The following is a 72,089-nucleotide window of genomic DNA, read 5'->3' as shown; positions in this document are numbered from 1 at the left end:
TGATTCTCAATTCATTCAAAAAATTAGAAAGAGCTATTGGTCTGGCTACTCCATCCTAAAAAGATTTGAGAGTCGTCTTTGAAAGAATTGGCAAGCAATTTTCAGAACATTGTGTACTCCTAAAAGAATGAATCATTCTCTCTCACTGAAAACTCTTAAGTTAAATAGTCCAAGTGTCTCCATAATATTCCCATAAGCTCTTGGAAGTTCAGTCATTGCTTCAGCATAGTAAGACTCAAGACTAGCTCCTTTGCTTTCATATATCCCTAGAATATATTTAAAAGATTGTTTACCAAGTTACAAAAGTTTATATAGTTCATAAATGCAAACTATATAAGGTTGAGGAATGTTGCTCAGAATTGAACTTTCACCAAATGAGCTATTAGAATGTAAAAAAGAAATGGTCTTTTTTTATCCCTCTTGAGTGGTACCTATTGCAGCGACCACCTTTTTTAACTTCTAAACACACAAACACCAAGGGAGTGGCTTATATCTAACGCATCATTCCTCCCATCCATCGAGGAAACATTCCTTGAAGAACACCTCAATAGATGCGACTGTGAGGACAAGATCATTAACTTGCTTATAGCCTAAAAAATACTATAAATTGTACCATTCGTAATCAAATTTATTGAATACATGCTTCAAAATATATTCTTGCATTTCAATAAACAAACTAAAAGTCAACATGACTGTTAAATCATAAGTTACCTTAAACTTACCCCAATAGTTAGGATGACATAATTGTAATGCGTTTAGTTAACGGGAAGAGGGAAAAGGAAAAAATAACAAAACCAACTCCAATAACTAAAGCTTCAATAATCATAATAAAATCAAATTTGATTGACATCTATATGTTTAAATCAAATAGTTTAATTTAGTTTATAAAAGATTCAAACTAAATCAAACCATTTTACTAATAAAAGCTAAATCATACAAAACCAAAACATTTAATTTTTAGTTTGGTTTAAACTAATTTATATTTCTTTAATTTCAAGAACAATTTATTATCACATACTCATAAACATATATTGAACTAAAAGTATAGGAACAACATGACTAAAGTTATTAAAAACTTGAAATCCAAGATAATATGAAGTAGGGAGGTGATATTAACCTCATGATTTTATTACCATTTTTTAAATATTTTTTCTTCTTTACTTTTTCATTTATTTATTCATCTAATATATTACTTAACCGTGTGAAATGAGCATACATCTATAATTAATTAACGAGAAGAACAAGTCAAGATGAACTAGGGCAACCAAGACTCAATGAGACTGAAGAATTGACCAAGAGAGAGGATATGTTATCCAATTTAAATTTGCTTTCTTTATTATTATTTTAATGCAATTTTAGTTGTAACTAATTTAAGATTTTGATTAGGATTTTAATTTACAAGTTCTATTTGAATTTGTAAGTCGAATGCTTATATAAAGGCCACCACACTTCAGTTGTATGCACTACTTTGCAAATTAATAAAATATTCAGCTTATTACGTTTACCTTATACTAATTGTGAGTGAATGTTTGATCAAGTGAGATCCTTCAATCGTCTTGTTGAGCCAAGAAATTGGATCTCCTTATTGAAGCAAACTCGTAGCGTTTTTTAATTTTGTTTCTTAATTTTCAATGACCTTAGTTTGCATTCATAGGTTGAATGTGAGTTAACTAGAAAAGGTATACTTAGAGATTTAAGTTTATGCATGTTGATGTTATATATGGAGTTTTTGATTGCATTGTTTATCATATGGTCTGCATCAATTCAATTCATCAACAATTTTCTAGTAGTACGAAATTTTATGTTAATTTTTTTTTTATATAGGTGCCTGTGATGAGGAAGATGGAAAAAGATCTGACTGCTTCCATGAGTAGAATTTATACGTATATATATCTTATCCACTTAGTTAAAAATATATATAGTAGTCCATGGATGTGTAAAATGTTGATTAATTAGCTTGGTTTGCTTATTAATTTATGGGTGCCCATCAAGGAGGAAAAGCTGAAGGGGGTGGTAAGAGAGATTCCTTAGGTCTCTGATGAAGTAGTTAACTAATACAAAAGCTTAATACAAATATTTTTATTCTTGAGCAAATTAGTAAAATTAATTAGCTTTGTGTTTATTGGTCCTCATAGATGGTGGGGAAGACAACCAAGAAGAAAAAAAGAAAGAGAGTGAAATTAAAGATTGATCCCATTTATGAGGTAATTAAATTTAATTCTTATGCGGTGGATTTTTTCTAACAAGTGAGTTTAACGTGGATCTTGACATGCGTATCAAACTATCAATTTAATGAGCTCGTTTAAAAGTAATCAAATATGATTAAACAGTATTGAATCTTAATACATCAAATTTAAGTATGGGCTTGTAATGTGCAGATACTATTTTTGTAATATTTTCATTTTATGATGAGCGAAATGAAAATTTCAAAAATTTGTCGATATAAAAGGCGGTTATAATCCCCCGAATCACAAAATTGTCATTTTATTTGTTCTGAAATTCCATCACTAGAAAAAATTAGTTTCAAGGCGCCGTATTAATTCGAAAGATTCTATTGCCAGAAACGAACAATTCTTCTGTGATGGATCCAAATATGCTTCCGCTTATATTTCTCGTTAATTCAATACGAAATTGTATGTTTAATTTTATAAATTTACGGATTTAGAAGATATTTTTATTCCAACAATTACTATCAGAGCATTTTTCGTATTGAATTTTTGAGATTTCATGTTTTTTTTTTGTTTTATGATTTTGGATTTTGGATTCAAAATTTTAGCTTTTAAATTTTATTTTTTGTTTGGTTAAATTCATATATATATATAGATCCAAAAAAATATATGTAAAATAAATATATATATGTATATATGTATATATATAAGGATTATAAATATATTTATATATGAATATTAGAGATATATATATATATGCAACAAATTTAAAATATGTATATGTACATATATGCATAAGTTAAGTATTATATATGTACATTAAGGATGTATATATATATATATATATATATATATGAAGCAAAAAAATAAGAAAGAAAAACAGCGGTCGACCGCCACTGCATGAGGAAGAAAGTTCGGCAGTTACGCAACCGTTCGGCAGCTTTTTCGATTGCCGAATCTCGTGCGTAACGGTAGGAAATTTCCAGTGGTTACTGTAGAATTTATTGAGCAGTCGTTACAGGCTGCATGAAGAAGAAAAAGAAAAAAAAAAAAGGGTTTTGGGTTGTTGGGTTTTATTATTATGTTTTAAATTAAGTAATGTGGGCTTAGTCCACAAGACGAGAAGAAAAGAAAGAAAAATAAGAAAAGAAGGAAAAAGGGCGAAGCTCATTAGGCTGGGCCAAAACCCAAGGGGGTTTGGGCAGGGCCAACCTGGCCCAGCCCAACCCGGCCCGAACCCGATGGGTGTTGACCCGATTCGGTCAACTAATTGACCAGTCAACAGTGGTTGACAAGTCAACGTCAACGTTGAGTTTGGCTTGTCAACGATTAGCTTTTTTAAGGGTATTTTTTTTTTATCATTTTGTACTTGATTTTCTTTCCAATTTAGTTTAAATTTGTTTTTAATTTTGAATTTTAATATTGGTGTGTGCATATACATATTAAAATAAATTAATTTATACATGTTACCAAAATGATCTCTCTTGTAGATAATTTATTTATTTCATAATATAAACAATTGTATGAGTGTAATTTATGTGAATGTTAGTCGGCCCAAAAAAAGGTTAATATTTAACATTATTGCATTCTATTTTTGTGGTAATGAATATGTGACAGTTATTTAGTATAACATGTACATTTTAAATCGACTCAAATGAAGATTTATTGTCTGATGTATTTCTACTATTTATATTTAATTATTGTTACATGGTACTACTTACAAGTTAATATTCTATCCAAAGATAGAGTGTTAATAGAGTGTTTTGTATCTTTATATGAGAATATACGTTTATTTAAAATTAATTATTAAATTTTATAATTTACAATTTTATGTGAGTATTAATTACTTTGTTTTTATATGTTCTCTGTTCAGTTCACTTTAACGATGAAAATATCATCACGAATATTGATTACATCCCAATGTTGAAAGATACAAACTCTTTTACACTTTTGTCAACTCTTGTTTCCATGAAATATAATGGAGAATGAAACATAAAAGAGTACATCAAGGAGATGTCTGATATTCAAGTTAAGTTTGGGGAACTCAGTTTGGATATATTAGAAAAAATATTGGTGTACATTGTTTTGATCTCTCTTCCTCCACAATTCAATAATTTTAAGGAGAAATACTTCAATTAGCAGGAATCATGGACTTTAAATGAGTTAATTTCACACTGTGTTAAGGAAGAGGAAAAGCTAAAGTTTGATCGCACAAAGAGTGCTAAGTTAGCAGTGATCTCAAAGGATAATAACAACAAGAAAAAGAAAACAGGTAAATCTACTGTGGTTCCAATACAACAGAAGAAGCAATACGTTAACTATCATGCGTGGCACAGAAAGAAAAGTATGCTTTTTAATTTTGTTTGTTCTAAGGTTAATTTAACTTTTATATCTACACACACCTGATGGATAAATTCTAGTGCCACAACTCATATTAGTGTCTATACAAGGTTGCCTCCATTGTAGCAAGTCGTTCCAGATTCATTTATGTAGGCGATGACAAACCAATCGAAATGGAAGCAATTGGAAAATTTAGATTGTTGTTAAGGATTAAATTTTATTTGGAACTAGAAGAGACGGAATGCGATTTCTATTTCTGTATTGGACAAATTTAGTTATTCATATTTATTTAGAAATAGAAAATTTAGTCTTTTTCTTAATTCAAATCTGGTTGGTTTTAGTTCTTTATCAACGTATGATAATCTTTATTTGTTTGATATAATTGCTTCATATAATGAATTCCTGCATGTTGGTACAAAAGGTATAAAGAGAAAATTAATCAAGGAGAATTCTGCTTCATTATAGCACAAGAGATTAGGTCACAACTCCTAAAGGAAAATTGAGAGACTTAGGTCAGATAAAGAGAAAATGTGCCAACAGGCCTATGGACATGTTAGAACTCATCATACAGATATTTGTTGACCGTTCTCTAATGCTTCTTAGAATGGTCAACAATATTTCATAATGTTCACAGATAATTATTCAATATATAGCTACCTATATCTCATTCATGAGAAATCCCAGTCCTTGAATGTGTTCAAGAATTTTAAAGTAGAAGTTAAGAACCAACTCAATAAAAAAATTAAGTTTGTTAGATCTGACTGTGGTGGTGAACACTATGGTAGATATGACGGATCAAGTGAATAGTGTTCAGGGCCATTTGCTCGATTCCTAGAGGAATACGGTATCGTTCCATAGTACACTATGCCAAGTTCTCATAACATGAATGGTGTTGCTAAAAGACAAAACAGAATACTTAAGGATATGGTGATGAGTATTTAAAGACCGCAATATATTTACTCAATAGAGTTCTAAGTAAAGAAACTCCAAAGACCCCTTATGAGTTTTGGACAGAAAAGAAGCCTAGTTTGAGACATTTACACACTTGTGATGTCTAGCTAAAGCTACTCCTTATAGGCCACAAAAAAAGAAACTAGACTACATGACTGTTAGTTGTTATTTTGTTAGTTATTCTTAATGATCCAAGGGTTACAAGTTTTATGATTCCACTACTAAGATAATTTTTTAGACGAAAAATACCTAGTTCTTTGAGAATGTTAAGTTTGCGGGAGGAGAAAGAGTTCGAGACCTTATCTTTGAAGAGAAATTGGTCGATATTCCTATTCCGTCAGTTGCTATTGACCATGATCAAATTCTTATACTTAACATTGTTCAAGAAGTAACTCCAGATCAAGACAATGTTATAGTATCTCCCGTTCTTGTTCAGAAAACTATTCTTGAAACACAAACTTTACACCATCAAGAACTTATGCCATTAAGGAGATCCATTAGAGAGAAGAAAAGTGCAATTTCATATGATTATAATGTATATCTTTAAAAATATGAGTTTAACATTGACACAGTGGGAGATGATCCTATCAACTTCCATCAAGCCATAAAAAGATCTAACTCTCAAAAGTGGATTGATGCCATGAATGAAGAGATAAAGTCCATGAAGGACAATAACGTTTAAGATCTTGTCCCATTGCCTAAGGATGCAAAACCCGTTGGTTGTAAATGGATATTTAAAACCAAAAGGGATTTGAAAGGTAATGTGGAGAGGTACAAAGTATGTCTTGTCGTTAAGGGCTTTACACAAAAAGAAGGCATCAATTATAAAAAGACTTTCTCTTCAATTTTATCGAAAGACTATTTCAAGACTATAATGGCCTCAGTGGGATATTTTGATCTTGAGTTACATCAGATGGATGTTAAGACAGTGTTTCTCAATGGTAAAATTGATGAGACAATTTATATGGTGCAAGCAGAAAACTTTATATCAAGAGATGCACAGAAAATGGTTGCAAAGTAAAGAAATCCATTTATGGACTTAAGTAGGCTTCTCGTCAATGGTACCATAAATTTCATCGAGTTGTCATCTCGTTTGGTTTTAAAATAAATCTAGTGGAAGATTATGTATACCACAAGTTCAGTGAAAGTAAGTAGATTTTTCTTGTTTTATATGTCGATGACATACTGTTTTTCAGTAGTGATATACACTTATTATATAAAACCAAGAGATTTTTGACAAAGAAATATGAGATGAAAGATCTTGAAGACGCTTCTTTTGTATTAGGGATACAGATACACCAGGATTACTTTCGGCGTATTCTTGGATTATCACAAAAGAGCTATATCGAAAAGGTTCTTAAAAGGTTTGACATGCATGATTGTAAACCAGGTAACTCCCCTGTGTTTAAAAGAGATAAGTTTACTCTAAGTCAATGCCCCAATAATGATTTAGAGACTATAGAGATGCAAAAGATTCCTTATGCTTCTGCTATAGGGAGTCTTATGTATTTATAGGTTTGTACGCATTCAGATATTTCGTACATTGTTAGGATATGAGGTAGATATTTAAGCAATTCAGGTATGGATCAATGAAAAGCAGTCAAACGTGTCATGCAGTATTTACAGAGAACAAAAGATTATATGCTCACATACAGGAGTTTAGATCAGTTGAAGGTCATTAGTTATTCTTATTCTGATTTTGCCGATTGTCAAGATAGTAAAAAATCTATATCAGGCTATATTTACTTGCTTGCTGTGGGAGCTATTTTATGGAACAATGCTAAATAAACACTTATAACATTTTCTACTATGATAGTAAAGTTTGTAGTTTATTATGAGGCATTTAATCATGGAATATAGCTACGAAATTTGGTCACTGGCTTGCGTATTATTGATGACATAAAAAGACCATTAAAGATATTTTGTGACAATAAATCTGAAGTTATGTATTCTAACAACAACAAGAGCTCAGCGAAGTCAAAATATATAGATATCAAGTTCTTCGTTGTTAAAAAAAAGTTCAGAGTAAGCAGATATCGATAGAGCATATTGGAACAAATTCTATGATTGCAGATTCGATCACTAAGGGATTACCACCTAAGGTCTTTCATGAGCACACTATTTATATGGGTGTTATATCCCTAGATAATGTACAATTTCAGTGGGAGTCTTGTACCATAGTTGTATTTATTTTGTAAGACATGTCATAAACTTGTACTTTAGTTTTGGTTTATTTATATGTATCGTTTCATTCCAGTTTTTGTGTTTTGGTTTTATTTATATATATTATCTCCAAATTTTCTTACAATTAATCACACTAAGATAAAGGCAGAACCAATTAGAAATAGGCATGCTTAGATCACATAGCATGTAATTTTTATACTGCACATTTATGTTTGATCTATGTCGTTTGGTTATACTAATATACATGTCCATTGATAGGGTTAGCTACATTAGTTGTAGCGAATATCGTTTTAATCCTATGTCTTTATTATCGATAAACGGGATTATTTGGTGATGCATTCAGGTATTGATAACACAATTTTAAGTACTCATACGGTTATTTAATGCATATCACATAAAGGCCAAGTGGGAGATTGTTGTATTTTTTCTAATAAGTGAGCTTAGTGTGGACCTTGTTATGCGTATCAGGCTATCAATTTAATGAGCTCATTTAAAAGTGATCAAATACGATTAAATAGTATTGAGTTTCAATGTATCGGGTATAAGTATGGGCTTATAATGTGCAGATATTATTTTTGTAATATTCTCATTGTAAAAGTTTGTCGATATAAAATGCGGTTATGGTCTCCGAATAACAAAGTTACTATTTTATTTTTTTGAAATCCCATCACCAGAAAAAACTAGTTTCAAGGTGCCATGTTGATTAGGAAGATTCTACCGCTGGACGTGAACAATTCTTCTGTGATAGATCCAAGTACACTTTTACTTATACTTCTCATTAATTCAGTACGAGATTGTATGTTTAGTTTTACAGATCTAAGGATTTGAAAATAATTTTTATTCCTACATTGTTTATTACACATTTATAAAATTTATGGATGAATAAACTTTATTTATTATTTGTATAGGTGATGGAACATTTCTAGTAGAAACCAATAGCTAAATCAAATAACACTATTATAAAAAGTTATTGGGCGAGTTATTCTTAATAAATATTTAAGTTGATATCCAATTATGTTATTGATATATGATTATGCTACAAGTAACGAAGTTGTCGTTTACGAGGTAAAAAGAAATGGTATTTAGAAGGAAAAAGAAAATGATAATGTTCAGAAGAAAAAAGAAATGTCAAGAAGTATAGCTTAAAGTATCCAAGAGGTGTACTAAAGAGCAGGATGTCAAACTCCAAAAATGAGTGTCTTTTAGAAGAACTTTCATGATACTCCTTCAACAATTAAATAAAGGTGGTTTGATCAATGAAAAAAATAATAAGAAAAAGACTGATGAGGAAGAGTAGAAGATTTACATTGGTGATATTTATGAAAAAGCATGAAAGACATCAAACTCTTCTTTCAGTCTAAATCGAAAACCGTTTGTAAGTCTCCCTTAACTACAGAAATGGGTAATGTGGAGTCCGCCATGATGTTTTAATTAGGGCAGAAAGTAAAGTGCATTAACTTCCAATTTATTGGTTATGATGGTATTTATATATAGTGGAGGTTATTTCTCGTTGTAGTTATATTCAAATAATACTGTCACTATAAAGTAATGGAAGATAATGTAGTAGCCTGAAACTCCCAAACTTTATTCTCGTATTTTGGTATGATTGATTTAAGTATGAATAAGTGTTTAGAAATAATAAATTTAATGATGAAAAGAGAAGAGAGAAAAATTAAAACTAATATAAGAATTTTCCCTTAAAGGGAAATCAATTTTTCCTGATTAAAGAATGACCTCCAAGACCCAAGATCACACCCTATAAGGTCGGAACAGCATTAGGAATAAAAAAAAGGAAGCAAAAAGAAAAATTAGTGAGAGAGTGAAAGCACATTCTCGGGTAAAAGAAGGAAAAATGACTTTTGGGAAAAAAATGCTTCCCAAGGTCAAAATTAGTAGAATTTAAGGATGAACTTAAAGGAAACACTAGATAACACATGAAAAAAGAAAGTTGTAAAGTGAGAAATTTTTTTGTAGAAAACAATTGGGGGAGATATGCACAAACTCGAGACTTTTCCTCCAAAACACGAAAATGGTAGGGCACAATAGACTCCTATCATAATATAGGTGGGAATGGAATGCTGATAAAGCTGAATTCCTTGCATAATAAATGATGAACACATACAAAATTCATTTTCGAACACATTGCATAATAACACTTAAATTAAAACATTTTTTTTGGTCAAAAACTACATGTAGCAATTTTCAAAATTCCCTAATATATTTATATATCTATTTATACTGAAAATACTAAAAAATATTAAGTGCTAATATTGCCATAATAACCACTTACCATAAGTCCTAAGAAAACTTACTCTAAACCTTCCTTCCTTTCTATCGGCATGTCTATTTACTCAAACAGGATTTCCTCTTGTAACTTCTCATTTTTCTTACTCTTCTATACATTTCTTTTTCCTTGATTTTAAAACTTTTTTCTCTAGAAATTTTGACAGAATTTTTGGATGATTTTTAAGCTTTTTCTCTAAAAATTTTAATTGTCATATAATGATTTTGGTCTCTTCTTTCTTGCCTTAAAGATAACCACATTTATTTTCCCAAATTTTATCCCAAAATTTCATGAAAAACTAAACTAAGATCAAAGGGAAAAAGGATTACCTTGCTCCGCAATTTTGCCTTTTTTTCCCATAATTTTGGCTTTTAATTTCTCCCTTCTCTCTTACTTCTTTCTTTCCTATTGTTCCTTCTTCCTTTCTCTTAAGATTTCTCTAGCATTTCCCCTAAGATTTGATTTTTTCTCACAACTCACGGGTTCTTCTTTTACTCTTCTCTTTAATACCTCTCGAGTTTCCCTATTCTTTCTTCCCTTTCTCATTTGCCTTCTCCACTTGACATGTTTTCTTCCCTTCCCCATATTCTTTATTTATAAGGGAGGAGGGCCTAAAAGAGCCATACAAGGTCTAGACATTTGACAAGCTGAAATCTTCCTGGAACTCCTGTACCTAACACCTAATGTTTGTCTTTTTAGCTCTTCACCTTGTGAGGCCTCCTAACTACCTGCTTCAACATGCTATCTCGACACTCATGCTAGCTTCCTCACATTTTCCTGTTGTTCCACCATTTAGTTGTTTGCTTTAGCATATTTTCTATACACCTCATGGTTGTTTCCTCACCTCTTCCTTTGATCCTATCACTTAGATTTCTGTTTCACCTCTTTGATGTTATCAAGTCCCAACCAATGACATTTTGTCAATTGGTTAAGGTTTTTCCCAAAAGAAGACAAGGTAGCCCAAAAGAAGTTTATTGGTGGAAAAAAAATTTTCCCTCTCGGATTTCCATTTTTCTCTCTAATTTTTACTTATACCAAATTTTTTCTCATTGTACATTTCTCTTGTCTCACATGTTACTTGTATTTCCTTGAATTTGAGCTTCAAATTCCACTAATTTTGGCATCATGAAGAAATTTATCCTCAAATGTCATTTTGAGGCTTCTCGAGGGAAAATATTGGGTTTGTGCATTTCTCCCCCAATTTTCTTTTTCTACAAAATTTTTTCTCACTTTACAACTTTCTTTTCTCATGTATTATCTAGCGTCTCCTTGAATTTCATCCTGAAATTCCATTGATTTTTACCTTGGGAAGCGTTTGTCCTAAAAGATCATTTTTCCTTCTTTTACATGAGAATGTGCTTTTGCTCTCTCCTTAATTTTTCTTTTTGCTTCTAATTTTGTGTTCCTAATATTTTTCTCACCTTCTAGAGTGTGGTGTTGGATCTTGAGAGTAATTCCTTGATCAAGAAAAATTGATTTCCCTTTAAGGACAAATTTTCATTCGAGGGATTTTTGTTAGGTTCTAATTTTTTCTTTCTCCTTTTATCCTTAATTTATTTTTCTAAAGACTTATTCATACTTAAATCAATCATACCAAAATATAAAAAAATAAGTCAGGGGTTTCAGGCTATTATAAATAATGACAGGAGATTGAATTTAAAATGTTAATTTTATACTCAATTATTTTTTTCTCTTTTCAGGATATCATATGTATTGTTTAAATAAAATAAATTAATTATTGTTCTTAAAATTAATTTCTATTTGTTATAATTTTTAAATTAAGATATTGTAGTTTACATTTTTGTAATCCACTACCTCTTATTATAAACGTAAAACAAATTAGTTAACTATGTTAATAGTGAAAAAAAAAAGAATAAAGAATGAGAAGAAATAGGAATTTTTTTTTTCAATTTTCTAAAGAAAACCGAACTCTTCAATCCATAAGCACATGAATATATCATTGTCTATTAATTACTAAATAAATATACTTGATCGCTTAATTCATCATCTTTCAAATCATTTACATCCTTAAAAAACTTGAATAAGAAAATCTAAGCCTCTTTCCTCTAGTTCTCCTAGCAAGTTGAATATCCTTAAGTATGACAATTACTCTCTTGGTATAGATAAAGCAAAATTTGATATTCTCAAATAGCCTTAGAAGATAAGCCTCAGGACCTCCTGCAAAAGGGTGATAAAGCTGCTTTAAAACCTCATATTTGTCTTAAAATCTTAAATGATTTCCCTCAATAGCCTTTGGAAATGGAACGACAACTTCCTGATAAAAAGTTGTGATCTTTATGTACTCGTGATTTCTCTCAAAGCCACAATTTATAATCCAAGATAATAGGGCTTCTTAACTTCTTTTGTTGCGTGAGTCGATTTATGGATAACCTTTATGAGTAGTTGCTTCCTTGGTTTATTACTAATTCAATGGTATTGGTTTTATTTTGATTTTTAGAGATGATGGAGAAGAAGAAATTAGAAGATATAACATATTTCTTCTCCCAAGAGAATTTATTCTTTACTTTTCTCATTTTTATTTTAGATTTATTTTTATTTTTAATTATTTAATTTTTTATTGTCAATATAAGTGTTTTTTTTGTTCTTACGATTAACAGAATTAATTGAGTTAGAGTTTACACTCCTTACATAATAATTTGGATTTTTCAATAGGAGTATGAGAATGTCTCTTCTAAAAGATAAATGGTAATTAAAGAAAAAACGAATAAATAAGCATTCTAGAACAACCTTCACTAACACTTGAAGAGAGCTTGAGAGGTGAACTACTCACAACCCTCTTGTTGATCAAGATTTGGATCTTAGTGTTGTTAATCTAAAATAGTTAACGAAATGGTGACTTACACTACCCCAGTAAGAATATCACACTAATCACATATACGAAAAATCGAAGGTTGGTAAAAATCAGAAAATAACTAATAAAGCACTTACTTTAAGTAAATACTATAACTTTAAAACTTTTTATTCGATACTTGCCGTTACAGTTTTTCCAAAATCAACTTATGAAAACAAATAACTAAATGACATTTTAATTTTATTCATAGGATCAGAATTCTCCCTTTTTTGACCTACTCCCTGGGACCCCTAGGGGTCCATAGGGATATCCTTTTACTCGTGGACTTAGTATCCAAAATTGACAATTAACCCAGCTGTCCCTATACCCCGTCCAGTAATGAGTGCCAAAAACACCATCGCCTCGATACCCCGTCTGGTATGAGAGTGAAATAAATCCCTAAAATTCTTACAGTATGGGACTTTTTAGCCCGTCCGACTAAGATAATGTCCACGAAGGGTTCTCTACGTACCGGGTCCGTCTACCATTTTTTAGGATGTCCAGTAAGCTTTTCTTTATTTAGATTCTCTAAACAGCCACCAAAGCATACCAACATCTCATGTCATATTCACTGATCAATTTAAACAATATTTAAGCAAGTGATTTAATTTATCATAACTAATAATTTGACCAGTCCGATTTTGGCTTGTTTTAACCAGTTTTGACCGATTTACACGTATTTCTGTGAAAAAACATGTTAACAGGCCTTAGTTGGTTAGAAATCACAAAAAGCCTACCATAACAGTAGGAGGATCTCCAGGTGCGGCGACTCCACCGGTTCTCTCTCGCGGATGGGTTCTTTCTTCGGCTAACCTGCATAGAAAAGGATGATGAACACAATTGTCGAAAAATCACGTGAAACAGAAAACAGAAAGGGGTTCATCAGAGGGGGTTTTGGGTTTTGGCCGCAACGGCTCCGCCGGATTTTGCCTGCGATTTTCGGCTCACCTGCCGTCCCTTTTGCTTTGATATGGCCATGGGGAGACTTGCAATCGAATTCCAAGCGGGTATGGGAGAATTTTACCTTTTTTTGCGGTTGGCGGTGGCTCTGGTGCGGCGGCGGCCGAGGTCGGTCTCCTTCTCCGACGAAGGTAGGGCGGCTAGGGTTAGGGTTCTCCTACGACGCGATGTTTATATACTCATTTTGCGTCAATCTAGGTCGTCCATTCACCTCGACATGGAACGAGGAGAGTCATCCGATCTTTACCTATTTAAACCGATTGCATGGGCGAATCTAAGTCGTCCATTGCGATTAATCTCATCCGTCCGATCGCGCCTAAGGAGGGAATGTATCTGAGCCGTTTACGTGCATGAGATCGAACTTGGGCAGTCAGATCATTGGGCACGCGGATCGCCCGCGTGGGGTCGACGTCAGCTTGTTTTGACATGTCTCTGGTTCGTCAGGGTTGCTGTATATTTTCTATTTTTACATTTTAACCATCCGTTTCTAAATTTTCTTTCAAAAATACCAATTGAACTCAAAATTTTCACTCTTTTTTTCCCAAAATTACTTTCGATTATATCTCTAACCTATTTTTTCTCAAATAATTTAATAAAAATAAATTAATTTAATTTAAAAATAATTTTTTATTTTTTTTTATAAATGCCAAAATTGATTCCGGACCAAATTCTAAACCTGGACATTACATTTCAACCTGTAAAAACATAAAATATTATTGTATATTATCGAAAAACCATCATTACAAAATTTTTAAACAATTTTATTACTAAACAAGTACATTTAATCACTTAATTCGTCATATTTCAAATCATTTATATCCTTAAACAAACTTGATCAAAAAAATCTAAATATATATATTAAAGCCTTATATTACAATTCAAACCCTCTTTCCTCTAGTCCTTCTAGTAAGTTGAATGTATATAGATAAGAAAATTACTTTTATGGTATAAAAAGTGATAAAGTTATTCTAATATTAAATTTGCCTTGGGATTTTGAACACTTCCTTCACTAATCTTTTGAAAATAGAATGCCAATTTTCTGATAAGAAACATTATGCTCTTCAAGTACTTTCTGATTTCTCTCAAAACTTTTATACACTTTCTGATCTCTCTTATAACTACAATTCATAGTCTAAAACTATAGAGCTTCTTGACTTTACTTTTGGTGTGAGCCAATTTATGAGTAACTTTTATGGATAATTGTTTCTTTGCATATCACTCCTTCAATGTTATTAATTTTATTGTGATTTTTAGAAACGAATGTGAAGAAAAAATTGGAATATATAGCATATTTCTTTTTAAAGGGAATTTATTCTCTACAATCTAAAACCTTTTTACTTTTTTTTTTTTCAATTTATTTTTATTTTGAATTATTTAATTAATTTTTTTTTTCTTTTTTTTAGTGTCTATGTGAGCATTGAAATTAATTGATTTATATAAGATCTAAAGTACATGGTAGTAAATTATAAAAACAAAGTACAAAGTCTTAACTTAAAAAAATTTCAATTGTGAAAGTGAAAATCCAAATTTTTATAGTTGTACGAAAATATTAAATATAATAATTTTATAAGTTTTTGAAGACAAAATTATGTAAGGCTTTTTGAATAAATAATTTATGTTTGAGGATGGAAGAAGGGAGAAGATTCCAGAATGAAGAGAAGCAAAACAGTTTCACATATTTACCAAAACCCCAGGATTTTTCAGAAACCTCCCGAACTCTTTCTTTTTCTTTATTTTTCCAAATTTTCGTTCATAAGATGATCAAGAAAGGAAACTCGGAGCAATAATGGCGACGGATTGATTCGAATTCAGGATGTTAATCTCAGACTCAATCATCTTCTTCTTCTTCCAGACTACCGTTGCTCTTATTCTCTTTGTCTTATTATTTCGTGTTGCCTTTGTTTTCTTCTTTCTCATCCTCCTCCTCGCTCTCTGTTCTGATCTTATTTACCTTATTCTCGATTTCTTTTCTCCTCAATGACTACTCTATGTTTCTATCTATCCATTACTTTACTCCCTGTTTTGTGTACTATATGTTAGCAATCAACAACTAAATTGATATGGTGTTATGGATTCACTGATGTTTGTGTTTAATCGAACTCATTCTCTTAATTAATATATGGGGATAATTAAACAGATATTATTTTTCTTTATTTATTTTTAATATAATGATTACCTTTTTCAAAAATCAATAGCAGTCCTCGTTTTGTAAGAAAAATAATAATAAGTAGCGGATGGGATTTCTGTGGATTCTCTGCTTATCCAGATAGAATCTAATTCCATTTCTTCATCTATAACCTGTTTGAATATGGTATCATCACTCATCATCATCCAACAATCGCCTGCAACAACCAGATTTCTCAAGTCTTTAGAGAGTAAGATTCTGCGCCAATCATGGACCAATAGAAGCTATACTATTTGTCCTTGTAGGCTCCCTATTCTCCTTTACTACCACTCTACTTCTCTTCATCATCATTTTCCGATTGGAACTCCACTTCGTCATCCTCATCGTCCTTTTCCTTCTTTGTTCCGTCCTCCTCCATATTCTCTTTCTTCTCCTCCTGCCTCCATGACTACTCCTCAACCTGCACCGGATTCCCATCACTCGTCTTCGGACAAAACGGTACTTTCTTACCTCATCTATGTATCTCTCTCTTCTGCTTCTCCCATGCTGTGTTATCAATGTTGTATATTTTGCGATTTTGGTCTTTAATTAAGGCTTCTTCAGTTTTATTAGGATTTTAGCCTGGTGACTAAATGGTGAAAATGACTACCTAATCAATGTCACATGTCTTCCATATAACCTTTTTTGTTGACTTCGATTTATCGTGATTAATGGGTGCGTTACTGTAATGGAATTCGGTTGTTACGTTCACCTTTTATTTTAGGGCAAGCAATGGGTCTCTTTAGATTCACAAATCACATGGAAGATGATGGATGTTGATTGTAAAAAATTAGGGTTTTGGGCATAGTCATATCTATGTTAATTGTACATGTGTGATGAAACGGAGTTCTAGGTTTCATGTGTTCGTAGATTTAGTATCGACCCCGTTTTGATTTGTGCAGTCAGGTGTGATTGCTATCTCCTTCTTAGAATAAAAAATCGCGGGAACAAAGGTTTTTATTTTTTTGGTGTGGAAATTAGGCTTTGAATATTCTCTTTCTAGCTACTGGCCATGTCTGAGTGATGGGGTTTTGCTTTGATGGTGCAGGTGAGGGTTGTGATTAAAGGGTGGGTCCAGGGTGTATTCTACAGAAACTGGACAATTGAGAATGCCTCCGAGTTGGGCCTCAAGGGTTGGGTAAGGAACAGGAGGGATGGTTCTGTGGAAGCTCTCTTCTCCGGGAACCCTGATGCTGTCCAGGAGATGGAACAGAGATGTCGTCGTGGTCCCCCTGATGCTTTGGTTACTGGACTTCAGGTTTTCCCATCCTCTGAATTTCCTGGCACTGAGTTTGTGCGCAAACCTACAGTTTGATCAGTCTATGTAAACGCCCACTTACTCGTTTAGTATGAATGGCCCTTTTCGTTCCAAGTTATCTTTCTGAAATCTGAATCCTCTTGAATTGTTTGTCTGATGCATATTGGATAAATGGATATGGGATCAATTCTTGAATATGTACTCGTTAGTTTTCTCCACTGTTCTCCGTATATTGGCTACTTTGTCTCGGGCAATTTTAGAGGAATAGACATAAGTTTCAAGCAGAAATGTATTTGCTTGTAAAAATAACTGTTTTCTGTCTGCACAGAGCAAAACCTACATTAATTTTTAATTGTGCGGATAGCGTTCTTTGCTTCATTAGTTTACAGACAAATAATGCCTTGTTGATTCACATATCAATAAAATGCTATACTTCTAAACATGAGTTTGTATTTTCTTGTTCTAGTAGCTTGGATGCTTGTTAAACCTTCCATGACAAATTGTTTTGAGAAATAGTTTCCTGTGCTGTGTATATTACCTGTAGAAAACTTGCTTGGCGAAGGTATTCAAGTGTATCCACTTATATTAATCCAACCCCCAACTTCAAGTTCTAACCTGCAATGCCAAAGTCCTTCACGAGGATAGGAGAAACCTTTTCTGATTAGCAGGATGAAAAATGGAGTAGTTTCAACCACAGAGCTTTTTGACCCCATCCTTGAAAAGCTGGTACAAAGCCTCCCTGACTATCTTGGAGACCAAAACAGCAGGTTGCTATCTTAGTTTTGCAAATAATTGTAACTCTTGCTGGAGTCATTTGTCACTATTGATTTGACGCATTACTTTGCTGTAATGGTTGGACTTCTTGGATGCAAATTCTGATTGGGTGGGTTCTTTCTTCAATTGGTTTAGATCAGAGAACATTCTCATGTCACTAACTCAAAAATATAACAAAGCTATATGCTCATTACCCACCAGGCTACTTCAGTCTTTTAATGTGGCCTTTAATTAAATTCGAAACGACACTTATTCTTTCTTGGACCCCTCATTATGCTTTCATGCTCCTTAAAAAGCCTTTACTTTGTTCTACAAGTTCTCTCTTAATGTGAAGCTGCACACCACCAATTTGGCGGCCAAGTTAGTGTGGTCTCAACCTCTGGTAGTCAATAAAAAAAAAATCTTTAGTTTAATCTCTCAGAACTTAAATATAGAGAAGGTTAAACTAAAACAATATCTAATATGTAATACCCTCCAGTGGCTTAAAACAAAGTGATATGAGATTACTTACTGCACTAATTTAGTCTCCTAAGTTGGCCTTTAATTTATCTTCAAAAGGACATTCGTTTTGATTTGAACCTGTAGAAATTTTTTTAAAAAAATATTTACTTTGTTTTCACTATATTTTTTATATTACAAATAACTTATAAATATGTAAGAATTTTTATTTATAAATACTTTTTTTTTTACAATAACAATTCTAAATAATTATAAAAAATTATTACTAAGAGTTATATAAAAAAAAATTATCACAATTAGTTAGACAACAAAATATTCATGTCAACACTCTCTCTCAAATTGGTACAAAAATATTACATATGTCCAACTTGCATATCAAGTTCTAAAGAGTTTTGTTGTAAAGTCTTTTAATAAAGATATCTGTCATATGATTATTAGAAAATACATGATATATCATAAAGAGCCGTTAACCACTTTCTCTTTTATGAAGTGAAAGTTAATCTCAATATGTTTCGTCCGGTAATGTTGAACTGGAACAATACTAATGACTACTTTATTGTCACAAAACAATGATAAGCTTCCTTTTTTAAATAGTTCTAATTCATTCATCAGCTTCTGCAACTATAATAATTCACATACCCCTTGAGACATTGCTTTATATTCTGCTTCAGCACTAGAACGGGTAACTAGACTCTATTTTTTTATTTTTTCATGAAATCAAGTTGCTATCAATGAGTGTGCAGTAACCAGTAGTTGACCTTCTATCATATGGAGATCCAGCTCAATCAGAATCTGTAAATGCTTCTATTTTAAAGTGGCTATTTGTGGAGAAGAGTAAACATTTTCCTAATGCAAATTTTAGATACCGTAATATTCGAAAAATAACATGAAAATGAATCTCGCGAGGATCATGCATGTACTGACTTACCAGTACAGACTAACTGCATAAACTATATATGGTCTGGTACATGAGAGATAAATGAGTTTTTCAACCAATCTCTGATATTTTTGCATGTCAACTGATGTACTATTAACAGCTTGTAATTTGTGATTACTTTCAATAGGAGATTATCCTGATTTGCAAGCCATCATTTTAGTCTCTTCTAATAAGTGTAGAATATAATTTCTTTGAGAAATAAAGATTTCTTTATTAGATCTGACAACCTTAATTCCCAAAAAGTACTGCAATTTTACTATATTTTTAATTTCAAATTCTTGAGAAAGAAGTTCCTTTAGTTCAACCATCTTATTTGTATCATTTTCAGTCAGTACAATATCATTTACATAAACAATGAGAAAAGTGATCCTACTCTCACAATGTTTGATGAACAGAGTATGATCAGCGTTGCTTTGCTGATATCTGAAAGAGATCATAACTCTTCTGAACCTTTCAAACCATGCTATTGAAAACTGTTTTAATCCATGCAAGACTTTTTTTAATTTACAAACCTTCTTTTGTATTCTTTCATCTTCGAATCCAGGTAGAAGTTTTATGTATACCTCTTCCTCTAAATTCCCATGAAGGAAGATATTTTTTACATCAAACTGGTGTAATAATATTAGCAGCACAGGAGAATAATGTTCTGATTGTATTCATTTTTGCGACAGATGTAAAGGTTTCTTGATATTCAACTCCATAGGTGTGACACCCCGCTCATTGTTGTGCTTAATTGATTAGAAAAATCCTATTTATTCGGGTCTTTGGCCACATTAAACTTATTTAATTTTCTCCGCATGATATTTATCATAATTCGTAAAAATTTGGCTGATTTTTAATTATTTTGTTTTTATAATTTTAATTTTATTATTTAATTTTTTACATTTAACTTATTTAAATTAAATTTAGAAAATTGATAGAATTCGAAAAAACGATGAAATGGGAAGAAATCCCGTGGGGAAAATCCCGCTGGAAAGCAGAACTGCCCATGCTGATGCTAGGCATTATGCGCGCGTGCAAGCACGCATAGTAGTTGCGGGACGTGCGCACAATGCGCACGTCCCATCCACATGCACGCACGCACGAGACGTTCTCACAATGTGCATGTCCCCTCCGCACGCACAATGTGGGCATAGGTCCTGTGCGCGTCACCTCAAGCACGTCGTCTGTGTAGTAGGCCTGTGTGGATAGGCCCTACGTACATGGCATTTAGAGCGGATAGGCCCTGCGCGCGCGGCGCCTAGCGTGGATAGGCCCTGCGCGCCTGGTACCCGCAGTAAGCCTGCGCTTGCAGCAGCGTTGCACGCCTAGGCCCTGTGCGCGTGCAGGCTAGCCCCTGCGCGCACGACAAGAGGCCTGTATGCCTGTAGGTTAGCCTGCAGCGTGCCGTCTGGGGCACTGCCGCCTCGGGCAGTGCGCCATTACCAGTGAAGGAGATCCTCCTCCCTCGTTTTTCGTGTTGAGTATCTTTTTCTCCTCTCTCTTCACCATATTTCGCCACTTGGTGCAAATTCAACGGTTCTAAAATTCTATAAATTTACCATTCCCCTTTCGTTGCTCAACACACTTCCATTCTTCCATTTTTCAAGATTTAGAAAGAGAGCGAGAGAGATAGTAGTCTAGTGAGAGAATGAGGGAAAGAAAGGAGAACAACGAAAGAGAAAACATCAAGATTTTGGTAAGAAATTTAATACTTCTTTTGACGTTTTAAGGATTTTTTTTAGATAAACTAAAATTATTAAACATGATGATTGTGATTATGCCTGTTTTGTATGTCTTTGTGTTCATAGTTTAGATAAGTCGAATTGTTATTTTTTTCAAGCATGCTATATGAATTTCAGACACTTGATGAATTGCATGTAATAAATATAATATGTAATCGGTAAAAATAAATAGTATAGGAAGAAAAAGAAAAGAGAAGTGTGGAATAAAGTATGATTGGTCCAAAGTATATCCGTATTGACATGCATATTGCATGAGGTATCTCGTTAGACTTTTTATCTCTAATGGGTATTTGTTTCCCTTACCCTTCGGGGTATCTGTTTCCTCCTCCCCTATCTAGTCTAGAAAGACGTAAGAGAACTGCTCTTATTGGATGACAGCGTACCTTATGTAACGCGAATATTTGTAGGGGTCACCCGTTGCTAAGTAATGTCGTGACTATAGATATCTATTAGGGCCACTATGGTTGGTACAGTCGTGATTATAAATCATGTCATGGTTTGGCTAGCCGAAAATGGGCCTGAGTAAATTGTTGTATCTGTATCTGATATGGTCTTTCCACTTGGGTAGTCGAAAATCTGTATCTGCCTTTAAGGATGGAAGTTGTAACGATTTTGCAAAACATGACACGAAAATCTGATCATTTCATGATTTATTTAATTTTTTCTATTATCTAGCATGATGTATGTTTAATTATTTCATATTAATGTACTGTTTTCATAATAAATAAATTATTTTTATAATGTAAGATCGATTTACGATGAGGCCAAAATGTATGCTGTAAGTTAAAATAATTCACCTTTAAAATCTTACTATGTTAATTTAATACTGCTTTCCTTACTGAGTATATAAAACTCACTATTTCCATTCTTCTTACATGATGAAGAAAATGAGGAAACGCAGGCTAACCTACTCTTGGAAGTCTATGAGGATCCCATGGATCCATAAAATTTGAGTGCATGATTGTTCTCGCACTCTGATGAGTTCAATAGCATAGTGAAAGAAGTGGTCTTTTTTTATTTTTTGTTTCTTTTGTATTTTGTAGTCATTTCAGGTCTCAATTATATGTATGTAACTTGAACTCATATATACATATTTGTAAAAGATTTATAATAAGTTTTTCCCGCTGCATTAATTTTACTATGTATTTGTTATTCTAAATCTGTGTCTAATACCCATTTACCTTAATTAGCATCTGGGATGTCATAGATGGTAATAGAGCAGAATAGTTGCGGATCAAATCCCTTACACTAAGGCCTTAGGTAGAAAAAACCCTTAGAGTATCTAAGAAAAATAAGTCATCTTTTCAAAATTAGACCACCAACTCGTGTCTTCCTTTCTTTTCTAGGAATGACGCTAGGAGGACCATCTGTAGAGTGTACTGAGCGACCTAAAGTCCCGAATCACCCAATTAGGGCTAAATTTTCCAAATTCTTCTAAGCTATCCAAGGACTAACTGCAGCCGCATGACAAAATCAAGTCAACCCCTTTCCACCTCCTGCCCCTGAATTCTGAAACACCGAAAGATCTATTTCCTACAACATAGTGGAGTTTAACAAACTTAACCCCCCATACTTTGAAGGTGGCCCTGATCCTTTAGTAGCCGAAACCTGAATCCTACAGATAGATAAGCTCTTCTCTATCCTAGACCTGACCGAGGAACAGAAAGTACCCCTTGCAACCTTCATGCTAAACAACGAAGTAGAACACTGGTGGCAACTTAAAAAGGAAGTCCTACCTACCTCTACCACCTGGGAAGTTTTCATGAATGCATTCTTTAATAACTTCTTCCTGCCTATGTCCGGAAAAGAAAGATGAGGAATTTTAAGACCTCCACCAAAGGAGTCTAATGGTTGCCTAGTATGCAGCCCGTTTTGTTCAATTGTCTAGGTTTGCCCCTCTAATGGTCATCCCCGAGAGTCGAAAAGTGCATCCTTTGGTCGCTAGGGGCAGTCCTTTATAAGGTGTTGGGTACTTCTGCACTGATAACATGCGTTATTGATATGCCGACAGGGCAGGTCACCATGCGAGCGACCACAATACTAACAAGGTTGGTTAGATCGAGCAGGTTGAACTGTAGGTGGAGGCAAAGCAGGGGGGAGGGCAACTTTAGTTTGTTTATCAGGGTGGCTACTTATTGAGTAAAGTAATCTCCTTCTAAGCTGTCGGGCAATGCATTGGTATTTGGCCGATATGAGATCTTTGGCCAATTGAGCATGTTCAAGCACCTTCGCATACGAGTTGGGTCTCAGCATCGCGACCCGATCATAGATGTCGACACGAAGGTCCTGGCCTATAGCACAAGGTTGCGTGTACTATTTTGATGAACCCGATAACCTTCCTACTACTGTCCTTATCTAGGGTATACTTTCTATTCATGACACGTCTGCCAAGACTTTGATCGATACAGGTGCAACTCACTCTTTTATTTCTCGTACATTTGCTTGTAATCTTGATTTTAGACTATAATATTTGGTAGAAACATTAACGATAGAAACTCCCTGTAAGGGACTGCTAGAGACTTATTGTGTACGTAAAGATTGTAGGATAAAAGGTTCAAGAATAGAGGTATGTGTAAACTTGATACTGTTAGATTTTGTAGGATTTGATGTGATATTAGGAATGGACTGGTTGAAAGAATATAAAGTTATAATCGATTGTGAAAATAAAATTATAACTTTACATTCTCTGAAAAATGATTAAAATTTTTGTTATTTTCTTAACCAATGAATGAACAGGAATATAAGTGTTAATCCTGCTGTGTGTATCATACTAATTGTTTACAACTTTACAGATGTCTTTCCTATCGAACTTCCTGGTCTACCTCCCCCGCGAGAAGTAGAGTTCTTAATTGAGTTACTGCCCGAAACCCAACCAATCTCGAAGGCTGCTTATCGTATGAGTCATGCTGAGCTAACAGAGCTGGAACATCAGCTTTCTGACCTGATTACCCAGAAGTTTATTAGCACTAAACATTCTCCTTGAAGCGCTTCGGTGTTGTTCATGAAGAAAAATGATGGTTCTCTTAGACTCTGCGTGGACTACCAAGAACTCAATCAAGTGACTGTTAAAAGTAAGTACTCCTTACCTCGGATCGATGACCTCTACGATCAATTACAAGAAGCCAGGACCTTCTCTAAGATCAATCTCATGACGAAATACCACCAGTTGAGAGTAAAAAAAAAGATATTCCGAAGACCGTCTTTTGATGTAGGTACGGTTTATACGAGTTCAGGGTAATTGCATTTGAAATAACCAATGCCCCAACAGCCTTTATGGACTTAATGAACAGAGTTTTCCGGCACGCACTATATTAATACGTCATCGTTTTTATTGATGACATCCTAGTGTATTCAAAGAGCTTGAAGAACATGCAGTGTACTTGACTAAAGTGTTGGAGACTCTTCGAACCAACTGCAACCTAAATTGAGCAAATGCTCTTTCTAGTTGGCCCAAGTTTCCTTTCTCGGACATGTAATCTCACGTGAAGGAGTTTTTGTAGACCTATCTAAGGTGAAAACGGTAGTCAGCTGGAATCCACCCACCAACATGGTCAAGGTACGTAGTTTCCTTGACTTGCCAGGTTACTACTGATGGTTCACTGATGGATTTACTAAGATTGCCACTCTATTGACTCGACTTACCCGAAAAAGGGTACCTTCCATTTGGAATTATGAGTGTAGTAAAATTTTCATGGAATTGAAGCATCGTCTCACCTCTGCTCCTGTGTTAATCCTTCCCGACAATACGGGAAGATTTCAGGTCTACTGCGATGCATCTCATATTGGCTTGGGGGTGTGTCTTGATGCATCATGGTAGAGTAGTTGCCTATGGGTCTCGACAATTGAAACCTCATGAGCAGAACTACCCTACCCACGACCTGGAACTTACGACCATTATCTTTATCCTGAAGATATGACATCATTACTTGTATAGCCAAACCTTTGAGATTTATACTAATCATAAGAGTTTAAAGTACATCTTTTCACAGAAGGAGTTAAACATGAGACAGAGACACTGGATGGATCTCCTGAAGAACTATGACTGCAAGATTATCTATCACCCCGAGAGAAAAAATGTGGTCACTAATGCACTAAGCCGAAAGGAGTCTGCTGTGGCTTAAACCATGACCTCTAGTTGGAAATTGATGGACGTCATACAGTCTCTCTGCCTTAGCTATTATGACAAAGGCACCTATCTTACCCAGATCTGACCCTTGCCGGATCTCTTTATAAAAATCTGGGAAGCTCAATCCACGAACCCAGAACTCACCAAGAATCTAGGTAAGTTCACTGCTGACGAATCCCCTGATTTCAGGATTTTAGATGGTGGACTGTTTTGATTCCGGAATTGAATTTGGATCCTTGTTGCTGTAAGAGCGGATGTTCTCAAGATCGCCCACGCTTCTAAACTATTCATCCATCTAGGAAGTACCAAAATAAACTAGGAATTGAAACGACAATATTAGTTGCTAGGAATGAAGATAGTTGACTACATCTCCCAATGCCTCACTTATTAGCGGATAAAGATGGAACATCAGAGACCTAGTGGCTTGTTACAAGTTCTTCCAATTCCTAAATGGAAATGAGAGCATGTAACTATAGATTTTATTACAGGATTACCCAGAAACTGTTCTAGTCGAAATGCTATCTGGGTCATCGTGGACAAACTGACCAAGACTGCCTATTTTTTGCCCATCAAAACCACTGACTCCACCAGCAAGTTAGCCCACCTATATGTTGATGAGATTGTCTAATTTCATGGTATTCCCTCATCTATTGTGTTTAACTGTGATCCCCGATTTACCTCCCACTTCTAGGATAACTTTTAGGAAGCCCTGGGGTTTGGGTTGTATTTTAGTACCGCTTATCATCCCCAAACGGATAGTTAGTCAGAACGTACGATACAGACATTGGAAGACATAATGCATGCTTGCGCCCTCGATTTCGGTGATAACTGGTATGAGTTTCATCTCCTTTGTGAATTTACTTACAATAACAATTATCGTTCTAGCATAGGCATGACCCTATATGAAGCACTATATGGAAGGCCTTGTCGTTCTCCTACTTGTTGGAGTAAAGTCAAAAATTAGTGTCATTTAGGACCTGATTTTATTTAGGAGACGATTGAGAAGGTCGCAATCATTCGCAAGAACTTGGCCATTACCCAGAGCTATCAGAAGAGTTACGCTAACAATCGTAGGAGACCCTTGGAGTTTGCCATGGGAGATTAGGTCTTCTTCAAGGTTTTTCCCTATAAGGGAAAGACGCGGTTCGGGAAGAGAGGGAAGTTGAGCCCTCATTATGTGGGATCTTTTCAGATCATCAAGCTCATTGGACCCGTGGCATACTGTCTCACTTTATCTCGAGAATTTACGGGTCTACATGACATCTTTCACGTCTCGATGCTTAAGAGGTACCACCCTGATCCTTCTCATATTATTCCTTGTAATGAGGTACAAGTATAAGCCGACATGACTTATGAGGAGGTGTTCCCGTGGAGATTCTTGGGTGGACCGATAAGGTTTTGCATAACAAGGCAATTCTCATTGTGAAGGTACGATGGCAGTATCATACCCCGAAAGAAGCCACGTGAGAGTTGCAGAACGAGATAAGGGAAAAGTACCCGAACTTGTTCGAGACAAATTTGGGAATCAAATTTTTTAAAGGTGTGAGGGTGTAACATCCCGCCCATTGTTGTACTTAATTGATTTGAAAAACTCTATTTATTCGAGTTTTTGGTCGCATTGAACTTATTTAATTTTCTCCACATGATATTTATCATAATTCGTAAAAATTTGGTTGATTTTTAATTATTTTCTTTTTATTCAATTTTAGTTTTATTATTTAATTTTTTGCATTTAACTTTTTTAAATTAATTTTAAAAAATTGATAGAAATCAGAAAAACGGAGAAACAGGAAGAAATCCTGCAGGAAAGAAGAACTGCCCGTGCAGATGCTGGGCACTATTCGCGCGTGCACAGTTGTCGCGGGACGTGCACACAACGCATATGTTCCATCTGCATGCAAGCACGCATGTCCTATCCGCGTGCACAGCACGGGGATAGGTCCTACACACGTCACCTCGTGCGCAGACAAGTGTTGCACACTGTGCGTGCACCGTCCGCGCAGCAGGCCTGTGCGGATAGGCCCTGCGCGCCTGCAGCCTGCGTTCGCAATGCCCTGCGCACGGATAGGCTAGCCCCTGCACTCGTGCAGGAGGCCTGTGATCTGCAGGCTAGCCTGTAGCCCGCTAACCCCACTGTCCCCTCGAGCGGCGCACTGCCGCTACCGGTGGAGGAGACCCTCCTCCCTCATTTTTCATGCTGAACATCTTTTTATCCTCTCTCTTCACTGGATTTCGCCACTTCGCACGAATCCGATGGTTCTAAAATTTTATAAGTTGACCATTTCCCTTTCATTCCTCCTCATACTTCTATTCTTCCATTTTTTAAGATTTAAAGAGAGAGAGAGATATAGTAGTCTGGTGAGAGGATGGAAAGAAAAGAGAACGGTGAAGAAGAAAGTATCAAGGTTTCGGTAAGAAATCTAGTATTTCTTTCGACGTCTTAAGAAGTATTTTTAGATAAACTGATATTATTAAATATGATGATTGTGATTTTGCATGTTTTGTATGCATTTGTGTTCATAGTTCAGATAAGTCGAATTGTTCTTATTTTCAAGCATGCTATGTAAATTGCAGACACTTGATGAATTGCATGTAATAAATATAATATGTAATCGGTAAAAATAAAGAGTATGAAAAAAAGAAAAGAGAAATGTGGAATGAAGTATGATTGGTCTGAAGTATATTTGTATTGACATGCATATTATATCAAGTGTCTTGTTAGACTTTTTATTTCTGAAAGATATCGGTTCCCCTTGCCCTTCGGGGTATCTGTTTTTCCTTCCCTTATTTGGTCTAGAAAGACGTAAGAGAATCGTTTCAGGTGGATGACGGCGTACCCTCTGACGATAGTGGTATCACGAATATCTGTAGGGGTCATCCGTGGCTAAGTAATGTCATGATTATAGATATCTGTTAGGACCAGTATGGTTGGTATGACCGTGGTCGTAGATCGTGCAATGGTTTGGCCAGCCAAAAATGGGTCTGAGTAAAATGCTGTATCTGTAACTAATCTGCTCATTCCACTTGGGTAGTTGGAAATCTGTATCTGCCTTCAGAAATGAAAGTTGTAATGATTCCACGAAACATGACATGAAAATCTAAGCATTTCATGATTTATTTGATTTTCTATATTATCTGACATGATATTTGTTTGATTTGTTCATATTAATGTACTATATTCATAATAAATAAATTATTTTTATAATGTAAAATTGGTCTACGAGGAGGCTAAAAGGTATGCTGTAAGTTAAAATAATTCACTTTTATAATGTAAGATCGGTTTATGAGGAGGTTAAAAGATATGCTGTAAGTTAAAATAATTCACTTTTAAAATCATACTAAGCATATGAAACTCATTCTTTCCATCTACCCGTAGATGAGGAAGAAAATGAGGAATTGCAGGCTGACTTATCATTGGAAGTTTATGAGGATCCCGTGATCTACAAAATTTGAGTGCATGATTGTTCCCGCACTCTAATGAGTCCAATAGTATAGTGAAAAAGGTGACATTCTTTTGTATTTTGTAGTCACTTCAGGTCTCAATTATATGTATGTAATTGGAACTTATATATATGTATTTGTAAGAAATTTGTAATAAGTTTGTTCCATTGCTTAAATTTTATCATGCACTCGTCATTTTGAATCTGTATCTTACATCCATTTGCCTTAATTAGCATCTGGAATGTCACAATACGTCTGAGAATACCCTTTAGCCACTAGTGTAGCTTTGTATATTTCAATTGAACCATCTGCTTTGTGTTTTACATTGAACATCCATTTATAACCAATCATTTTCTTTTCTTATAGAGTTGAAACAAGTTCCTATGTTTCATTTTTTGCAAATGTTTTCATTTTTACAATCATCACTTCCTTCCATTTGGGATATCTTAGAGCTTCTCTATAATAATGTGGAATAGACACAGAGAAAATAGATAAGACAAAAGCTCTATAGGAGGGACATAGAGAGTTATAGGATGTTTAGTAAAATTTTTAACTCATTTTCTAATAGCAATAAGTTTATCAGATAATTCACAAGGCAAAGATGATTCACCGATATCTTTTGGAATTGAAGAAGATTCTTGATTGGATAGACTGCATGATGACTTTTTCTGTCTTATTTTTCCTTGAATACCTCTTCAAGTCCAGTTTATCCAGTCGTCGAGCATTTTCTTCTTGAATATGATCTTCTGACATGAAATTCTCCATCTGAATATGACTGTCAAGAGTGATCAAAATGGATATCACCTCTTCATTTCACTCTCCCCTTAAGAGGACTTGGGATAAAGTTGAAGTATAGTTTAAATTCTCTAAAAGTAGCATTCATAGTCACAAAATATTTTCTAGATGGCAGATGATAATACTTGTAACCCTTTTGAGTAGGAGAATATTCAACAAATACACATTTGAGAGATTTTAGTTTTAGTTTACTCACATTTCTAGCATGGACAAAGCAAACAAATCCAAACACTTTGGGGAGAATAGTATAAGAATTTGTAAATTGCAAAACCTCCAGAGGACTTCTAAAATTAAGAACTCGCAAAGACATTCTATTAATAAGATAGACAGCTGAAAGAATTGCATCTCTGCAATAACTTTTAGGTAGATTAATTGTGAACATTAGTGACAAAGCTACCTTCAATATGTGTCTATTTTTTCTTTTAGCAATTCCATTCTATTCACTAGTGTAGGCACAACTTGTCTGGTGAATTATCCCATTAGACTCCAAGTAGGCACAGAATCTACCATCCATATATTCTGTACCGTTGTCTATTCTTAGAATTTTAATTTGAGCATCAAACTGTGTACATACCATTCTATGAATTGACTGAAAGCATAGGAACACATCACTTTTGAGTAACAAACCATCTATTTTCAGATAAAAATGTATTCTGAGTAAGTCCTCAAATATTAGAGTGAATGGTTATAAAAGGGGTAGAACTTCTATAGTTACTCACATGATATGAACTCTTGCTACGTTTAAATAACTCATATGAATTACAAAATAAGGAATCTATTGAAGTTCTTTTAAACAATATGAAATATAATTTTTCTAGAGTAAAGAAAGAAGGATGTCCTAATCGTCGATGCAACTGTAGGATTTTCCTATTGACATTCATATCTTCGAAGGCAGCTTGATTCCCAATGACGTTTCGACTTCTATTCAAGACATATAAGCTATCCTGCAATCTACTAGTGCCAATCGTCTTTTCTGTTTGAAAATTTTGAAGGACACAATTATTAAAAATAAAAATTCAATTTTATAGTTAATATCTCTATTAAGGGCACTAATGAATAAGAAATTGTTTGAAAAACTAGATACATAAACAACTGAAGTCTGTGGAACGATCGAAATATAATTAATAGAACCTATTTTAAATATAAGACTATATGATCCATCGGTGACATATTTTTCTGTTGAGTACGAAAAAAATAGGTCATAAAATTTTTAGAAGAGTTTATCGTGTATATGTTGGTTTTAAAGTATATAATTCAAGGATTAGAATTGAAAATAGTAGGGAGAGAAACGGTACGTGAGCATTAGAATTGAAAATAGTAGGGGGAGAAACGGCACCTGAATTTACCATTTTTGACGTTCCTATAGAGAAATAACAATACCCAACTGCTAATTTAAAGAAGGGAGAAAAAAATCCGAAGGATGCCAAGAAATATTCCAACACCAATGGAGACCAAAAAATGCTGCGAGACCAGAGGAGATCACCAGAGACAAGTATGTCTGGCAAGACAGAAGAACCAGAGCCGGATCCGAGAGAGACAAGTCTGGAGCCTGAGACAGAGGCAGGCACGCGCCGCGGGATACCAAATCATGACTGGATATGGCAAAAAAATGAGCAGACCGGTTGGTACTCGGCCAGACGTGGTCACACGGCCCAAAAAGACACAGATCGCGCGCGGCCGCGTGAAGAGGATCTGCTGGTGCGAGGGATCGCGTGGCTTGATCCTGAGCAGTCTGTCTTGCGCGCAAAATGTAGTGCGCGAAATCAGAAGGCTGTGTTGAGCTTCTGGTGCGCGAAATCAGATCGAAGAAACGTCGGGATTTGTAGTATTAGCGGGCGGAACAGAGGACGTCACGAACCAGACGGCCGTACGCGAAGAAGTAGCGTAAATCGGCCGTGCGTGAACAAAAAATCGAGAACAGTGGGTGCGGCCAGAAAAGAGAAACACATCAAACAGAGGCTGTGCGTGAGGAAGGCGCGCGAACAGCGGGTTATGGCCGGAGCATAGGGATCGGGTAGGGTGGAGTATGTCACCAGAATAGGGCGGTCGGCTGCCGGTGAAGTGAAGACTCCGTTGGATGGTGAGAAGATTTTAGGGTTTGAAAAAAAATCCTGAAGTAAAATTCTAAAAATATTCTTATTTTTATTCTGATACCAAGTAGAAATTTAGAAAAAAAAATATATTTACTTTATTTTTACTATATTTTTAGTGTTGCAGATAATTCATATATGTATAAAAAATGTTAGATGCAAATAAAGTAATTTTTCTTAGAATAGAGATTCTAAATAATTATAAAAAATTAATAATAAGAATTATATTAAAAAAATACTATAATTATTTAGTCAAAGTATTCATGTCAACAGAACCTATTATAATCGTTTTGTGGTCCTAGAAACTTTTACCTAGTTTAACAATTTACCTTTAAAGTGAAGCTGCACACCACGAAGTTGGTGGCCAAGTCGGGTTATGGTCCCAACTTCAAGTAGTTAATAAAAAAATCTTTAATTTGATATCTAAGAAGTTAATGTAGGGGAGGTTGACTTTCATTCTATTCATAGAGTTATTGGATCCTTGTGCTGATGGTGGGTTGTTACAGACTCGTGGTCTAAATAGTAATTACGAGCTCAGACCATTGTTCCACAATGATATATTCCTATGGTTACATTCAGTCAAATCACTACTCTGATTGCTTCTCTAGCATTTATTCATCTTTTGCAAAAAGGAAAAAAAGGTAGAGATGCAGCACGCATAATGTCAGTTTCTGTATATGAGTTCCACTTTTTTGTTTTTGGATAGCCCAATGGAGCTTGTGAGGTTTTGAACCTCTACCTCATGGTAATGAGGAGGGACATTAGCAACTCAACCACAGTGAGTTGGTTGTATAAGTCCCATTTTGCACTGTGATCTAATTATGAGAAGTAACTCTGGAAGGTCATTGAGTCACTTAAAATTTTGCTTGAGTCTGTTTATTTGTTTGTTTGTTTTTCTAGTGAATGCTTGACTTTCTTAGATAATTGCTATGTAGTTATCAGGGAGTAGGAACTTCTGCTTCCAATGATGAATGTGTAATAATTTGGCGGCATAACAACTGTTGGTTTACAACACTGGTAATGATCATAAAATGATAAGATGTCTCTTATAGTTCTTTCTGTTGGGTTAATTAAGAACTAGCTTTTGGCATTATCAAAAAATCCCAATTTTATAATGCTCTTGATTGGAAAGAAGGGATTAACTTTCAGAAAATACAGTTTCTGAAAACTTTCGGGGAAAAAAATACAACTGTTATGTAAAATGCTGTATATCATGGTATAAAGTAGTGATACGGCAGTTTGTTTCTCCTTTCAATTGTTTTGTTGCCGTGCATGCTCAGCTTTTGCTTTCCATGTGATTGTTGTTGTACCTACCATGTCACATGCATGCATGCAGTGGCAATCAGTAAGTAACAAGATGATCTCTGTACCCACATGCATAGATAGCGACTGCTTAGTAGAAAACATCTCCAAGCCTGAAGTTGCTGGTAATATCAATCGAAGTTGAAGATGATCTTAGCCTGAGGAAGAACTAGATAAAGTTTTGTTTCTTTCTAAATTTGTATGCAGACTTGCAATTCAACTACTGGTTTCTCAATTTGATGATAATTTATCAGCTTCTTCACATGTAGTTTCATATGGATACTATTAGTACTGGTAATTTATCCTTTGGTTTCAGTGATCAAACCCACTTTTATGATTAGGTATGCCTAATCAGGCTTTAATTTCTTTTCAATCCTTGCTCTTGGATCACTATGGATTAACAATAAGGATCATCGACCCACTCATATCTTGTTTGTCCTGAACTTTTGTAACTTTTTTAGAATGAATGTTGATGATTTGGAATTTCTGGAAGAAGAGCTTGGAACCTTTTATCATTAGGCACTAACTTGTCCTGTCTTATGTATAAAGCGTTCTTGTAGACCCATAAATGCCGGTATTGGAAAGTGGAATATCAAAGATACAACTCAAATCTAACCAAAAAAGGGGATGCAACTATAATGATGACCAATGAAGAGCCACATGCAATGGTTTATTTTCCAGCATTTGGAGTTTATCCCATCTATTATCTTTAGTTAGAAGGTAAAAATCTTGTAGTATATAAAACTAGTAGTACTCATGGAACATTGTCAACCAAAAGTGATAATTTTTGCTTTTTGAATGATTGAGGAAGGGAAGGATGGGAATTTTGAGGTTGATTGTTGAAAAGTTGCAAGCTAGACTGCAAGTTCAAAAAGGGGTGAGGCAAGGGCACTTTGTTGTTGTTGCAACTGAGGGTTGTGAACCCAAAAAATTTGTGGTCAAATTGGGTCATCTCCACAATCCAGAGTTCTTAAGGTTGTTGAAGCAAGCTGAGGACGAGTTTGGGTTCTGTCAGGGGGGAGCTCTTGCTATCCCTTGCCAACCAGATGAACTTCAAAGAGTTCTCACTTGAGTTTAAGAGAGACAATTACAGATGTAGTTGGTAGAATAGGGGAAGAAATGACTGTTATCTTTGCTGTTTATTGTTCATTCAGGTTGTTCTTTCTCCCCTTCCCTAATCATTTCCTTTGCTGAGATCTATTCATCTTTTAGGTTTCCTACCTTTTAATTGTTTAGTCTCTGTCCACTGTTCATATATACTCTGATTGGATAGTATAATCTAATTGATGATTGGATTTCTTTTTTAAGAAGACATTTCTGAATTATATTCTGTCTTTGTGTTGCATTGTCTAAAAAAAAAAGATATGATGAGGAATAATGCTGAAATCATGTTCCTCAACTCTCAACTGTTGAACGAAAGTATATATCAGTTGAAGAAGATATTTTTGACTGTTGTAGAGTTCTTTAACACTAGAAATAACGAAACATTCCTGACTGCAATAGTACCACAACTTGTGTTCTGCTCTAGGGTTTTTTAGCCGAAACAGAGAGGAAAAGTAAAGCTACTGCAGTATCTGTATATTTTACAGTTTTAGGAAATTTTGGATTGTCAGATTTTGAGCACAGTGGAACTTAGACTCGTTCAGTCACTGCAGCATTAGTTACATATATGCATATAGCTATAGGTATCATTAGTTGCCACACAAGTGAGAAAACTCATTGACCCCTCTGGTTCTCTAGCAAATATTTGTAATGAGGTAGACAAGATTAAAAATTTTCAGATGATTAATCATCTATGACTTTCCTTTTTTTGTCGATTATGGTAAAAAACTGGGTTGGGTTGAAATTTACTAGCTTATGTCATGAATATTTGAAGGTGTTATATGTTCCAGAATTCCTTGGTTGGCAAAGGATTGGTTTGATGGATAAAGAAATGTGATAGCATTGTCTGTTTTGAGTGGTGAAGACCCACAACAGCATAAATTGTTTGGATTGAAAAAGATAGTGTGATTATTGGAAAAATCTTTTAGAATATAAACTAGTTTTTATGATTTTGTTTTTTAATTTAAACTTCTAAAAGATATTTTTCCGACAATTATGTTAGCAAATAAAAGCTGTAAAGAGAAAGTAGATGTTTAGCATAAGAGACCTGAACTGTTTTGCAAATTACTAGTAGTAGATCTTAAAGTCTTGAACATGTGCTACCACGTTTGACAACTCTTCAAAGGGTAGTATTAAGTAGCAGTAAGTTTTCCTTTTTGTTTTCTATAGGTTTGATGTCTAATATTTTATAATTGAAAAATTGAATTTGATTATTAACCAATTGAAGTGATTGAAACGAAAAAATTGAATATGACTTAGTTACATTATAATGTTTTTGTCAATATTTTGGTAGGTCTAAATGAAAATTTACATATAATTTGTTCTCGCTTAACTATCAACAATAAAATTAAACCAATGATTCATATGTCAAAATAAGCATTATTCTTTTATCACCTCAACACACTTTTATACTCAACATTTTTCTTCACATTCTGATCTTGTGTCTGCTTGCCTGCACCAACAGCCTTTTTCATTCATTAATAATTCTGTCTCACATGCTCAATGCCATAAAGTCCAAATAAATGAATAAATAATATGAAATTCAGAGATCAATAATTACTGGAGCTTGTTCTTTATCATTGTCTTAAATTATTTCTGCTCTAACTTGTCTGTCTTTTACATTTACGTACTACCCATTCAATAATATTATTGAAACCATACGAAAACTTCCAATATGGAAACAACACAGGGTCATCTATATGGAAATAAAGTGGAAAATTGACCAATACTTTTATCTTATTGAGGAGGAATAAAGGCTAGGACATATTATTGGGGAGAAAGTTGATAAGGGTAGTTCTAGACCTCTTAAATTGAGTGGGATGAGGGCGACTATGGGTGGTGGTCTCATTCGTGACAACTAAGGACGCTGGCTTATAGGTTTTATGTGCAACATTGGATGGAACCATCTGTTGAATGATAAGTTTATTGCTGCTTTGGAGGTTCTTAAGTTGGATTGGGAATTAGGAAACTAATTATCAAAGTCAATTCGATTGCCTTCCCACAGATGCTCTAGTGTATTGACATCTGTATCTTAGATTGAGAAACAGATAAGGGATCTTTTCATCCATAACCAGGAGGTTCATATTTCTCACATTTTGCAAATTTATGCACTAATAGCCTTATTAGATGGACGCACCAAATGAAGGATATTGCCCACCTTTCTTAGGCTCTGGAAGCCCTCAAAACTCTATGTAGATCTTGATATCTGTGACACTGTTTGGACATGTTTAATTGCCTATGTTACGTACCCTTTGTTCTTTTCCCTTTGATAGCAAAAAAAAAAGAAAAATAATAAATAAATTCTGAATGCTGTACTAATCTCTGAAAACACATATTTTTCCCTGATAAAACTATGTCTCTAATAGTTGAAATTGTGGTGTAACCATCAGCCGAAACTAATCTTATAAGCTTCTGCTGTATTGTCAACCATGATCTCCTTATTGTGGTTCAATTATATTCTGATTACTGGTATGGAATTTTCTTTTTCTACGTAAATAACTAATGCTAGCAGAATAAGCGCTCTTACATCAAAGAGCAAAATATCTTGGCATCTAGATATGGGGAAGATCAAGACAAAATTTGATTTGGCTACATGGTGGATAAGACTTTAGAATATAGATAAGTTTCATGATGAAGCGTGTACTATATCACATTGATTAACCCGCGTGAAATGATATTGATCCATTGAACAATATGTTGCTCGAGGCTAGAGAACTAGCAATGGCTCCACCACGGATTACTCGGCTTAATTTGTCTTCCTCAATTACTCCGAAGCCTAGTATAAATTTCCATTCCAGCTCTTCAGATTGCTTCATACACCAACATCTACTACTACTAGTGATTATATAGGAAAGGAAACAAGATGAGTTTAATGATGTTGAGGATTTTCTTCCGAAAAATGCAAAAGGGTCTCGCAGTCCTGGCACACAAGAAACCTGTGGAGTGTTATGAGGAATCAGATATGACAAGGGAGGATATTAAGGAAAGTCATTTTACAGTTTTTGCTGTCAAGGGTGATGAAATACAGAGGTTTGTCATTGAATTAGATTACCTATCTGAACCGGCATTTTTGAGATTACTTAAGGATGCTGAAGAGGAATATGGATTTGAACAGAATGGAGTGCTTGCAGTTCCATGTCGACCTCAGCAACTACAGCAGATTCTACAACACAGTAGGGAAATGTACTGATTTTATTCTCAGAATGATTTGATTCTTTATGTAACAAATCTTGCCTGGATAATGAACAAGTAATAGAAGGGTTCGTTATAGAGTTAGTTATTCCCGTGTGTTTTTATTTTACTTACAATAGAATAAAAGATAAGAAAATATGAATGAGGATATCATAAACAAGGTCACAGAAAATCTTAACATTTGATATAATTTCCTATGAACCAAACTGCTTAGAAGCAAGGAATGTGGAATCCCTCCATTTTCTTGAAATGATATAGTAACCAAATATTGGCATATGAAGCAAAAATTCATTTATTGAGGAAGGAGTAGCATGTTTCTGCAAATAAAAAAAAGAGAGAGGGAAGAACGGTAGGGGAAAGAAACAAATTAAAGACTTAAAACATAATTCATTCATCTGGTAACTTCAGTCGATACTTATTTACTATAAAATAACCTTAGTGTTTCTTGTTCATCCTAAAACCTTTACTTTTGTATGCCAGTCTCATTAAGTAATAAACTGAACTTGTGTCTGAAAATGTGCATATATGCATATAATATCTGTCTATAGGGCAAAAACATGTAACATATACTCTCCAATATCTAAAGAAAATGTAAATCTAGCATATAATTGAACAGTCAAATGGTTTACCAGAAGGAATCAGATCCATTAGCAAATTATGCTGTTTATTCTTAGACTTCTGTTCATCTTAGTACTTTCTTTGAGCTTCCTAATATTAGGGTAGTTGGAGTTATAGTGAAGGTTTTCGTTAGAGGATAGTTTTTATCAGGAAAGACATGACCTTATCTGTTGTTTGCTCCTCAGAGATAAGCTAGAATTTCAGTGTCGGTTTTCAATTCTCAACTACATAATCGTATACACTTTTCCTGTATCTGCAGCTTCATATTATGAAATAGCTGTTTTTACCTTTCTGAAAGATGAGGGAGTTCTAGTTCTAGTATTAATAACTTTTTTATGAGTTGCATAGGAGATAAAAATTAAGCTCATATCTAACTATGCAGCCTATGAAGAGCTAAATCTCTTAATAACTTATCTTTGCCTTTTCAAGTCTGAATTAGAGTACAAAATGCTAATTTTCAGCTACAGTTTAATGTATCATCAATTTATGTTTTTTTTTTTTTACAACTTCTGCTTATTCTTCACGTGGGAATTATCATAAAGATGATTAACATTTACTTTTCATACTGGTAACTTTTACAGTAAAAATGTTGTTTCCTTGACAATCTAGAATGGTGGTCCGAGTAAATATTATCTTGCATGAATCTTCTTAGGGTTTTCTGTAGAAAAGGAAGAAAAGTTTCTGATACTAAATGGAAAGAAACAGACAAATTATCTGTAAAGGGAAAACAGGCTACCTTTTTTACCATGAGGTTTAGGAAAACTCAGTCACCAATATCCTTGTTAAACTATGTAAAATCAAACAGGTTGAGGAAATTGTATTTAGAAGGTAAAAATTTTGTAGTATATAGAACTAGTAGTGCTCATGGAATATTTTCAATGAAAAGTAGTCATTTTTGCTTTTTGGGGGATTAAGAGAGGGAAGGATGGGAATTTTGAGGTTGATTGTTGAAAATTTGCAAGCTAGACTGCAAGTTCAAAAAGGGGTGAGGCAAGGGCGCTTTGTTGTAGTTGCAACTGGGGGCAGTGAACCCAAAAAATTTGTTATCAAATTGAGTCATCTCAATAATCGAGAGTTCTTGAGGTTGTTGAAGCAAGCTGAGGAAGAATTCGGGTTCTGTCAAGGGGGAGCTGTTGCAATCCCTTGTTAACCGGATGAACTTCAAAGAGTTCTCCCTTCAGTATGAGAGAGAATATTACAGATATTGTAGGTAGAATTGGAAAAAGAAAAAATTTCTATTATCATTCAGGTTGTTCTTTCTTCCCTTCCCTAACCATTTTCCTTTGCTAAGATCTATTCATCTTTTAGGTTTCCTACCTTTTCATTGTTTAATCTCTTTCCACTGTTCAGATATACCCTGATTGGATAGTATAATCTGATTGGTGATTGCATTTTTGTTTAAGAAGAGATTTCTTAATTTATGTCCTCTCCTTGTGCTGAATTGTCTTTTCCTTTTTTTTAAGAGAAAATATTATGAGAAATAATGCTGAAATCATGTTCCTCAACTATCAACTCTATTACAAAAGTATTATATCATCTGAATAAAATATTTTAACTGTTGTAAAGTTCTTTGACACAAGAAATAATACCACAAACTGTGTTCTGCTCTAGGGGTTTGTAGCTGCAATAGAGAGGAAAAGTAAAGCTACTGCAGTTTAGGAAAGTTTGGATTGTCTGATTTTGAGCAATGTGGAACTTAGACGTATTCAGTCACTGCAGCATTAGTTACATGTATGCATATGCTATAAGTATCATTAGTTGCCACACTAGTGAGAAAACTCATTGACCCACCCCTCTGGTTCTCTACAAATATTTGTTTTACTAGCTTACGTTCCAAAATACCTTGGTTAGTAATGGATTGGTTTGATGTGATAGTCTTGTCTGTTTTGAGTGGTGGAGACCCACAACAACATAAATTGTCTGGATTGAAAAATATAGTGTAATAATTGGAAAAATCTTTTAGAATATAAACTGGTTTTTGTTTTTTATTTCAAACTTCTGAAAGATTCTCTTAGACAATTCTATCAGCCAATAAAAGCTGTAAAGAGAAAGTAGATGCCTGGCATAAGAACTCTGACTGTTCTGCAAATTACCTAAAGATCTTGAAGGCTTGAACATTTGCTATCATATTTGACAAGCCTTCAAAGGTTGTTAGTGTTAACCCTTGGTAATTAAATAAGTTTCCATCTCTTTAATTGTTTTAGTTTCTAATGCTTTAAAATTGAAAAAAAACAAAAAAAAATAAATTTGATTATTAACCAATTGAAGTGATTTAAAGGGTATGTTCAGTTTCAACTGAGAAAATTGAATATAAAATTATATTTTAATGCTTCTCTTAATTTTTTTTTATTAGGGTAAATAAAAACTGCAATAAAATTGAGCTGCTGATCGTATGTAAAAATTAGCATTAGCATTATTCTTTTATCAACTCAGCTCAATTTAATACTTACCATTTTTCTTCATATGCGTCACAGTCTAATCTTGTGTCTGTGTTCCTGCACTAAATAGCTTCTTTCCTTCATTAATAATTCTGTCGACCAAATAAATAAGAAAAAAATTCAGAGATCAATAATTGCTGGAACCTGTCCTTCATCACTACTGTCTTAAATTATTTCTGGTCTAACTTGTCTGTCTCTTATTTGTATGTACTATCAGTTCAATTAACTTGTCTCTTGGTGTGCATGTAAAAAATTAGTTTGCGGAAAAAAACATATTGAAATCTTCTTATTAATAAAACCCGTATAACCAATTTGTTGGAAAATTCTAATAAATCTATTTCTCAATTTTTTGTTTCCCTGAAACCTGTGAGTATAATGAAGCAGATGCTTTTAGCTTTTATTTAATCATGAGTCAAATTTATACTAAACATTTCAGTATGGAAAGAAGGCAGGGTCGTCTGTATGGAAATAAAGTGAGAAATTGATCAATACTTTCATAGAGAAATAAGTTCCCACGACAACTGACTGCTATTTATTCAAAATTTTCACATTATATATTTCTGGCATTTCTAGAACTGAAGAAAAAGTTCTTGGTTGAAGAAAGAGTCCATTCAAATTTGAACTTTGAATGGACTTGAAAATAGCCTATGGATCATTTGAGCTGGAGTTTCATAGAGGAAACTGTATCTATGGTGGAATTCCCTCTTAGGTTGATACACAGTTGAATGAGTTGCACTAGGACTGCTACTATGCAGATCAATATCAACGGTAATTCCATTAAAACATATTATTGAAGAGAAAGTTGATAAGGGTAATTAGATACCTCTTAAATTGAGTAGGATGAGGGCGACCCCAGGGAGACTACAGGTGGTGGTCTCATTCGTGACAACCAAGGGCGCTGGCTTGTAGGCTTTATGTGTAACATTGGGCGTAACCATCTGTTGAATGCGGAGTTCATTGCCTTTGGAGGGTCTCAAGTTGGGTTAGAATAAAGGAATTAGGTGATTAGGTGCTCCAGTGTATTGACAGGATTGACCAGTTTGCATCTCAGATTGAGAACTAGATAAGGGATCACCTCATCTGTGACCAGGAGATTCGTATTTCTCTCAATTTTTTAGAAGCGAATTTATGTGCTAATCGCCTTACTAGATGGACACACTGCACGGAGGAGACTGCCCACCTCTTTCATGCTCTGGAAGCCCTAAAACTCTATATGGATTTAGATATCTGTGATACTGTTTGGCACGTTTAACTGCCTATATTATGTAGCTTTTGTTCTTTTTTCTTTGGTAGCAAAAAAGGAAAAAAATATGAGTTCTGAATGCCGTACTAATCTCTTAAAACACATCTTTTTCCCTGATAAAACTATATCTCTAATAATTGAAATTGTGGTGTAACCATCAGCCTAAACTTAATCTTACAATCTTCTTATGCATTGTCAATCATGATCTGTTTATTGTGGTTCAATTAGATTCTGCTTACTGGTATGGAATTTTCTTTTTCTATGTATATAACTGATGTTAGCAGAATAAGCACTCTTACATCAAATGGCAAAAGGTCTAGACATTTTTTTTTGAAATAAAGTGTACACTGTATGTTATCTTGGCATCTAGACATGGGGAAGATAAGACAAATTTTGATTTGGCTACATGGTGGATAAGACTTTAAAATATGGATAAGTTTTACGATGAAGCGTGTACCATACCACGTAGATAAACCCGCGTGAAGTGATATTGATTCATTGAAAGGGTAGAGAACAACCAACGGCTCTACCATGGACTACGCGGCTTAATTTGTCTTCCTCAATTACTTTGAAACCTGGTATAAATGTATCTTCCTGGTCTTCACATTGCTTCATACACCAACATCTACTACTGCTAGTGGTTTAATAGGAAAGGAAACTAGATGAGTTCAGTGAGGTTGAGGATTTTCTTCCGAAAAATGCAAAAGAGTCTCGCAGTCTTGGTGCACAAGAAACCTGAGGAGTGTTACAAGGAATCAGAAATGACAAGGGAGGATGTTAAGGAAGGTTATTTTACAGTTTTTGCTGTCAAGGGTGATGAAATACAGAGGTTTGTCATTGAAATAGGTTTCCTATCTGACCCTGCATTTTTGAGATTACTTAAGGATGCTGAAGAGGAATATGGATTCAAACAGAATGGAGTGCTTGCAGTTCCATGTCGACCTCAGCAACTACAGCAGATTCTACAACACACTAGGGAAATGTACTGATTCTTTTCTCAGAATGATTTGATTATTTATGTAATGAATCTTTCCTGGATAATGAACATGTACTGAAAGGGTTCGTTAAAGAGTTAGTTATTCCCATGTGTTTTTATTCTACTTACAATAGAATTAAAAGATAATATAAATGACGATGTCGTAAACAAGCTCAAAGAAAATCTTAACATTTGAAACAATTTACTATGAAACAAAATGCTGTGAGACTTTATGTTGCAAGAATTGTGGAATGCCTCAATTTTCTTGAAAATGAATGGATATTCTAAAATGTAGTTGTCAAATATCCGTATATGAAGTAAAAATTCTTTATTTTATGAGGAAGGAGTAGCATGTTTCTGCAAATCAAAAAAGAGAAAAAAGAAGAGAGGGAAGAACGGAGGGAAAAGAAACAAATTAAAGACTTGAACACAATTCCTTCATTTGGTAACTTCAGTTGATACTTATTTACTATAAAAACACCTTAGTGTTTCTCGTTCGTCCTAAAACCTTTACTATTGAATGCCAGTCTCATTAAGTAATAAACTGAACTTGTTTCTGAACATGCACATATCTATATACATATATATATATATATATATGTCTGGCTATATGGAGAAAACATGTAAGATATACCCTCCCTCCAATATCTAAAGAAAATGTAGATCTAGCATGAAATTAAACAGTCAAATGGTTCACCAGGAGGAAGCAGATTCATTAGCAAATTATGCTGGTTATTCTCAGACTTCTGTTCATCTTTAGTACTTACTTTGAGCTTCCGAATATCAGGGTAGTTGGAGTTATGGTGAAGGTTTCTGTTAGAGGATAGTTTTTATCAGGAAAGACATGACCTAATCTGTTGTTTCCTCCTTAGAGATAGGCTAGGATTTCAGTGCAGGGTTTCAATTCTCAATATATATATATATATATATATATTGTTGAGAATTGAAACACTTTCCTGTATCTGCAGCTTCATATTATGAAATAGCTGTTTTACCTTCCTGAAAGATGAGGGAGTTCTAGTTCTAGTATTAATTGCTTTTTTATGAATTGCCTAGGAGATAAAAATTAAGTTCATATCCATCTATGCAGCCTATGAAGAGCTAAATCTCTTAATCACCTATCTTTGCCTTTTCATGTCTGAATTAGAGCACAAAATACTAATTTTCAGCTACAGTCCAATGTATCATCAATTTATGTTTTCTTTTTTCTTTTAAAACTTCTGCTTATTTTTCACGGAATTATCATAAAGATGATTAGCATTTACGTTTCATACTGGTATCTTTTACAGGAAAAATGTCGTTCCACGACAATCTAGAATGGTGATCCGAGTAAATATTATCTTGCATGAATCTTCTTAGGGTTTTCTGTGGAAAAGGAAGAAAAGTTTCTTATACTAGATAGAAAGAAACAGATAAATTATCTTTAAAGTGAAAACAAGCTACCTTTTCACCATAAGGTTCAGGAAAACTCAGTCACCAATATCCTTATTAAACTATGTAAAAACAAACAGGTTTAGGAAATTGTAAACTCATGTTCTGAATCTGAAAAATCTCATCATCTTGACATTCTCATATCTTTTGCTAAAACATTTTCATGGGTGCGTCCCTCTGATAATAATCATTTGTACATTGTTCTGGAGATATCCCCTCAGTTTGTATCAAAGTTCTCAAGCATTTGATTATGGAAATTAAAGCAATCACATTAAAACATGTAGTCTAAGAAATGTTCCTGTCAGTAATTAACCATAATCTTCCTCATGGTGAATTACAAAACTTCAACTGTATACACTAGTTGGCTTGTATACTAGTCTAGTTGACTTGAGTTCTAATGAACTTGTGCCTTGTATATAATCATTAATGCTAAGGGAAGGAAAGCTGTTACATCAAACACCCCGCATTTCACATGATCTGGTGAACAAATGTCAAAAAATCTTTTGCCATCTGGATATATATGATGAAGATAATTGGCAAAATTTGTCTGGATATATGTAAATAGACCTTTAGATATGGATAAGTTTCTGGGCGAACCGTGTTAGATGATTCCCAGATCCATGTGAAATGATATGAATTCATTGAATGATGTGTTGGTAAAAGTAGAAGCAACTGGCTCCACCATGGAATACTCCTGGAAATTACCATCTTTCTTTCACTTCACAGCCGAGTATAAATAACCATGCCTGCACTTTGCCATTTTCGTGTACTCAAAAGAAGTTTCTACGTCTATCTTCACTTAGAGACTTATACATTAAGCAAAACAAATTTTTTAGCAATGTTTAGAGAATTGTTTCAGAAAGTGCAAAAGAGTCTGGCTGTCTTGGCACTTAGGAAGGCTGCTGCAAATGATGTGTGCCTTGAAGAGTTAGAAGTTGAAACAGCCATTCCAGATCATTGCAAGGAAAGATTTTTCACGGTTTTTGTTGACAAGGGTGAAGAAAAGTTTAGGCTTTTCTTTCATAAAATATTGCAGAAGGGCCATGCAATCTTAGCTGCGAAGAAACCTGCTCTCAATGGTGAAGAGTTTGAAGTGACAACAGTTCTGCCAGATGACATTAAAGAAAGAAAGGTTGAAGAACTGGTAAGGCTATTGATTCAGAAAATGCAAAAGCGCCTCGCCATCTTGGTTCCTAAGAAATCTGCTTTCGACGATGATGTTGTGTGTTTTGAGGAGCTCGATGTGACCACAGTTGTGCCAAATGATGTTAAGGAAGGATGTTTTACAGTTTTCGCTGTCAAGGGCGAGGAAACTCAGAGATTTGTCATTGAGTTAGCTTACCTCTCTGACCCTGCATTCATGAGGTTGCTGGATGATGCTGAGGCAGAATATGGATTCGAACAGAATGGTGTTCTTGCAGTCCCTTGTCGGCCTGAGGAACTACGTCAAATTCTAGAAGAATGAAGGGAATTATCCGTAGTTGAAGCTGAGATTGGCCTACTCGTAACATTAGTCTTGATTTGATTATGAGCGTCAACTGATAATTTCTATGTCATTTAAGTAGTTTAATTCTTATTATGAACATGAATTTGCTTGGATTTAAAAATAGAATATAAAAAATATGACATATCATCTGTAACTTCTCAAGGTTGAGTTCTCATGTATCAACTCTATATATATTTAATAATGAAAGTATCAAGTAGGAGAAAGAGAAATATTTCAGAAGTAGCCATAAACAATCTCACAGAAAATCAAATTCCTTGCCATGATGAACTGCTTGATAGATTTTGGACGTTCTAACATGAGATTTTAGTAATAAACTAATATGAGACTAATGCAAGTTTATTTAGATTCTATTCACATATTGATTCAAAATTTGATTCTTTAAATTTACATATAAATACATATATATATATATATATATTTTCTACAATTACAACATCATAGGGTTAAAACCAATACCTTCCTTGCAAGCTTAAATTATATTTTCCTCAATCGTCATTATTTTGGACAATTATATATTTTAACAGAGAATTTTATTGGGTAAAATATTCTCATGTTAAAAGATGAAAATATATCTTATTGGTATGGGAATGAAAAGAATTAATATGGTTGGTGGAGATATGGAACACACATTAGAATATAGCATGTGTATATATATATATATATATTGATTAGTGTATATAAGTTGGCTAGGATACAAATGAGGATGACAGATGATTGATATACTGTGAAAGATTGAGAACTAAATGGAAGTTTTGATGATAGCCAGGTTAGCAACTAAAGAATAAGAAGATAATGTGAAATGACAAAATTAAAAGGTTATAATTCGCTTGACAAGTCATGTCATTGTACTTCAATTACGACAAGTACATGACCCCTGAAGGGTGAAATGTCATTCTCAATCATTTTCTCATCAATATTTGCATATACATATATATCATATATAAGTATATTTATACATGTATATATATATGAAAATAATAACTGCAAATGGGGGGAGACAACAAATTTAGTCCTCAACCGTACTCCGTATATAAGGGGTAAGATATTATTGTTCAATTATTGTAGCAATGGCTGAAATAACAGATCACTACATACAAAGGGAATTATTACTATCATTATTTTTGTCAATCTTATGGAGATTTCTTGCTGTACGATTCCGCGTATCTAGTTTCAGAGAAAATTCATTGGAGGGTATACATAAAATTCTGGTTTCAGAAGCTTAAGTGAAATGAGAAAAAAAGTATGGTGGATAATAACTTGCATGCCTGGATCTCTTTCATCCAATCACAACTAAATGATCTACATTACAGAATGGTAGGAGATGTTAATGGTTGGTGCTGGGTAAAGAACAAGAAATCAAAGAGTTATTGTAAACTTTTATGTTTTTTTTTATCGAGTTCCTACATTATAATAACATTTATAATGTTATGATAACATTTATAATATTTGCTTTTCAGAGTTTTCAATCTTCATCTTACAAATCGTTTATCAGAAGTTATTATTGGTGGTATCTTTCAATCTTCAAATTTTAATAATATTTATCAAATCCAAATAGTGTTTGAACTTGATTGCTGTCACAACTTTTGTCAACATGCCAGTAGGATCTCAATTGGTTTAAATTTTTTGGATCTTGATGACATGAGCACAATCAAGCTAAGAGATATCTCGAAAATCCAAGCAAAGTCCTGTCCCAAACAGGCAATCAGTTTCGAATTCTTTTTGCTTCCTAAGCTGAAAGAGAAAAGTAGTCATGCTCTTAAACAGTTTCCTTAATGGGATTGCTCTAAAGAATGGGCCAAGTATGTTCAAAGCATACTTAAAGCCCAAGTGGCTATTCATGGGCTTGAATGATTGCAAGGTGAAGTTGAAAAACAACTTTTGGCCCAACCCGATAAAATAGAAAGATCATTCGGCCTCGAAATATGGACAGCAGCACATGTCCCGCACGAATAAGGTCGCACGCGAGGGGAAGCATCACACTCACGAACGTTGTGTTGCGCGCGAGGAGGAGTCGCACGCACTGGGGAAAGCGCGCAGGTCATCCACACGCCAACAGACTAGCGCACATGTGAGCATGCCTCCTGTATATGAAGCATGATTGGCGTGAATTTGCAGCTATTTGGCCGAATTTGGAATTCCCTTTTACATATTTTTCATGTGATTTTATCCAAAAATCACTTGGGATAAAAGTTGCAATTATTTTATTGATTTATTTATTATCATTTTAATATAATTTTATCTTTTATGATTATTTAATTAATATTTTTAGTATAAAAATTGAAATAGAATTTTATTTTATTATTTTTAAGAAATGTATGTTATACAAACCGTTTAAGTGAAAGCCTACGTAAAAATCTCACCATAGGCTGTAAATCACATATCTTCATAATTTAATAATGTAAAGCTTTTGCTTAAATTAGCTCTGTTAATTTTCAAGTTCTTCAGACATCTTCAAGTTAGGAGCTTTAAATTGCTTTATTGAGCGAAGAATCGAGATTGACTTATCAGGTAAGTTGTGGCGTCATTCCATATTCTTTTTATCTGAATAAGCCTTCAATACATTAATTGTGATTACAGTAAAAAGAGTTTAATTTAGCTAGTTAAGTTTTGAATTGCCAAAAACAATGGGTTCATTATCGATGTGTTTTCAATCCGTAGAGTAATCATTCTCTACACCATATCATTTGGTATCGGAGCTTAAATACTTTATTGAGTCTACTATGTTATCTTACTTTGCATTGTGTTTTGAACAATTAGCAATAAAAACACCACGTTGCTAATTCGTCTTGCTCATGAATTTACATCCCATTTGAGTCTATCATGTTCGTTCTTTCAAGTGGAAGTCTGTTTGTGATATTGAGTAAAAAAATAATTATTCACTACAATCCCAAAAAACTAGTTACACCCCGTAAGACAACTTAAGCCATTTTGTTGTATATAAGTAAAAAAAGATTAATCGCCTACCAGGTGACGAAAACTTTTATTTTTGTTTGCAAGAGCAAGAAAGATTATCATTATTACAAGGTGCTCAAAAACCATTGCTCCATATTTAAATCTACTACATTATTGAGTCTACATTACACATTTATTCGCTCGTGCATACCTTGAACATCTAGAGCATGTTAGGAATTTTCTTGCAAATTAATTCTAACTTACATATCTCGATTCAAGAAGATTCTGATTTTGAATGCTCAACTTGAGAGACGAAGTTTGAGTGTTGAATAGAGACTTGAAACACAAGTGGTTGTGAAAGAGTGTTATTTTCCACTAACATTTCTTATAAATTTTTTTAACAATGAGTTTTCATGAAGAACTCTTCAAACTACGATATGATTGTAAAAACTCCGAAATCTATTTGATGAGTGGAAGGATCTAGTGCGAAAGGCATTAAGGGAAGAGATGGCCTAGTCATGTAATGACATGACAGAGAGCATTCTAACTCAAGAAACGATTCATGCTTCTGCAAAGGTTGAGCACCCTATCACAAAAGATATAAAAGAATGAGAGGAAGTTAACTACCAAGATGAGCTGTATTCATTTACTAATTCTTTTGTTTTTAGTGATAATATATTATAGGATTTCGAAGATTACTCACAAGAAAAATCTTTATCTTAAAAAAGTTAAGATTTAAGGATGAATCTTTTTGAAGAAGGGGAATCTGATGTGAGCATGACCAAGCCAAGAGATATCCCAAAAATTCAAGTAGAGTCTCATCCCAAACATGTAATTAATTTCAGATTCTTTTTATTTTCTAAGCTGAAAGAAGAAAGTAATCATGCTCTTAAACACTTTCTTAAATAGGATTACTATAAAGAATGGGCCAAATATGTTTAAAGTAGGCTTAAAGCCCAAGTGGTAACTCATGGGCTTGACGAATTGCAAGTTGAAGTGGAAGGACAACTTTTAGCCCAACCCAAAAAAAGAGTAAGATCGTTCAACCTCAGAGAATGGATGGCGACACATGCCCCACAAGTGAATGTGTTTGTCCACATGTGCGGGTAGCACACATATGTTAAACACCCAAACACACACGCATAAGAAAGGTGCATGTATGAAGCAGACTGCGGGCACATGCAACACACGTAACAAGAGTGCGCACACATGGAGAAGGTCGCATCATGCGAAAGCATCGTGCCTATGGACATCATGTTGTGTCCATTCAGTAAGGGTGTGAATGTGCCGCGCGAAAGGAGGGTTGCACACATGGGGGTGTAGGGGGCCGTACACACGCTCGCAGATTGACGCACATGCGAGCATGTCTCCCGCACATGATGCATGCTTAGCATAAATCTGCAACTGTTTGGCCAAATTTTGGACTCCTTTGTGTATATTTTTCATGTGTTTTTATCCAAAAATTATGTGGATAAACCTGCAATTATTTTATTAATTAATTTACTAATATTTTAATATAATTATATCTCTTATGGTTATTTAATTAATATTTTTAAGATAAAAATTGTGATATAATTCTATTTTATTATTTTTGAAATATTTATATTTTAGACAAACTATTTAGGTGAAAGTCCATATAAATATCTTACTAAATGTGATAAATCACACATCTTCAGAATTCAATAAAGTAAAACTTTTGTTTTAAATTATCTTTGTTAATTTTCAAGTTCTTCAAGCATCTTCAAGTTAGGAGTTTTAGACTTCTTCGCTGAACGAAGAATCAAGATCGACTTATTAGATAAGTCAATAAATTTTTTTCTATTTTTTTTTTATTTTTTCTACTTACCTAGATAAGTTTTCAATATGTTGATTGTGATTCCAATGTAGAGAGTTTAATTTAGGTAGTTAAGTTTTGAATTGTTGAATATAGTGGATTCATGATCGATGTATTTTCAATTCGTGGAGTAACCATTCTCCACACCACGTCACTTAATTTCTCCATCTTTTAGGATTTCTCAAACAAATTCACAATATACATGTCAGCTACAAGGTGGAATTCTAACTAATTAGTGGTTTTACAGGAATAAACATACAACAAACTATACATTGATGCTTATCCAAATCACCAACATAGTCAACATCACAGTATTTGACTATATTCTAACCAGCTCCAAAAGTCCTATTAAAACATAAATTTAACATCTACAGTTTTCATAATGTAATATAAAATATATTTCACAGCTTGCTAGTGATTCTTGACAGGATCATGCATACACTTGCTCATAACTCCAACTACGTGTGAAATATGGGCTCTATCTAGTACTCACCATAGTATGCATCAAGCTACCAACATGATTTACAAATGAAATTTTGGTTATGCAACTCTAGTCTACATCATTTTTTGGAGATAAAAATGCATTGAGCTTGAAGTGAGGAGCCAACAAAGTACTAACTGGTTTTGACTTTTCGTTCGTACGAAATAGTTTAGTACTTTATTCAAATATTCTTTCTGAGTCAAAAACAATCACCCCAAATTCTTGTCTCTATTTACCTCCATGCTGAAAAGATTTTTGGCTTCATTAAGATCCTTCATTTCAAATTCTTTATTTAACTGAGTTTTCAACTTTTTAATTTTTCCTTGATTCTTTGAAGCAATCAATATATTATCAACATAAAGGAGGAGATAAATGAAGGATCCATCCTGTAGCTTACACAAATACACATCATATTTATATTTGCTTTTTGTTAAATTGCTTCAACATTGTACAACAATTTGTCAAGTTTACACATTATGCTCTTTTTACCAACAACCTCAAATTTTTTTCAAGTTGAGTCATATAGATCTCCTCATCCAAGTCCATGTAAGATGCAATTTTTACATACATTTGAACTAGTTTTGTATCAAATTGTGCTACCAACGCCAGCAAAATTTTATTGAAGGAATGTTTCACCATTGGAGAAAATACTTAATTGTAATAAACTATCTCTTTTTGGGCATAACCTTTTACCATCAATCTCACCTTGTAATGAGCATTATCCTTGTAAGAAAATCTTTCTTTTTTTGTATATATATCCATTTGCATCCAATTTCCTTCTTTCTTATTGCCAAACTTGTTAGCTTTCATGTATGATTCTTCTTAAGAGATTTTGTTTCTTCATTCATTGTCTTCCTCCACTTGTCTTCTTCTAGGCTTTTTTATTTCTCAATAAGTGGCAAAAAGTTCATAATTAGTAATTTCAAGTTCATAGGCCTCCATTTACATAGAAGATATTGAATTATGACAATGAGCAAGTTTTTTAGTATTTCACATTGGCCTCCTCAAAACAATAGATTCTCATTGTTGTTGAGGTTCTCAAATAGAACCTTTTTCTTCATCTAACTCAGGATCTGCCAAAGGAGCATCTCTATTCAATACTAGATCTATTATTCTTCTTACAAACTTTACCTGCTTTAGAGTGTCTTCCACCTGTTGTAGAGTGTAATCACATTGCTCAATGTTTGTCATATTCTTCAATAAAATAGACTAATCAAAGGCAACATTATGGAATATTATTATTTTTTAATTCTGGCTATTATGCAATATCCCTTCACTTTACTAATAACCTATTAAATAGTGTTTTCTTTACTCTTGAATCAGGCTTCGATTTTTTGACATGGTAGTATGCAATGGAACTAAACATATGTTAGGAATGATAATTTTTAGTAGGTCCATTAGACTAAGTTTTTAACAATATTTGCCCACTAATAATAGTTAATGGTAAGTGATTAACAAGATGACACACATGTGTACGACCTTAGTCCAGAATCATAAATCTTATCCAACATTGGATAACATGCACTGAACTTTTTCAAGCAAATTATTATTAAACATTTCTGCTACCGTGTTCTATTGTGGCACCTCTTTAACTAAAAATTACTTGATGATATCTCCATATTTGCAGATTTTTGTAAATGATTACTTATGTACTTTTCATTATAGTTTGTTTAGAGATATGTGATCCTTTTACTAGTTTGAGTTTCCATCATCTTCTTTCACACGAGGAAAACTTCCAATACATCATCTTTTGACTTTAGAGTTTAAATTTGTACTTTTAGGAAAAATCATCTATAAAAGTTACGTAGTTGTGTTTCCCTCCCAAAGAAGTTGTTTTAGAAGATCTCCATACATCAAAGCGAACGTAATCTAAAATACCTTTGTACTATGGATTGCAGTATCAAACTTTACTCTTGTCTGCTTCCCTTTGACACTGTATTCATAAAAATTCAATTTGCAAGTATGGACTCCTTTCTTAATCTACTAAATATTTTAAGGATTTTTCGCTTACACGCCCTAAGTGCGTATGCATAACCTTGTCGAATAAATCTTTTTATAGTACTGAGGTAGTTATTTATTGTATAAACAATTCCACTATCGAGTTTTTCAAAATATACAAACTAATCTCTATTGGGACATATACGATGGTTGCCATATGAATCCAAAATCCAAGTACTTTGCTGACTAGACGGCATGACAAAGAGTTGAAAGATCAAATTAGGATTATCCCATTTAGCTACATTAGAATCTACAATAGCCTCTTTTTTTATCAGGTTTGATTTTATCCTTCAACTTGAGACAACATTTCTTTTGGTATCATTTCTCATGACAAAAGACACATTCATCTTTGCCTAATCCGATCTTAGATCTCTCTTTCTTTTTTTTTTTTTTCTCTTATTCTAACTTAGCGAGTGGCCCTTTGCGACTAATGCCTCCATTGTTCCACTTAAATTCTCTTTCTTCTCTGTCTTTCTCACTTCATAGTTATTAAAACTTCTTTTAGCCGTCGCTTCATCCTTCTCATGAAGTAGAGAAGTAGTCCCCCAACACATTATTGTCAGATTGTCATCTTCCAAAATTTAATCCACGTATAGTAAATCAGTAACTAATTGATAGTTTATTACCTTATAAGGGTTATAATTAAGTTTTTTAGCTACTAATTAAAACCCCAATTTCAGATTTATATATGTGTGCTTTCTTACTAATTATATTAATTAACCAAAAATGTAATTCTTTTTGACAAAATCAACAAAAATTAAGCTGATGATATCCTATATATTTATATATATACACACACACACACACATATATAAACTGTATTAAACTTTTCGATGCAATGATCTGCAAATTATATAGTATTTTAGTAAACAGTATATGGGTGTGTGTATATATATAAATTTTTGTAATATTTATATTAGTTGGAACACTCCATCTATATATATATATATATATATGTATTATCTTCAATGCCGAATATTCTCCTGGCTCAAATTGATACTCTTTTTCTTGATAACCTTCGAAGAATATTCTTTTTTTAAAAGTCAGTAATTGTTCTCTGTAAATTTATTTTTATTTTTAAATAAATTATTATAATTTCACGTGAAATTCAATAATAATCAATGTTTTCTGATACTAATATAAGTTATTATCCTAATTAAACTATACATGTGTATATGTATATTTTAAATATTTTCATATATATATATATATACACACACACCCCACATTAGAGAGTAGATACATAAAATATTCAATTAAGTGATCAAATTATTTCCTTATAGGGATAACAAAACCTGGAACGAGTTGATGGACACCAACTGAATCACGAAAATTTATTTCGCCTCATGGTGTTTCTTCATTTTTTTTTAAAAAAAAAATTAATATGAAAATTCATATTTTTAATATAAATTTTAATTTTTAATTAATTATAAAAAATATTAACTGCTTATAAAATTTTATTTTAATTTGAGAGAAGAATCTTCCACTATGATAATATTAATTTAATTTTTTAAGTATGAAAAACTTTATTTATTAATTAAGTATAAATATAATAATTTTTTGTCTAAATTTTTAATTGACTATAGACTTTGAGATTATGCACTTTATAAAATCTCATATAATTAATTGATCATGAAAATCTAACTACTAAAACCAAAATTCTTAAAACAAAAAAAAAAAGAAAAAGAAAAAGAAAATTAACCCAATAAAAATAATTGAATTTATTTTTTATAACTAACACACTCTTAATTAAACTTGATTATGTAGGATAATTAACTGAAATTATAATTATCTTAAAGTTTTTCAAAGTTTATTGAAAAAATTAAGTTAAAATTATTCATCAACTAATATTATTAGGTTTATATATCTTCAAACTTGGTACATATATTTTTCGGGTGAGTTTTCTTTTTCCCCTCAAAAGGAGTGATCGAATTTAGCTATACATATATATATATATATATATATATATATATATACAAACATTTCAATTAAAAGGACCCCTCCATATTCATGCACCCAAGAGAGAATTTCCATAAACTAAAGGGTGGCATATGCATACGTACATATATATATATATATGTGATATATGTATACTGTTTAGAACTTTTAATTTAAAAAATAGATTTAAGAAAACAAAAAAAGAGAAGTTGAATTTCCAATTTAGTACATCAATCATATGTGCCGACACTATGGAAAATTCAGAAGTCAAATGTTTACTAAGAGAAATAAAAAAATTTGAAGTCAAAAGCATATCTCCTAACTTTCTGGGTGGTTTGATAATTAACAAATAATTTAGAATTTTCTCAATACACTGTGTTTAATTACTATGCGTATATATATATATATATATATATATATATATAATGGCTAAGATGCCAAAATTTTTCGATCACATTAATGACTACTTGATATTAATTTGCCTGTAAGAACCATTTAATGATGTTCAACTAATAATCACGTTGTTTTGATATATTATTAAAATAAAGTTTACTCACCACAGCAGGTTAGAAATATTTTATACAATCAAAAATTATTTATACTTGGTGTGATATTCCCATCTTCCATTGAAATCAATATAAAATCTCATGTTATAGATTTATTAATAATTTAAAGTTGATAATCTAGATTTGAATTAGTAATTTTTTTAGCTAGATATAGTAGAATAATATTGTTTGTATTTATGCATATATATATATATTATTTATCTTCTACTCTCAACATATAATTATCATTGAGGTTATGCATGGTTTACATCTATTGGTGAGTCTCAATTTGTGTTTGCAATTTTTTAGGGTCATATAGAAATTTCTCCATTATATTTGCACCATGCCTATGTTAATTTCTATAATTCTACATTGAAAATAATACATATATATAGATGGAGTTTTATTTAAGGTTCAAATTTCACAATATCAAGTATTTAAACTTGAAATGAAAGGAAGTATGGAAACTGGAGGTTAAAGAAGGATTAAAATTATTATATATTCGATAATTAATTTGTTTAAATTATTTAAAAATTATAGTTTTACTCACTAACAATCAAAGAAAGATGTATTCACACGCTGATTGCAAAGTGAAGGAGATTAGGAAGAATTTCTTTTTAAAAAAAAAAAAAAAAAATTATTAAATACGGTATTGAAACTTAAACATTATGAAATATTTTTTCAATAAAATCTCGTAATAGTTCACTAAAATAAAATTTAATTTAATTATTAATTTTGGTAAATCAAGTATTATATATTGACTATTATTATTATTTTATAACAATGCACTTATAAAATTTATAAATTTTATATTTTTAATTAATTAATTAATAATACGGCTAATATCACGTGACTTAAATATGTTTATGCAGGTAATATGTGTGAGCGGTGGTGGGGCTGAAGGCAAAGGGAGCAGGCAGGGACATGGGTTGGCTAACACCCTTTGAATTTTTTCTTTTTTTTTTTTTGCCCTTTGGAAAGGGAATAGAAAAATCATGTCTTAAATTCAAAATCAACCACAAAATTTTGATACACACACACACACACATATATATATATATAATCATTTGCGTCCCTCCCTAACCCACTTCTTTTCACATTAAAATATACACGTGATTAATTATTCAAATATTATTTATAATTTATATTCATGAGCAACTATAGCAATAACCCAAAACACAATAAACTTTTTGTTATGGAAACATATAATAATTAATAATTAGTTATGTCGGAGGTAAAAGAATTAAGAATGAATCAAAGTCAAATGGGGGCCATTAAGCCAATTACTTGTCTCCCCTTACCCAATATTGCAATGTTTTGTTGCTCAAAATATTCAACATTTTCTTTTCATTTTATCAACTATCAAATATGAATGCATTTAGCACAATAAACGAAATATATTCCGGTGTATAGAAATATGAATTTGTATGCGCACATTTAAAAACGTAGTCTATGATTTGTAAAGAATATTAAAATGTAATGTACCTCTAAAGAAATTTATGGTTTCAAATCCTTATTGGTATTATTAGTTATATTAAATTTTACAATTGTTTGCTTTTATAACATAATTTAGGTCAAGTAGTACAATAGGGTTTCAGCATGCTTAATTTTGTATAACACTATCATATCAGTTTTAACAAGATTTAGAAACCAGACATGACTTCAAACTCCAAGCAAAATAATAACAAAAACAAGACTAGATTTAGCTACATCATCTAAAGTCTGCTCCCAAAAAAACATATGTTTAGACAAATGTAAAAGACGGATATGAATAAGTTCACTTGACTGGATGGTAATACTTCTTTAGTTTCAAGCTGAGTAGTAGGGGTTAAATAATCATATGTTACATACACATAAGAAATCACTATCTCTTTTTCCCAACCTTTCCAAATGTTGTGTGACTAGAACTAACTGTAATATCCTTTTACAACACAAGCAAATAATACAAAATACTAACTTTGAAAAATTTTCAAAAACCAATTGTCCGAAACATGAAGTTCGATTGATGTAAGAAATTAAACCCAGCAACCAAACACAGATGCCGTGTTTTTTAAGACCCCACTCTTCACCAAGAAACAGTGTAAATGAAGTATCAAATGTTGCATTAAATTTAGATGGTCCCATAATGTTCCTAGGAAATTTCAGCTGCATTTCCCCCTTCCCTTCAAACCACCAGTATAAATCCTTCTCTTTGGGGTCCCCAAATTTAAGCAGAAATCCAAGGGAGAAAAGCATACTACCAGGATTTAGAGATCTCAAGAAAAGCAAAGAGTGTGTACTAAAACTGTACTTTTGAAAATGTGTTTGAGCAAGAAAAGTTGGGGAGGAAGATATGAAGGAATCATGAGAATCAGGCTTGCTTTGAAAAAGCTACAGACAGGTCTCTCATTCCTCCTGGCACCTAGAGGACCCGATTATCTTAATTATTTTCGGTTGAATGAAGATTTGGAAGCTGAAAAAATGGATGTGATGAAAGGACATTTTGTTGTCATTGCAGTTAAAGGTGGGACTTCGAAGAGGTTTATGGTGGAGCTTAGCTGTCTCACTAACCCAGCATTCTTGAAGTTGCTAGAAAAGGCCAAAGAAGAGTTTGGGTTCGAACAGAAGGGACCTATTGCAATCCCTTGCAAACCTGAAGAGGTACAGAAGATTTTGGATGAGTGGAGGAAGAAATCTCTACTTTTGAAAGCTTGCTTACATCTCTAAGTCAATTTCTATGGAACTGGGAGATGCAAATTGTTGTTTTTCTAAACATTTTGAAGCCCACTTCTCAAGGCCAAGTTCTTTTGATTTCTTGGACCTGAGATAGATTTTTTTTTTTTTTGGTCTATGCCTTCTTTCGTGACCAGCTTTACTGTGTTCAAACATCATACTCACATATACATGTATCAATAGAAGAAATTATACAAATGCAACTATATTACAACATATATCACTTTTTTTTTTTCAAATTAACCTTATCACTATACTACCAAGGCAGAGCACTAAGTATGATCATTTGCCTAGACTATTAGTAAGAGATTTTTTAATATCAGTATAGCAATCCTCTGGAAATGAATTAGACTAGCTAGGATGTTCTTCTAAATTTTGCTAAGTTTATTGAATTCGAGCATCTAAGTAGGAAGAAGTGGAACTGGATTGGACTAGCTACAATGTTCCTCTAAGTTTTGTTAAATAAAATTGAATTCAAGCCCACATTTTATTGAAATGAAGAAGCAGATCTACATCTTTATATTACTGAAAGTCATTCTTATTTCTGAAAATTATATTTCATCAGTTATAATTCAAATAATATTGTATATGCTTCTAAATTGTTGCTAAACCATGTACATTCATATTGCAGAAACATTTGGCCAAATTCAAGGTACATTCTCATTTCCTCAAAACTCGTATTGCTGCTCAATATGCAGTCCCTACTACTAGTACTTAATTAAGAGGAAAAAAGAAAAGAAAAGAGCATAAATTAGTTTAAATATCAACAGTGAGAGGTCACAATCAAAGTCAAACCATAGAAAAATATAATATCATATTTTTCTAACCATTCTGCAAATAAAGATCTTTATACTCCACAAAAATCATCATAACATACAATGAAATGCAATGTTTCGTGTAGCTGTTGGAAGATTACATGGTATGTTATAAGTCATCACAGCATACCATCAAAAGGAATACTGCTCATATTAGCATATGGTTGTGTTATTTTACCTCAGAGCAATTATTTGGGCCTACAGGTTCTCTCAAGCAATGAGATATCGCCATGACTGCAGCTTCAATAGATGAATCTTCCCCCTGTTTCAGTCAGCTAACAAAGTCAACCTAGCAAAATATGCTTTTAACGTAATCTTCTGTACTGAGAGGACAATCTACAATGAAGAACACTACAAGCAAGATACAGCTAACCCAGCAACAAGAGAATTTCACCTTCTCTTTCCAGTAGAACATGTTCCCATATTTTCCTGCCAGACGACTCCAGAAGCTACGTGGGATATCTAGATCAACTGAAGCTCCAACATTGAAATTCAATATGTTTCCTGATCAAGGAGAGACGTCAGTAGATATAATTTAAATCAGCTCCAACTAAAAAGAGAAATCTTTTACCAAAGGTAGGGTCGGCAACAAAAACAATTGTCCTATCATCCACTTGCCAGAAATCTTTAATTGCCAGTCCTGAAGCAGTATGAACTTATATTGGTAACTTTATCAAAAATTAGAAAGAACATAAAAAAATATCTGAGTTTTAGGAAAAAGAAAAATAAGAATCATGTGTTGATCACTAACACAGAAACCAAAGGCACACCTGGTGTGTCCGGATAATTCTGAGCTAGAACTCTCAACTTAAATCCAGTATCCTGTTCAATATTAGCAATCTCCATTGCAATTCTTTTCTCCTGGTTTTCAACCAAACAACATTAATCATAGTCCACCACTATTGCCATCATTAAACATATCCCAAAATAGAAATGGTATTTTCCCACATGTAGTCTCAGATACAGCTGCCCAACCAATTCAATGACTACATATATAATAGTTTGTTTTATAAGTATGACTCACCATATCAAGTATCAACAGCAGCACCAATCTATAAGCACGATTGAAGAGTGCAGTAACAATAAATGCAACAGTATTTACTTTCACAATAGCCAAATGGTAGAGACACTCTCCTTTTCTCCTAATGCTTTGAGATATTGAGTGATCAAGAGCAAGTTTGGCTGCTTTGAAATGGTCAGGATTCCAAAACCACATTTCTTATTCTTACAAGAGCCCGGGAAAGCTGTTCCTCATCTATATGACTCTCTTCTTCCTTTAATCAACTTGATTGGGGAAATGGCTCATGTATCTTTTGATGGGAGGATCCTTGGATTGATCATATTCCCTCGGTGCCTATTTTCCTTAACTTTATAACCTCGCCATGGTACTCCTATCTCTTTCGACATTGTCCAAACAAATGGTCATGTATCTTGAAGAATGTCCATTCACATGAAGCTTAATGAATGTTAAGCTATTTAATATGTTTTCTTTCATTTGGCTTCTTGAATCTGTTATTTCCTCTTCAAGCCATAACTACAGAGTTAGTCTTTGGAATTTTTATGTACTTTTACTTGTAAGTCTCTTCTTTTTGGGGGTAGATTTTTATTTTAGTTCCTAAATTATTCGACATATAATAATTAGGTGCTAAACCCTTTTTTTATTACACTTTAGTTCTTAAATCTATAAAACTATTTCAATTTATGAAATTTTTATACAATTGTGAAACTACTGACAGAAAACAACTAAAATTCTTTTTGTTTCATCCATGTTCTGTCTTTAATATAAAAATGAAAAAAAAAAAAATTCTTGAGAACATCTAAAACATAAAAAAACAAAATAATTTATTTATTTCTTTAAGAAATACAGATGATAATAAAACACATTGGGGGGTGGGGCGAAGAGGTCCACTGACCATTTTTGGATTTCTCTTTTCGATTCCTTGCCCTACATAGAAACATTATACCTTTTCTATCATTTTTATCTCATCAACCTTTTTGTTGTTGAATAAAAAATTTCAGTAAAATAATTATTTTTTGAAACACATTTTTAATTTGAAGGATTAAATTGTAATGGAAAAAAGTTTAGAAATAAGTTGCAACATAGTATTGGTAATTTGCCTTTGATAAATGTTTTAGGAAGGTTGTTGCTCCCTCTAAGTTTAAGGATTTTGTTCATACTACAGCCCTTAATATGCTTAATACTAATGTCTTGCTTCAAGATTGCATGCCAAATCATGCTTTATCCCCAAGGTCTGATATGTGTCTTTGTGATGTTGAGTCTCATAACCATCTTTTCTGCATTATGATATGATTTGGACACATTGGCCTAACTTATTTGAGACTTTATATGTTTCCTTGGGTTTGTCCTTCAAATCTGAAGGACTTTATTACTTCTCCTCTTTCCAATGTCCGAAGGAAGGAGGATAAACTGTATAATTAAAATAAAATAAAATAAAATAAAAAAATTAGCATGCCATAACAGTTGAATATATTCTAAGTAAACTTGAATGATTTTCCACGAAGTGGTGCTGAAAGGTTAACAGCAGAAACCCAGATCAATTACCATCCAAAATCATGACATTCTTGATATGTACTTGGTAAATATGAAGCAAAGTGAACTTCTACAAGTATGAACGAGAAAAAGCCATAGGCCAAACCACAAGCTTATTACCAAAAGACACAGTAGACAATTACTACCAAAAAAAAAAAAGAATAAGTAACTGTAAAATATTATAATTCACTACACAAGCAAACATGAGGATTGAAGAGCGCATATTAATCCCAAGAATAAAAAAGATAGAGGAATCCAAATCAAGGAAATAAACACCTATCATTACCTATGATATGGCTGAAGTAAAAAGGGTTGAAAAATGCAGCCACACCTGGCCATCAGAGAGGAATCCAGCTACATCAATGACGGGAGTAAACTCTCTAGGGAGCAATTCTGGCTTGTTAACCCCAGTTTTCGCCTCTGCAAATCCGGACCCTACAAAACTTCGTTTATTAAATCACAACTCTAATATCTTCTGCTGCACAAAGTAGATAGAACACTAAAACACTAAAACAGTGGATACTTTAAGTCATCTTCCATACACAAGCGCGAAAATTTAACAACTTCTGAAGTTTGTAGTACGATAAAATACAGTGAAGGACCTAACCTAACGAAAATACGGAAATTCTTAATTAAATTCAACGAAAACGGAATCGCCTCGAAGCTAGTTGTAGAAAATAGAAACAATGTCTAATGCTGTAAAACATAAGCATCAAAAGGAAGGGAGATACTCACGGGTGAGAATTAAACCAAGGGAAAGAGCTCCTGATAATACGAAATTGAAAGATTTGTATCGAAAATCGGAGAGCCGATTGGTGAAATTTGTTGGTTTGAGGATTGAGGCAGTTGGCGGAGAGAAATGAAATGATGATTTAATGGGTAATAATGAAGGATGCGTGGTTCCCAGAGAGGAAGGAAGATGAAGAAACGCCATGGTTTCACTTTTGTGGGAGCATGCAACTGGAAGTTTAAGACTTCGTTGGGTTGGATAACAGACGTTATCATAATTTATAGCTCATAAATTTTAAATTACGATTATGTCGTCTATTCTGATATAATTTTTCTTTTAAATGAATTATGTAATATATATTGCTAAAAATGTAATTAAAAAAAATTAATCATCATAGTCACTTTTATTTTATTTTATATTTTTTTTTAAAAAAAAAATTAATATTATTAATGTACAATATAACTTTGTTAGTAAAATAATAAATATCTACTTAAAAAATAATCATAATCCAAAAATGGCTAGATTATATATTAACAATTATTAAAAAATTTCAAAATTTTTGTTAGATTTATTAAGAAAGTTATATGAAATTTATTAATTCAGAAAATTGTGTTATGTATTTATATAAATTATTTATTTATTTATTATCCATAATCACTCTTTTTTACTTATCTCTATTTTCGGTTGTCTATTACGATTAGTATTAATTTTACTTTTTTTTTTTGTCGCAAATAGACAGGTTAGCTACCAAGCAATTAATCATCTGAAAAAAAAATAATAATATCTTTGCTTATGAGTAATAAAACTAGTGTTTGAATAATTTTCAATAAAAATATTTTTCTTACAAAACTATTATTCGTTTTGTATTTAGTGAAACTATTTATGAATATTGAAATAATAAAAAAATGTATAAGAAGATAAAAAGATATTTGAATAATTTTAATTGTTAGTTTGATTTTTGTTTTCTTACTTTAAAAAATTATTTTTGAAACTAAAAAGTACATATTAATTAATTTATTAATTTTTCCTTTTAAATATAATTGAACAAATGCTATTTAAAATTATTAGAATTTTTTTTAAAAAAAGTTCAAATTTTAATTTGAATTATTATTTGTACAATAACATTAATAAGTGTGCATATACATATTTATTTGTTTTTTTTTTAATTTTAATAATATTTGACTAATAAATACTACTTTCTATAAAGATAATTTTGAAAAATTGTCTACATTTCTCCTTAAAGGCAAAAAAAAAAAATTTGAAAAGTACATAGAAACATCTTTTTTGTGTTTATATATCTTAAAATTATTATATAAATAATTCACAATGGCACGTTTTATAAATGGTTAAAGCATAACAAAATGAACATTGTCATTCTTTCATTATTATGTTCTTCACAAGCACTACCAGTCGCATTTTTTGACTTCTGTGAGCACCAAAGTTCATCAACCTACTCAATAATTTTTGAACTTGCTTGCAAACTCAAATAGCATATTCTTTACTACCATAAGTTCTAGTAGGCAAGTTATGTATATGAACCAAAATATATTATTAACAATATAAGCAATATATATGTAAGACAAACAATAATTTAGGATAAATTAATTTATTTTTTCTCTGCAATCAATAGTCACACCCATCATATAAACTATGACTTTTAGATTCAGATGTTCATAACTAATACACCATGCAGGAATCAACCATGTTCAAATCTCTTCATAAACCTTTTAGAATACGTAGGGAATAAGGGCCTTAATATCCTTCGGAAAATTATCAAATTTAGAGAGATACCATCTTCTAGTGTTATAACTCTTTACCATCAAGTGAAGAACACTGCTCATGCAAAAATAAGAAACATATAAAGTCTGAAAAATTCAAGAGATTTTCAGGAGTTCTAAAATCTTAAAAAGGTAATGTGGGCATATTATCAAATCAAATAAACTTTCTCTTGGAATCTTGTATTCTTTGCTTTTGTTTTCATCACCTATGAGTTTAGAAAGAAGGTAATGGTGATAGAAGTTGCCAGAAATCCCTACTAGAAATAACATCACTCCAGACCACTTTAAATCTAGTTCAGGCCCCATCAATCCTTTTGTAAGATGTTGAGTATACAATATGAATGCACTTGACAGAAAGTAACTTAAACTGCCAAGAATTATTGTGTCAAGATTCATTCTCCCACTATATTTGTGTATAAATAGCACTTGGATCATGGAAATTTTCAAATTAGATTACAAAATTGCAGTGGTGGTAATGAGATCTGGTAAAAAATTAAGAATCAATTATCTGACCTCAAAGTTTCTCTTGAAGAAATGGAGAGTAAGGCAGAGATCATCATCATCGTGATGAGGAAAGAGTGCGAAGTGAGACATACCAGAAATGCAGGAGTCTACAGGACAAGCATCCCGATTCAACTTCTCACCTTAATCTTTTTAAATCTAAATTGACTTTGTGAAGAAACAGGCTTCACGAATTTGGAGTATTGGAGGTGTCTGCCTCTCAACTCCCATATTGCTAAAGTCATCACTCCTATCAATGTTATTGCTGTAATCACCGCCATCAGCTCCGATGGTGCAGGGAATATCACATTCTCCACCAACAGTGCCTCTCTCTCTCTATATATATATATGTGTGTGTGTGTGTGTTCGCTTATGGCATGTATATATATATACATACATATATGTCCATAAGAGTGAATGAGTTTTCCTGTAAGCATTCATTTCTCTTTTATTATATGTGTAATAATAAATCTGTTTGAGAATAAGTTCTAGGGCAGCCACTAATTCTGTTTCATCATAACCATTGCGTATTAACTTTACTATGTCTTGGGTAATATGCTTACAAATAAAATCACAATCATCAATTTCTATGTTTGATTTGCTCATGGAACATCAAATTAAACGCATATGAATAGTTGCCCAACTATCACACCAAATAATAGTGAGAGATGGACTGTTCATTAAAAAACTATGAAGTAATTAGTGTATCCGTATCAGCTCATTTGTAATAACCCAAAAATTTGGCGAGTGGTTATATTTAATTTTTCTGTCACGTGGTTAAAGTTTTTAACTCTAAATATTAGTTATGGAATTTCGACGATTAATTCATGAATAATTAAATTAATTTAAACAATAAACTTTAAGAATGATAAAAATTATTAAGTTTGTGTCATGAAAATTAAATTTCTACCTTCAAAAAAATTTAATTAAAAAATTCAGTGAATAATTCGTAAAAAAAAATGAAATTAAGAAACATTATAGCTAATAAACAAAAAACAAATAAATTGACAGAAGGGACCTATTGCAATCCCTTGCAAACCTGAAGAGGTAGACAAGATTTTGGATGAGCGGAGGAAGAAATCTCTACTTTTGAAAGCTTGCCTATATCTCTAAGTCAATTTCTATGGAAGTGGAGATGCAAATTTTTATTTTTATAAACCTTTTGAAGCCTACTTCTCACGACCAAGTTCTTTTGATGTCTTGGACTTCAGATACATACATTTTTCTGTCTACGCCTTCTTTCGTAATCAGCTATACTGTATTCAAACACCATACTCACGTAAACATTTATGAACAGAAGAAATTTTACAAATGTAACTATAGTACAACATATAGCACTTTTTTTTTTTTTGGTCAAATTAACCTTATTACTATCCTACCAACAAGGAGCCCTAGATATGATGGTTTGTCTAGAGTATTAATATCAGATTTTTTAATCACAGTAGAGCTCTCTTCTGGAAATGAATTAGACTAGCTAGGAAGTTCTTCTAAATTTTGCTAAGTTTATTGAATTTGGCATCTAAGTAGGAAGAAGTGCAACTGGATTGGATTAACTACAATATTCCTCTAAGTTTTGTTAATCGAAATTGAATTTAAGCCTACACTTTATTGGAATGAAGCAGATTTACATCTTTATATTACTGAAAATCATTCTTATTTCTGAAAATTATATTTCATTAGTTATAATTCAGATAATGTTGCATATGCTTCTAAATTATATCCTGAACCATGTCCGTTCATATTGCAGAAACATTTTGCTTACTTCAAGGTACATCCTCATTTCCTCAAAACTCATATTGCCGCTTGATATGCAGTCCCTATTACTAATAATTAATTGAGAGGTAAAAAAGGCATAAATTAATCTACATATCAACAGTGAGAGGTTACAATCAAGCTCAAACAACAAATAAAGATCTGATACTCCACAAAAGTCATCATAACATACAATGAAATGCAATGTTTCGTGTAGCTGTTGGAAGATTACATGGTATGTTATAAGTCATCACAGCATATCATCAAACAGAATAATCCTTATATTAGCACATGATCATGTTATTTTACCTCAGAGCAACTACTTGAGCCTGCAGGTTCTTCAAGTAATTAAATATTGCCACAACTGCAGCTTCAATAGATGCATCTTCCCCCTGTTTCAGTCAGCTAACATAGTTAACCTAGCAAAATATGCTTTCAACATAATCTTCTAAACTGAGAGGAAAATCTACAATGAAGAACATTGCAAACAAGATATAGCTAACCCAGCAACAAGAGAAGTTCGCCTTCTCTTTCCAATAGAACATGTTTCCATATTTCCTGGCCAAACAACTCCAGAAGCTATGTGGAATATCTAGATCAACTAAAGCTCCAACATTGAAATTCGATATGTCTCCTGACCAAGGAAAGATGTAAGTAGATATAGTCTGAATCAGCTTCAACTCAAAAGAGAAATCCTTTACCAAAGGTACAGTCAGCAACAAAAACAATTGTCCTATCATCCACTTGCCAGAAATCTTTAATTGCCAGTCCTGAAGCAGTATGAACTTATATTGGTAACTTCATCAAAAATTAGAAAGAACATAAAAAAATATCGGAGTTTTAGGAAAAAGAACAATAAGAATCAGGTTTACATCACTAACATAAAAACCAAAGGCACACCTGGTGTGTCCGGATAATTCTGAGCTAGAACTCTCAACTTAAAACCAGTATCCTGTTCAATATTAGCGATCTCCCATCCAATTCTTTTCTCCTGGTTTTCAACCAAACAACATTAATTATAGTCCACCACTATTTCCATGATTAAACATATCAATAAACAGAAATGATCATTTTCCCATATATGGTCTCAGATCTGCCCAACCTATTCGATGACTATATATGTAATAGTTTGTTTTATATGTATGACTCACCATATCAAGTATCAACAGCAGTACCAATCTATGAGCAAGATTAAAGAGGCAATAGCAATAAATGCAAGTATATTTTCTTTCAAAATGGCCCAATGGTAGCGACATTTTCCTTTGTCACCTAGCGTTTTGAGATATTCAGTGATCAAGAGCATGTTGGGGCTCCAAAATGATCAGGATTCCAAGACCACATTTCTAATTCTTACAAGAGACCTGAAAAGCTGTTTCTCATCTATATGACTCTCATGTGATGGGAGGATCCTTGGATTGACCACATCCCCTCAGCCACGTATTTTCCTTAACTTTATAACCTCGCCATAGTACTCCTATCTCTTTCTATGTTGTCCAGACAAATGGCCATGTATCTTGAAGAATGTTCGTTCACATGAAGCTCAAGGATTGTGAAGCTATTGAATATGTTTTCTTTCATTCGGCTTATTGAATCTGTTATTTTTTCTTCAAGTTCTAACTATAGAGTTAAACCTTCAGAATTTTTATGTACTTTTACTAGTACCCTTTTATGACTTGGAGACATTGGCCTAATTTAATTTGAGACTTTGTGAGTTTCCTTGGGGTTGGTCTTCAAATCTGAAGGACCTTGTTAATTCTTCTCTTTCCAATGTTAGAAGGAAGGAGGATAGACTGTATAATTTTTTTTTAAAAAATAGCACGCCATAACAGTTGACAATATTCTATCTAAGTAAACTTGAATGATTTTCCACAAAGTGGTGATGAAAGGTTAACAGCAGAAACCCAGATCAATTACCATCTAAATTCATGACATTCTTGATATGTACTTGGTAAATATGAATCAAAGTGAACTTCTACAAGTATGAACGAGAACAAACCATAGGCCAAACCACAAGCTTATTACCAAAAGACAGAGTAGACAACATTACTACCAAAAAAAAAAAGTGAATAAGTAACTGTAAAATATTATAATTCACTACACAAGCAAACATGAGGATTGAAGAGTGCATATTAATACCAAGAATAAAAAAGATGGAGGAAATCCAAATCAAGGATATAAGCACCTATCATTACCTATGATATTGCTGAAGTAATAAGGGTTGAAAAATGCAGCCACACCTGGCCATCAGAGAGGAATCCAGCCACATCAATGACGGGAGTGAACTCTCTAGGGAGTAATTCTGGCTAGTTAGCCCCAATTTTTGCCTCTGCAACTGCAAAACCTTCGTTTATTAAATCATAACTCTGATAACTTCTGCTAAATACAGTAGCTAGAACACTAAAAATAGTCGCCACGCTTAGTCATCTTCTATACACAAACGCGACAATTTAACTATTTCTGAAGTTTGTACTATAATAAAATTAGAGTACAGGACCTAACCTAACGAAAATACAGAGATTATTAACTAAATTCAACCAAAGCGTAATCGCCTCGAAAATAGTTTTAGATAGTAGAACAATGCCTAAATGCTGTAAAACATAAGCATCAAAAGGAAGGGAGATTCTCACCGGTGAGAATTAGACCAAGGGAAAGAGCTCCTGATATAAGAAATTGAAAGATTTGTATCGAAAATCGGAGATCCGATTGGTGGAATTTGTTAATTTGAGGATTGAGTAGTTGGCGGAGAGAAATGAGACGATGATTTAATGGTTAATAATGAAGAATATGTGGTTCCGAGAGACGAAGGAAGATGAAGAACCGCCATTGTTTCAGGTTTTTTCCTCTGGGACCAAGCAACTTGAAGTTTAAACTTCGTTGGATTAGATACGGACGTTACTACAATTTGTAGCCAAGGGATCTATTACTTTATATTTATTGCTAAAAGATGTCATTAAAATTAACTAACCACATAGTAATTTTTTTTTATTACATATTTGTGACTTTTATTTATTTTTATTTAAAAGTGTAGATTCCAAAAGTAGATATACTGTTTAAAAAATTATGTTATTATGATGCAGAAAATAATATTATTAGTAAAATATATAAATATTTACTCAAAAAATTGGAACAAATAGTATTATTTATTTTTTTTTTTGTTTCGGAAAATAAATTTATTATTATTAAATTATATTATTTTAATTAAACTATATTATTATTCTTTTTTCTCAAATAAATATATGCTTCAATTGCTCATATAATTTATTATCTTGATTATGTTTCTACTATTCTTGTAAAAAAAATAACAATTATTCAAATAGAAGTTAAACAAACACCTTAATCATGGTTTAAAATTTTAGTTCCATTGTTAATCAATTTGCTTTAATTAAGTTTAGTTATATGATCATGCTCTTTTTATACACAAGGAAAAATTTTTATGTCAATAATATCACCATTATTAAAGATAACTTACATAAAGTTGTTAGTGTTATTTCATTTTTATTCAAATAAATTCATATTTAGAATCTTAATACTCTCAATATTACTTTGATATAGAATATTAATTAACAAATATGGTTATTGTTTATTTCAAATTAATTATGGCTTAAATTTTATTTTCTGCATAAGCTTGGCAAAGAATAACAATACTTATACTCCTCTCAACCCAATGCTTGTTTATCAATTATTAATAAACAGCTTTATGTATCTAAATTTAAATTGATGTGATATTATATATATCATACATGTTATCGGTTAGTTTATGATAACTCTTTATGCTCATTTTGTAATTGTGTATTGCATATAGCATTCATTATGTAGTTGTCCGTTACGTATTTCAATTAGTTAAAAGGAACTTAGTAACTGAGTCATGAACTCTATTTTTACAACTCTTTATTCTTTTAAGATTTTATTCTAATATCTATTAGAATGTTGACCTTATAGATAGACATTCCATTACTGTTTTAATAAAATAAAAGAAAAAATAAACTTTCTTATTTCTGTAACGCCCGGAAAATTTGTTATTTTATTATTATTAAATATTTTTATTAAGTTAAAAAAAAAAAGAGTGCACCACGTCAGCAGCCACGTTAGCAGTCCTGGCCAACCAGGACCTGCCACGTGGCAAGACCACGTCGACCGGGGACGGGCCACGTTGGCGATCCGCGTACGCGCGATCGGACGGCCCAGATAAAGCGTGCGCACGGACGACCCAGATGCAATCGCACGGACGGCCCATATTTAATAAAAAACGGACGGCCCAGATTAAATCAAAATGGACGGCTGCGATCAAAAGGCAAAATGGTATAAATAGAACCCCCACACCTGACCACAAAAACCCTAGCCGCCTGCCCTCGCCGGAGAAGACGAACCAGACGCCGGAGAAGCCAGCCGCCGCCAGCCGCCGTCGCACCGGAGAGATTTCCGACCGCCGATCGAGGTAAATTTCATACCCCCGACTCGTTTTTCCACGCTGATTTCTCCTGTGGCCAAATCGAAGCTAAAATCCCGGCCAAATGGCCGGAAAACACGGCCGAAACCCAGCGGCGCCGCCGTGCCCCTCCTCGGTTTTTGCCTCTGATGAGGCCCTTCCCGGCCTCTGTTTGATGCAATTTTTATATCACCGTGATCACCATTCTTTTCTCTACAGGTTAATCGGAGCCGAATCACCAAAACACGAACCTTACCGGAGAGCCGCCGCACCCGAGAGCACCGCCGCCGGTAAGCTTCGGTTTTCTGTAATTTTTTGGCCCCCTGAGGGCCCTAGGGTTGTTTTATCGTAAGGACCGATGCAAGTGTGGCCAAATTCGGCCGAAAACGGCCAACCCAAGGCGAATCGCCGCCGTGCTGGAATTACGATATTGGCCAAAAAGGGGCCCTGGGCCTAGTTTGGGATTTTTTGGAACACGTGTAGGTACCAGTAGTGCATTTCAGTTCCCTGGAAAAAATTCAGGAAAAATTAGGGACAGTCTGTAGGCGCACTGTGAAACCGTGTTCGGACCCCGAAACGAGTAAGAACCCCTCACCCTATTTCCTATCACGGTATTAAAGTTCAATAATGGTAAAACGGTATTTCTTGAATCAACGAATGTGTGAAATTGCTTAAGGTCGCTAATGGAGCCCGAGTCTAGTGTGTTTGTCGGTTAACTGTTGTTTGTCATATTTTACAGTTTTAAATGTAGTATAAGGTCTGATGTTTTCATTTCATTGTTTCGCGTGCATATTTTACTGTTTTATTGATTATGGGTTGAATGACTGAGAAACTGATGCTGTATGTTGTCTTGTTTGACATAAATTACTGTTTGCTTGTTTGTATGTAAATTGATGATGTTGACTGAGGAAAAGGAGAATGAAAGATTATGTAAATTGATAATTGTATAATGTGGTCAGCCTGACTAGATATCCTGGGAGATGGTGGACGGACCGGGTCCGTAGAGAACCCTACCGGGATTGTGGTCTCTCATACCAGACGGGGTATGGAAACCTTATGTGTTTTGGCGCCCATACCGGACGGGGTATGGGGACGGCCCGTTTCACCCTCATACCGGACGGGGTAATGAGGTTTATAGTTTTGGCGCCCATACCAGACGGGGTATGGGGACGGCCCTGGAATCTGATTTCAAGTGTTAAGGGTTAACGGGTAGCGGGACCCCTATGGATCCCCATGGATACTAGTAGGCTGGTAAATGAGGAAAATATATTGTGTAATGATTGAATTACAAAAGGCGTGATAAGTATTATGTTATACAGTTTATATGATTTCATGATGATGATAATGTTATTGCTTTCGTATATTGTTTTATGAATTTCACCGAGGTAAGTGGATGGTAAAGGATTTATTATTGGCAAAAGGATTTGTTGTAAATTATGCTCCATTGGTCTTTTTGTGTTTTATACCCACCTTTACCTCCGTGACGGTGAGATATCGTGATGTCTTTACTGGGCTAGTGTAGCTCATTCCTTATTTAATCATTTCAGATCAGGAAGACATTGTTCCCGAGCCCGTTCCGCAGGAGGACGACGAAGGGGACGCCTGAAGACTCCATAGTCATATTCATAGCTTTTACTTTCGAGTTCTCCTTTAGTTAGTTTGATCTGTTATATTTTGTGAGCACGTTTTTGGTTTTAGTGTAAGGGATGTTAATCGAAATTTTGACTTCGCTTCCGCATTTGATATTTTTAATACATATTTCATTTTAAATTTTCCGGGGCCGTTACAATTTCTTTGTAAAGCAACGAATAAAGAGTAATAT

The 72,089-nt window shown here is 33.3% G+C and overlaps 4 protein-coding genes, 3 long non-coding RNA genes and 1 pseudogene across 9 annotated transcripts; 4 read left to right on the top strand and 4 right to left on the bottom strand.

Annotated features, from left to right (window-relative positions):
- Positions 1-15,508: 15,508 nt before the first annotated feature.
- Positions 15,509-17,378, top strand: LOC110814530 (acylphosphatase family). Its single transcript, XM_022042009.2, has 2 exons — positions 15,509-16,361; positions 16,951-17,378. Exons 1-2 carry the CDS (start codon positions 16,047-16,049, stop codon positions 17,215-17,217), a joined length of 582 nt encoding a protein of 193 aa, XP_021897701.1. The 5' UTR covers positions 15,509-16,046; the 3' UTR covers positions 17,218-17,378.
- Positions 17,379-30,028: 12,650 nt separating this feature from the next.
- LOC148240480 (uncharacterized) lies at positions 30,029-30,894 on the bottom strand. Its single transcript, XR_015813870.1, has 2 exons — positions 30,753-30,894; positions 30,029-30,389 (listed from the first exon to the last, which is right to left on the bottom strand). It is a non-coding gene; the product is annotated as an uncharacterized LOC148240480 (long non-coding RNA).
- Positions 30,895-31,540: 646 nt separating this feature from the next.
- LOC148240479 (uncharacterized) lies at positions 31,541-33,972 on the top strand. Its single transcript, XR_015813873.1, has 2 exons — positions 31,541-33,528; positions 33,620-33,972. It is a non-coding gene; the product is annotated as an uncharacterized LOC148240479 (long non-coding RNA).
- A 2,583-nt stretch (positions 33,973-36,555) lies between these two features.
- On the bottom strand, positions 36,556-41,652 carry LOC148240478 (uncharacterized). Of its 2 annotated transcripts, XR_015813871.1 has the most exons (4): positions 40,981-41,652; positions 40,170-40,249; positions 36,962-37,072; positions 36,556-36,845 (listed from the first exon to the last, which is right to left on the bottom strand). It is a non-coding gene; the product is annotated as an uncharacterized LOC148240478 (long non-coding RNA). The 2 variants fall into 2 exon arrangements; XR_015813872.1 differs by lacking the exon at positions 40,981-41,652 and having other exon boundaries at positions 40,170-40,972.
- Positions 41,653-43,474: 1,822 nt separating this feature from the next.
- On the top strand, positions 43,475-45,547 carry LOC148240477 (uncharacterized). Its single transcript, XM_088209988.1, has one exon. It carries the CDS (start codon positions 44,550-44,552, stop codon positions 45,270-45,272), a length of 723 nt encoding a protein of 240 aa, XP_088066114.1. The 5' UTR covers positions 43,475-44,549; the 3' UTR covers positions 45,273-45,547.
- An 11,753-nt stretch (positions 45,548-57,300) lies between these two features.
- LOC110814517 (auxin-induced protein 15A-like) lies at positions 57,301-57,708 on the top strand. The gene has a single exon (XM_022041991.1). It carries the CDS (start codon positions 57,301-57,303, stop codon positions 57,706-57,708), a length of 408 nt encoding a protein of 135 aa, XP_021897683.1.
- An 835-nt stretch (positions 57,709-58,543) lies between these two features.
- Positions 58,544-62,076, bottom strand: LOC110814525 (thylakoid lumenal 15.0 kDa protein 2, chloroplastic-like). The gene is made up of 6 exons (XM_022042001.2): positions 61,816-62,076; positions 61,412-61,515; positions 59,300-59,390; positions 59,101-59,169; positions 58,924-59,033; positions 58,544-58,791 (listed from the first exon to the last, which is right to left on the bottom strand). The coding sequence occupies exons 1-6, from the start codon at positions 62,012-62,014 to the stop codon at positions 58,699-58,701; spliced, it is 666 nt and encodes a 221-aa protein (XP_021897693.1). The 5' UTR covers positions 62,015-62,076; the 3' UTR covers positions 58,544-58,698.
- Positions 62,077-65,028: 2,952 nt separating this feature from the next.
- Positions 65,029-68,665, bottom strand: LOC110819427 (thylakoid lumenal 15.0 kDa protein 2, chloroplastic-like; annotated as a pseudogene). The gene is made up of 8 exons (XR_015814200.1): positions 68,660-68,665; positions 68,331-68,340; positions 68,079-68,173; positions 66,742-66,832; positions 66,543-66,611; positions 66,345-66,475; positions 66,151-66,233; positions 65,029-65,345 (listed from the first exon to the last, which is right to left on the bottom strand). The product of XR_015814200.1 is annotated as a thylakoid lumenal 15.0 kDa protein 2, chloroplastic-like (transcript).
- Positions 68,666-72,089: the final 3,424 nt, after the last annotated feature.

Source organism: Carica papaya, chromosome 8 (assembly GCF_054855325.1).
Source record: "Carica papaya isolate Zhongbai chromosome 8, ASM5485532v1, whole genome shotgun sequence".
Classification (NCBI taxonomy): Eukaryota; Viridiplantae; Streptophyta; class Magnoliopsida; order Brassicales; family Caricaceae; genus Carica; species Carica papaya.
Note: the sequence above shows the minus strand (reverse complement) of the source record. Positions and strands in the feature narration are given on the sequence as shown.

Excerpts from the sequence above, each read along its gene's own strand:
- LOC110814525 (XM_022042001.2), bottom strand. The coding sequence starts at position 62,014 with ATGGCGTTTCTTCATCTTCCTTCCTCTCTGGGAACCACGCATCCTTCA. Across the intron at positions 61,516-61,815 it reads CCTTGGTTTAATTCTCACCC|GGTCCGGATTTGCAGAGGCG; the intron begins GTGAGTATCTCC and ends GAAGTTTTGTAG. Across the intron at positions 58,792-58,923 it reads TGTTCTACTGGAAAGAGAAG|GGGGAAGATTCATCTATTGA; the intron begins GTGAAATTCTCT and ends TGACTGAAACAG.
- LOC148240477 (XM_088209988.1), top strand. The coding sequence starts at position 44,550 with ATGCCTGCACTTTGCCATTTTCGTGTACTCAAAAGAAGTTTCTACGTC.
- LOC110814517 (XM_022041991.1), top strand. The coding sequence starts at position 57,301 with ATGTGTTTGAGCAAGAAAAGTTGGGGAGGAAGATATGAAGGAATCATG.
- LOC110814530 (XM_022042009.2), top strand. The coding sequence starts at position 16,047 with ATGGTATCATCACTCATCATCATCCAACAATCGCCTGCAACAACCAGA. Across the intron at positions 16,362-16,950 it reads ACTCGTCTTCGGACAAAACG|GTGAGGGTTGTGATTAAAGG; the intron begins GTACTTTCTTAC and ends TTGATGGTGCAG.